Source organism: Fistularia commersonii, chromosome 27 (assembly GCF_037954325.1).
Source record: "Fistularia commersonii isolate RoL2024-O1a breed Wild chromosome 27, RoL_Fcom_v1.0, whole genome shotgun sequence".
Taxonomy (NCBI): domain Eukaryota; kingdom Metazoa; phylum Chordata; class Actinopteri; order Syngnathiformes; family Fistulariidae; genus Fistularia; species Fistularia commersonii.
This window is the reverse complement of record NC_141310.1, coordinates 6,949,168-7,007,500: the sequence shown is the minus strand read 5'-3', so window position 1 is coordinate 7,007,500 and position 58,333 is coordinate 6,949,168. Positions and strand designations below refer to the sequence as shown.

At 39.4% G+C, this 58,333-nt stretch overlaps 3 protein-coding genes across 5 annotated transcripts; 2 read left to right on the top strand and 1 right to left on the bottom strand.

The window, feature by feature from the left end:
• Positions 1 to 2,555: 2,555 nt before the first annotated feature.
• Positions 2,556 to 23,559, top strand: greb1 (growth regulating estrogen receptor binding 1). The gene is made up of 33 exons (XM_086175232.1): positions 2,556 to 2,709; positions 2,877 to 2,984; positions 3,361 to 3,537; positions 3,640 to 3,822; positions 5,775 to 5,888; positions 5,985 to 6,119; positions 7,640 to 7,786; positions 7,911 to 8,033; positions 9,310 to 9,495; positions 10,176 to 10,312; positions 10,529 to 10,805; positions 10,892 to 11,020; positions 11,163 to 11,357; positions 11,604 to 11,801; positions 11,893 to 12,076; positions 12,193 to 12,376; positions 12,522 to 12,658; positions 12,763 to 13,114; positions 13,216 to 13,331; positions 13,501 to 13,706; positions 13,842 to 14,433; positions 14,686 to 14,842; positions 14,920 to 15,022; positions 15,242 to 15,397; positions 15,603 to 15,736; positions 15,823 to 15,984; positions 16,417 to 16,621; positions 17,127 to 17,289; positions 17,409 to 17,527; positions 17,924 to 18,156; positions 18,240 to 18,440; positions 18,638 to 18,776; positions 19,633 to 23,559. Exons 1-33 carry the CDS (start codon positions 2,556 to 2,558, stop codon positions 19,794 to 19,796), a joined length of 5,970 nt encoding a protein of 1,989 aa, XP_086031358.1. The 3' UTR covers positions 19,797 to 23,559.
• Positions 23,560 to 27,648: 4,089 nt separating this feature from the next.
• lpin1a (lipin 1a) lies at positions 27,649 to 49,078 on the top strand. 3 transcript variants are annotated; one of them, XM_086174644.1, is made up of 24 exons: positions 27,649 to 27,775; positions 30,792 to 30,992; positions 31,513 to 31,608; positions 36,070 to 36,166; positions 36,245 to 36,467; positions 37,751 to 37,819; positions 38,074 to 38,166; positions 38,315 to 38,426; positions 38,644 to 38,869; positions 39,831 to 39,980; positions 40,073 to 40,166; positions 40,306 to 40,505; positions 40,885 to 40,978; positions 41,222 to 41,291; positions 42,380 to 42,466; positions 42,854 to 42,946; positions 43,047 to 43,102; positions 43,537 to 43,675; positions 44,489 to 44,637; positions 44,768 to 44,854; positions 44,952 to 45,104; positions 45,415 to 45,529; positions 45,663 to 45,766; positions 45,852 to 49,078. In XM_086174644.1, exons 2-24 carry the CDS (start codon positions 30,801 to 30,803, stop codon positions 46,027 to 46,029), a joined length of 2,877 nt encoding a protein of 958 aa, XP_086030770.1. In that variant the 5' UTR covers positions 27,649 to 27,775; positions 30,792 to 30,800; the 3' UTR covers positions 46,030 to 49,078. The 3 variants fall into 3 exon arrangements, with proteins under 3 accessions (XP_086030770.1, XP_086030768.1, XP_086030769.1); XM_086174642.1 differs by lacking the exon at positions 42,380 to 42,466; XM_086174643.1 differs by lacking the exons at positions 38,074 to 38,166; positions 42,380 to 42,466.
• A 2,327-nt stretch (positions 49,079 to 51,405) lies between these two features.
• Positions 51,406 to 57,842, bottom strand: LOC147217937 (uncharacterized). Its single transcript, XM_086175275.1, has 3 exons — positions 57,689 to 57,842; positions 57,154 to 57,287; positions 51,406 to 55,773 (listed from the first exon to the last, which is right to left on the bottom strand). The coding sequence occupies exons 1-3, from the start codon at positions 57,692 to 57,694 to the stop codon at positions 53,307 to 53,309; spliced, it is 2,607 nt and encodes an 868-aa protein (XP_086031401.1). The 5' UTR covers positions 57,695 to 57,842; the 3' UTR covers positions 51,406 to 53,306.
• Positions 57,843 to 58,333: the final 491 nt, after the last annotated feature.

Genomic DNA, 58,333 nt, shown 5'->3' with positions numbered 1-58,333 from the left:
ATATATATATATAGAGAGAGAGAGAGAGAGAGGAAGAGAGTGAGAGAGAGAGAGAAAGAGAGAGTATTTTCCACAGGTTAGCCTTGTTTGCATCATGTGCAACTTTGATCCATCACTGCTTTGTTGCAATCTGTTGTTGATTATGGGTTTTGACTTTTTAAACAGTTATAAATTGTCTAAATCCCATAACTATTGTTTTCAAAAGTACAATGTTGTTTATGATGGTAACAACACTGAGCCAACTTCACTTTTAATATATATATTTTTTTCCATAAACATTGTGTTTTAGTGTCAACCATGCGAACATGGATGCTTTTCCCCATCTACTTTACTTGCAGTGTCACTTCAACCATAACATAATCATGCATACATATAAAATGTTTTTCATTTTTGCTTAAACAGTCAACTGTGTGATCATGTATACTAAAGGCTTCTCTGGTTCCTGTATAATATTGGTCAAAGTTGATGATTTGCTGTTTTTATTTCATTTATTTTTATTTTTTTATATTTTTACCCAGATTTATTCAAATTGGCAAACTTTTTCTTGCAAAACTCTTCTGGTCAAAATTCTAGCAGGCTATTGCTTTCATTGAGTAGCTGTCCTTTAGGTTGCTGACAGGTCAATATTAGTTTCATGCTCACTGGAGTGTTTAGTAATTGTGTGTCTGAGTCGTCAGCATATGGGCTGGTAAAGGGTTAAAGATGGGATTATGTCAGTGTTTACTATGCAACCTTGTTGTTTCCCTCATGACTGACCCCGTTTGTTACTCAGGGCCTGACAGACACCTCCTTCCTCCCGAATGTATATAGAATATAAATCAAGTATGAGCCAAATCATGTCTATTCTATAATTGCAAAATTGAACATATGGATGACAGTGATAAAGAAATCGTTTTTCTTTGCTCATAATCTGTATTTAAAGCTCTAAAGACATGTGGACAAGAAATAATGCAGGATTTCCTTGGGTAACACTGTTGATATCCTCACAATTACATCTCAACTCCTTTTTAGAATCTTTCCTTGACGACCATGACCCATCATCAGTTTTAGTATTGAAATTTTTTGAGCTGATAAAAAGGAGCTTACTTTGAGGGAAACAAGGAATGGCTGGTGGTCAAGCCATGACCAGCGTGATGAGCAGGCTGAGATGAGGAGGACACATGTAGGACAACGGTGAAGATGTTCCTGGATATGGGAGAGGATTATGACTCTGGACTCTGGTGTGTGAGTTAAACCAGGGCTGCTATTAAAAGGAAATGATGAACGAATGGCAGAAAGGTGACCTGGTGTACTTGGAGAAAGAGACAAACATGAAGGACAACGTTAAGGACAGGTTAAAAGAAAAATAGGAGAACTTCAGGGAGAAAGCTTGCGTACTTGAATTTTCTGTTCCACCTAATGTCAACAATTTGCAGGAAGAAACTCAATTCACACAATAGCTTCAGGACAATTTAATCTCACAGTTAGATAAATGTTTTCTCCGTAGTGGCCTTCTCCAAGTGTTGGAGAAGGGAAGGGGAAAAACGTAGAACCAGAAAAAGATGTAGGGAGAGAGAAAGTAGAAAAACAGTAAGTAGGGAGTAGTGTCTAGGTCAGGATGTCCTCACTCTGTCAGTTCAGCTGATTTTATGGCATGTGGTCTGGACAGATGCCATCTACTAGTAACTGCTGCTTAAGTGTGTGGAGGTCTGTGTGTGTTCATTTGTATGTGTCTCTGGATTCCAGTGTTTATGTCTTTTCTTTTATTCCAGTTTTTCAGAGTTTTGTTTTTGCTGTGTTTTGTTCAATTCAATTCTCAGAGGCTTTTCATGAATACATATTACATACACGCTCAGTGAATTGTCCATTAATAAATTTACTTCATATTACCTCACTTCTCGGGCATTGCTGGGATATGCTGTTTTTTCTGTCTCTGTTGTTCAACTATTTGGAATGCTAAGTTGGTCTAATAGATTCAGTGATATGTGGATAGGTCAAAACCAGTCTTTGTGTGCTTAACTGACATGATATCTTTCTGCAGATTGTGTGTGCAGGTTGCATTATCTTTTCGCTACACTTTCCTTCTAGCAGTGCAACCATGACTTACAGGTTAATTATTTGTCCAGCTGTCTGATAATATTGAAACATTTTAGTCAGGGAAAACACCGGGTTGATGGTAAAACGTCCGTTTAATAAGCAATAGCTGTTGTTGGCCACAGCCAAGCCACACAAGGCTGTAATACAACTAACTGATCCCGCTCAATTCCAGGTAAAAAAAAAAACAGAATTCCTTGCACCCCACACCACACCCACAAAATTCTTAGTGAGCCCCAAAAATCACACAGAAAACAGGCATCAACATAAACCCCAACATTAGTGGCTCGTTACAATAATATGATCAAACCGATTTATTTACTGTCATTGCAGCATATTATCCAAACTAGAGTGTACATTTAGAGGACTTATAGATATATAACTGAAATCCAAATTCAATTTCCTGGTTGCCTATTTTACAAATTTCATGAATATCAATCAAGTATCCAATCCGAATTTATTGTATCTTCCTCAGAACACCAATGGGGAATTCCTATGCAGGACAGCTGCGGACCACACGCTTTGAGGAGGTCCTTCATAACTCAATCGAGGCGTCACTTAGGTCGAACTCTGTGGTGCTTCGACCCGTCTTCTCTCAACTCTACCTGGAGGCAGAGCAGCCACTCACGCATGATGGTGGGTGATGTCATTTTAGGGTTTTAAACTTAGCATTATAACTTTGTGTTAAATAACCTGTTGTGTCAGAGGTGGAGCTAATAGTGATGAACCTACAAAAGTAACCGGTCACGCTCACAGTATAACTGCATGTCACACCCTTCATGTTTGTGCATGACCCACAACAGGCCGTACAGAGAACGATGAAGAGGATGATGACGATGGCTCAGAATCTAACAGCCCTCCAATACCTTATCAGATGAAACCCCCACCTGAGGGATGCTGCACCACAGATGGTTTGTAAACCATGAACGCACAAAGAAAGAAAAATCAGATGCCCAGCGGGCCACAAATGAGATTGCTTATTTTCAGCTACTAAGTGTAAGTTCTCCAAATGATGGACAAAAAGGGATTAATTGTCCTTTCTATCGCAGACCTAATCTCTACACCCTACATTTGTGCGAGTGTGCACCAAAAATATTCTCAGCGTTTATGAAATGCAGTGGCTTCTGCTTCAAGTAAAAAAAGGTTGCAGTTCAACCTTCGTGTTTTTTTCTAAAGGAAATTATAATTGCTGAAGTTCTGATTCCTACTTTGTGCAGCTCTGCCCACACATTAGTGATCCTCCACTAGGCTTATTTCTGTAGAATCTAACATTTTTTCTCTTTACAGGTTTCTGTCAGGCAGGCAGGGACTTGCGTCTGTCATCGTTGGCATCAGATCCTCTAGATGTGCCCCCTGGTTTCATGTTAGTGGGGTTAAAATCCCCCTCTCTTCCTGAGACTCTGCTGGTGTGTGCCGTGGATCGCCGTTTCCTGCCGGATGAACGAGGTCGAAATGCTCTGCTTGGTGAGGGGGAAAATCTTAAGCTAAATGTTTGTTGTTTTTTTTTTCTTATAAATATGCTTACACCAGTATTATACATTTTTAATGTGTGCTCCCTCTCGCCAGGCTTTTCCGGCAACTGTATGGGCTGTGGGGAGAAAGGATTCCGCTATTTCACGGAGTTCTCCAACCACATTAATTTGAAACTCAGCACCCAGCCAAAGAAACAGAAGCACTTAAAGTACCATCTTTACAGAAACAATCAGGGTTTGCTGGTTAAAGGAGCTCCTATCTGCTGGAGGGGACACGGTAAGAGCAGCAGAGATAGCGGCCATGTGTTTACTCTTGCAAAGAAAAGGGACTTTCCAAATGGAATTGTAACTCAAACACTAATATCATTGTGGGTGTCCTCTAATTTTTGGACTATTAAGCTCATCTGAATATAAACCGCACAGGCTAAAAATATATATATATATGTGTACATATATAGGCCGCACTTGTCCATAAGCCAAAAGGGTCTGCGTTGCAACATGAGATATTTACACAGAAAGATGTTACACAAAGCATCTTTTTTATAAAAATTACATAAATTAGCCGCATCATTGTTTAAGCCGCAGTGTTCAAAGCGTGTGAAAAAAGTTGCTTGTAGTCTGGAAATTACAGTATTTCTCATTATGGCGGTCCAACATAGAAATGTTACTACTGTGTTGTACCTGGAGAAGAACCATACAGATTAGAAACTTACAGGAAATGGATACAGTGAGGTAACTCCGTCACAGTGCACACAGTTTTTTGAAAAGTAGAGACAAGACACTACAAATGCCATTTTCAGATGACTGGCAGAATTAGTAATGAAAAGCCCTTCAGTCACATGTTATAGTTGAAGATTCAGCTTCTGGTCATACACCATCATTTCGTTGTTTTAATTAATTACAATGCACAAGAAAATACTATAGTATTTCTTTTCAATAGTAGAAGTGCTTTTTTAGTAAAGAAGTAAAGAAGTAGAACAAGCAGGTGTAATGTCAATTAAAGGGTTGGTTTGAAATTGATGTGCCACCAATTTACAAGTGATGTGCTTCAAGACTGGCCCTTACCCTCTGATTGTAACTGTCATTTGTCAAAAATCTTTTTTGAGCTGATTTGTCAAAATGAACATGAAGTAAAAACACTGAGCAGGGGCGAAAGGTGACACACATGAGTGCATTCAGAGGCCGTGACCTGGAGGTAACCTTGAAATCACACCGTCGTCAATGGGCCACAGTAAAATCATCTGGCCTACCCAATTAATGCAGTGAGACAAAAGTTAAAGAACTCTGTACTCACACACAGACATATCAGTCTAAAATAACAGACAAAGATTGCACGCCCACACCATTTTCAGAGATAAATAAAAGAACCCTCAGATAATAGTCAGGAATTTAGAATTGAGAAGGTTGGTTTAGTCAGGTTTGGAGTATAAGAGGTTAAGTCAGCTCTTAAATGTCGTCCCTCTGTCTTCCTCCTGCAGCATCAAACATTTAGGCTCATTAAGGTGGAAGCAGCTTAAGAAAGTGGTTCTGCATCCCATCATCATATCTCTCTTTGCATCCACACATTCACACACACACCTACAGTCATGGCCAAAAGTTTTGAGAATGACACAACCATAGAAACATCTGGCAAACTCATAAAAACCCTGAAGGAACAGACTTTGTGAAAGTGTCATTCTCAAAACTTTTAGCCATGACATCACACATAATATCTGCGCAAAACTGAACATACTACATCAATCAAAATCACACCAATAGTAATATCAATGGGTTGGTTTTTGGAATAGATTTTCTACTACAGTTGTGAGCTATTTGAATAACAGAAACATGTTCAGAATTACATTTCAGTCAAGAGTGCCTGCAGATGCTCTGTCAGCTTAAAGTGACTGTGTTGGTCAGTGGCATAAGTTATCTCCATGGGTGTAGCAGTCTTGTTCTAAGGCAAGGGAGTCTCTCAAATCCCTACCGATTCTGCCATGCTCACTGAATCCTTATGGACGCACTCCTATGATAGACGTTGGGACATGAAATTAGCAGACAGTGTAAACCGAAAAAAAACTCACCCTTTGCTCTAGTAAATCATTGCTAGATATCTCTTTGTTTGGCCCACACCTGTGATGGCACAGAAATAAAGCCTCGATTGTGCCTTTTCACTTCTATCCTGCTCTTACAGGGCTGCCTTTTTAACTTACGGTAACCATGATTGTATTGCATTTGTTTGCGGTTCAGATGGCAGGATGAGGCAGCTCGTGTCCACTGCATCAGAGAGCCATTTGACATCAGATGATCAGACACCTAACACAACATTAAGTCAACCCATACACACACCAGGAAACTACACAGGTAATTGACAAACATGAGAAAAGCACAATGATGCAAATACCTTTTAATTCATACCGTGATTATTCATACAGTTTTGTTTATCTCTGTATCAAACAGCAGCGCAAGTTGAGCCGAGTGGCCTGCCTCATATCGCCGATATCCACCACCCTCTGACAAACGGAAGTCATTCTGCTCCTTCTGTCACCCAGCCGGCTTTGAATCAGTCAGGGCCTGGAAGACCCTCCGCTACAGGTAATGTGTTTGCAAAATGGTCTCTTCACCTGGAAAAAGCCTAGGTGGTTGTCAGGCAAGATTCAAGCAATCGTAATTGCTAAAATGTGTAAACAAGGAAGCTGGACCTTTCTCAGATATTCACTTTATTCCCAGAAACAGAAAATAAATCATAAATCATATACAGTCATGGCCAAAAGTTTTGACACTTTCACAAAGTCTGTTCCTTCAGGGTTTTTAGGTGTTTGCCAGATGTTTTTATGGTTGTGTCATTCTCAAAACTTTTGGCCATGACTGTAAAATGGGGTACTGGTAAATTTTTGAGTATTCTTGTTCACCACAAAGTTGATGTTGTGTGCCTAACCTACTGCAGACTTAAATCATTTAACTTTTTTAAAGAAAGCGCAAATGATGTAATGGCGTCTTGGAGAGAGTTTGCAAATAACAACCAAGACGGCACCCTTCCTCATCCCTCTAAATGCAAAGTTGTTGCATCACAATTAGTATCATGTCATGTAGTTCAATGATAGTTTTCCTGCAAAACACGAGCTACGCTATCGAAAAACAATTAACAACAGTATGTTAACATGTAATTTTGACATCTTTAAACTCATCTTATTGCATAAAACAGGTTGCTCTTGTTGACAAAGTACCGTGCGCAATCCTGTAACTACTTAACTTTAAATATTCCTCATAATTGTTCTAATATAGGTTTCAGGTGTCACACTATTCACCTTTAAATTATGTTAACTGAAAACTAATTCTCCATTTGAGTGTATATTTTCGCAGATAATTTTGAGCTATATGCTGCAATGCTTTCTGGCATGCACATTATGCTCACTTTGTGTTTCGCTGTCATTACCCCCCTGGTTTTCTTCACACCTCTAAGAAGGGATCAGTCCCACCACCAGCAGCCCAAAGGGTCTCTCTGTGTGTCTGTGTTGTTTCGCCATTGCTATGGAGAAGCCAGCCAGCTGCATTGTGTTTTGGGGGTTGTCCTTTGTTTCCTCTGCTTTCATTTGCCAACACTTGAGGCACTTAACTTCTTCATCTCATTTTCCTTCTTTCTCTTTCCCTCCCTCTGTCACCTCTATAAACCAGGGTTGTAAAATTCTCCTGTAAAAGTCTTGTTTCCTACTTTCTCACTGAATAAAAAGCTTCCTTCCTGTGAATGTTGTTTTTTTTCATGGCTCTTTTAACATGTAGACCTTTTTTAAGTGAGTCCTCAATAATGCATTTCAACAGAGGATTAAAAGGAAGCGACAGCCCAATGCATTTCTGAAATACTGTCTCAATGAAATAATGTATCAACTGAAGTTCCTCCCTGAAAAGAAATTATTGCTTCTGTCCTGGATCTTAGAGCTATTAAAGTCTGACTCCTCAGCTTTTAAGGAAACCGTTATAATAGTTGTAAATATTAAAGTAGGATGGAAATCACTTAGCCTGAACAGAGGAATGCATTTTGGCATCGTGGTGTAAATATATGAGAAATATTTATGAACCACATGCAAAATTTTAAGTTTTGTTCTCTCTCCTTCCAGGGACACATATAAATGCTGGACCCCCCAAAAAGAGGCATAAAGGGTGGTCCCCTGAGTCTACCAACAGCCTTTTAGAAAACACAGTGAAAACACAATCATCCTCCTCAGCATTGCCAGTGTGCACAGCAACAAACGGAAGCAAATTAGGTAAAAGTGGGAGACAAAGGATTAAGGAAGCGAAATAATGTGGTGTAAATAAATAAAAAATACATTTTTAATCAAATTTCCATGTATGTATGTGTAACTTTAAGTATATTTTGTGCCCATTTAGAGACTACTACACCCCAGAAGTCTTTGCAGACATCCTTAACTCCACTCCCCCCCCCTGCTCTGTCTGTAGCGGTGCCTGATCAGCTTTTACACAATTGTGGACTGCAGCCTGTCATCTTCAAAGGTCAGACTAACTGGTAGATCAATGGCATTGAATAGCAAAATACTCCTTTTCTCTCTGCTACAATGACCCACATATATCAATGTTGCTTTTTTTATTTCATATTTTAAAATGTAATTAGGGTAATAAAAAAATCCAATATGGGATTCAAAAACTATGGACAGTGGGCCCAATCTGTTGTTACCCATCTAATTATGCTAACCACCCTCATATATATTTTTTAATAAGATATGTGTGGCAGACGTGGTGCAAGTAGTACACAAAAAACTACTTAGGTCACGCATTAAGGTTGAACTGATCAAATCTAAACATTTAACGGTTTTCCCCTCATTTTTCAGGTACACCAATTCTAAACTCTTTGTGTAATTCGGGTCACATGATAGATGCGTAATAGTTGAGGAGTGCACCAAGAAAAATTGTGCCATGATTAACATAATTCTCTTGTAAAGACGTCTTCTCTGGAGATACCTTTCAAGCAGGTGAAAGGACTAGGTTTTGAGTCAGCACACAGTAGATGGCTAATGGGCCTTTTAGCTTTTCTCCTCTCACAGGTTAGAGATCAGCCAAACCCCAGAGGCTGTTGTTCTTTGTATAACCTGGTCAATGTGTCTATCGTCTCTCCTCATCCTCATATATCTGGAACGCTTCCTGTCTTCAGTGGATATACTCAGATCCTTTTCTTCTCTGACTCTTTCCAATTCGTTTCATCATTTGTCTTCCATTTATTATATGCCACATGTTATTTCCAAGCTTTTACAACCACTACTCTTTATGGTTTCCATCACATACCTCAATCCCTACTTCTGTTTCACAGTCAATTAGAATTTTTTAAAGCTGAATTTCCCCAATACTCGATCCCATACAGGGCCTGGCTTCAGTTTGGATTGGTTGCATTGTATGGAGCACTTGGTTTAAAAGAAATATACATCTTTCAACAGACAGCATTGTAAAAGGAAACAAGAAATAATTTAAGGCTTTTTTTTATTGAGCCATAAGATAACAATATGAATGTATCCAAGATGTGTTCCTTTGTAGGTAGACATCACTCATAAGTCCATGCTTTTTCATTGATTTATGAATTTTATAGATGCACTTTTTTCAAGGTAAGCACATACGTGAGTAATTTGGGATTTGGTGTTTTATTCAAGGGCAGATCACATGGTGAATAGTTGAATGAACAACTGTACTGTATATGTCGTGTAAAACCGTTCAGTAACATCAAATCCCAAATCTAAATCAGTAACACATGTTCACCTTTTTGTTTGTCTTTATCTCACAGGCCATGGCCCTCTCCCTCAGCTGACAGGCAATGTTGGTGAAGTACTTGTCAGTTCTCTTCTCCAGAGCTGTTACCTGAGCTCCCAGACACTCCCCAGAGCCTACCAGCATTACGGGCCATCACCCATTCAGCCACTGTCAACTGAGATGCAGATTCTTCTCACCGTCTACTACCTTGTTCAGCTAGGTCCGATTAAAACTTTTCAATTAATCAATTAAAACTAATCACGATCATAAGAGTTTTGTACATAAGTAGTGTTGGGTTGCATTTCATCCACTGAATGGAAGCAAACTGAAATTTGCAACCTGACTAAAAGAAAACTTGTAGGTAGTTAATGCTCATTTAAACCGCTCGAAGAAGAGTGGGGCATTTACGTAACTGGTTGTGTGATCAGCCTGGAGTGTTGTGACAGAGGGATTCGTCACTATTAGCATGTATATTTTTCTAATCTTAATGTTATGTAGACTTTAATCTTCAACATTGTGGCTTTGTGACATAGGATATTAGATGTAATGCAGCTGTAATGAGATTGACTGTATAACACGACCCCTTCAACATCTAATCTTTATCATTTAATTGGTTCACTTTCAGTGTTGGGGGAGATTATTTCTCTTTATCTTGTGTGATTAAGACATGCTTGAGCCTCTTAATTGTTCTGATGCTAAATACTTTGCACCTTTGAAGCTTTCTCATAGAGGAAGTTGAATACCTTTACCAGTCTTCTTTTGGAAAGGATATTGTAATAAATGTCTTAAAATGTCCAATTTTGTGACTTGTCTTAGTTCTGTCAACCTAAGCCACACATTTCAGGTACATCTGAGTTTGTTTGTTTTTTTCATTATAATTTCTCTTACCAATTTTTGAAGGTTCTAATCAAGTGCTCTTGATTGAGGACTTGGAGCAGATATTCATGAGGTCATGGAGGGAGTCTCACCTCAGTGAAATCCGACAGTACCAACAGCCTCAAACAATTGCCAGCCAAGGACGGCTTTATGGAATAGAGGTAAATCTTTTATGATGGATAAGAATATCTCACCAGATATACATGTATACAAACATGTACTGTATAAACTCATTGATTCTTCGAGCAAATTAGAGTTGTACTGTCTTTCCATCACACAAGTGTCAAGAGAACAGGGTTCCTCCTTTACTGAAAGTAATACTTGTTCTTGAATAAGCCTGAATGGTTTACTAAATAATGCCTTCTCTTTTTTGACAGCACTCCTCCACCATGCCAGGGCTCCCCCTGCATCTTTCCTTACCCTCCCAGAGTCAACAACCTTTGACACCCAGCCAGCTTCCCTGGCTCGCCCAGCTGGCTGCATCTTCCTGTGGGGAGGGAGTGGTGGTTTTAGGGGAGCATGTTGGATCTTTGGCTCAAGGCCTTCACCAAATGTTCAGCAAGCTAATGGAAGGGCAGTTTGAAAACACCAATTATGTAGTGATCATTGTCACCACTTCAGGACATGAAACACAGTCCTGTGTGGTGGTTACAGGTGGGAAGCTTTTTTTTGTATGTGAAATAGTTTTGTTTAAGACATAAAGTTTAGTGTCCAATCAGTAGTATTAATGTATTTTACAGGTAAACACCAATGTCGAGCATTGGCAGAAAGGATATACTCTCCCAGTGAGGGTCTGAGGGAAATAAACCATCAGCTATCCACTGGTCTCGCCCAGGAACTCATCCATTACTGCAACTCGCTCGGACAAGGTGCGTTTAGCTGACTATCTTTTGCTTTGATTGCGGCCTCTGTGCCTTTATGTATGTTTTGGTAATCTTGCGTATAATTTTGAATTTATTTTGTGCTACAGTATATGCATGTTCAGTGTTTTTGGGGCGCCCTGCTTCACAGATGGTGATATGGATTCCCTACTGGATAACGCCACCTTGTACAGCAACGAACCATCTCCAATATCCAGCAGTCAGGAGTCAGTTGATGACAGGAGTCTCAAAAGCACACACAGTCCAAAGAATTCACACACACAGGGTTTAAAAGACTCATCCAGCCCAAAAGAAAAAGCTGTAACTCAAAAAGACTCCTGTACAGGTAAGACAGGTATTTAGATTTGTGCTTGGAGTCATGTTATACCAAATGTACAATTAGTACTAAAGTATGTAATATGTAAGATAGTGTTTGAGATACTCTGTCTCAAAGAGTAAAACTGATAATATCAACAATCCAAGGCAAATGTCTAAATATTTGTCTCTTCATAATTGTAACATACCTAATTATAAACCTCATTATATAGTCGCATAACCTTAAAGTCACTCATATGTCTGTGTGTGTTTGTAGAGTACTCGGTAGAGTGGCGTGAGGTTCGGCCCATCCAGCTGGCAGTGGCCAGAAAGCTTCTGTCTCACGTATGTGCCATAGCAGACTCCAGTACGCAGAACCTGGATCTTGGCTCCTTTGACAGGGTCAGCTTCCTGATCTTAGTACCGCCGTCTGAGGTCACATTTCAACAGACCGTTCTACATCTCTGGAGCTCTGGTTAGTTTTATCCTTGTGGTTTTTTACAAGAAATTTAAGGATGTATTTGTCTCTAAACATGTTCTTGCTTATTTTTTACTTCATCTATAAGGTGTTCTGCAGGAGCTTGGGGGTGTAGAGCAAGAGTGCGTGTCACATCGGGACGCTGAGCATTATGTGGTCAAGATGGATCTGAGTGCTCAGACACGAATTGATAGCCTCATCCAGGAGGCACACAGCAACTCATGCACTCTTCACATCCTGGTCCATGACCACGCTCACTGGGACATTAGCAGGTGTGCAAGAGAAGATGATAATATGTATATGTTGATTTTTGTATTTTTTTTTTACTTCAAGTGATACATAATTGCATCAACAAAGCAGTCTCTCGTTGTTTCTTTCCATCACTCAGTGCATCCCATAATAGCTCAGACACTGGTTTGGGTCTGGTGGACCAGTTACTAAACTCGCGCCAGGTCAGAGAAGCCCCCAACATCCTGATACTCCACGTCACATCGTTCCCCTTTGCGCTGCAGACACAGTTCACACGCATCAGCCCCTACAATGAGATTCACTGGCCCTCAGCCTTCAGTAATGTAAGATTCAAACACAAAGGCTGTACCCAGTGACTACTCTGTATGCGCACTTACATGCTGTACTTTTTTAGGGTTTTTAATGTGATTGACTTTGCACTTGAATTGTTAATGCTTTTATCTGTGGTGGGTATGGTACTTTGTACAGGACGTGGACCTTTACCATGAGAGAACACGCTACTTTGGTGTGTCTGAGCTTTTGGAGTCCACACGTTCTGGAAACAGCCTGCCTCTGATGCGCTATGATTCGTCTTTTGAAAGCATGGTGTCAGCCCTTGAAGAAAAGTAATAGACTTAAATATGTACACAATCGCACATTCTTGATCCCGTTTGAACATGCTAAAATTGTTGTAAAAATGAAGAAATGTCTCTCTCTCGCTCTCTCGCAGGTTCTTTAAGTTGCACAGTGCTGTGATCCGCACAACGGTTCTGATCCATCACTACTGTGTAGCTCTAATGGCTGTATCAGGCAGAATCAACAGCTCACACACTTTGCACAAACACACATCTGTGGAGACCATGGAGATAGTACAATCACTGCTCTCCGCTGCCCAGCAATGCCCTGCTCACCATGGCCATATGGTTCTGCTGCGTATCCCGTCTTTGGCTCTCGCAGCGTGGGCACATCGTCGGCTGTCCAGGGTCAGAAGGCAACTAGGTCTTGAGGAGAATTTTGAAATCATACTGGGGAATCCAAACCAACCTCTCAATATCGGACAGAATTTTATTGGTCAAATTAAGGTGAAAGACTAATTTCTAAAAATCCACAAAGAATTTAAGAATTTCATCACTCAGCGATTGATTTCAGTGACTGTAATATTGAAGCAATTTTTATCTAGCAGATATGGCTGAAAATTCAAGATGCTGACTGGGTTCCTCGCACCTACCTGGAGCTCGAGGCTCTTCCTTGCATCCTGATCATGTCAGGAACTGAACCACTGGGAGAATCTCTCCCAAGGTAGGTACACAAGAAACACTCAATAGGCTCTTCGATCTTAATATTTGCTGACCTATACATGGGATGTATGAATGCTGTAAAATAATTAAATTGTAATTATATTATGTCTTAGTGAACAAAATCTATTGAAGGTAAACTGAGTTCAGCCTGATTTAACTCTTCCCTTCAGGTCACTAAAGTACTGTGACCTTCGAGTAATAAACTGCTCGCATCTTCATCGTACAACGCTTGAGCAAGAGCTTGGACTCGCTGCTTACCTGCTGAAGATTGAGTCACGACCCCCAATCAATCCTGGACCAGGAAGTGACCTTCTCGAGAGTGATGCAGAAAAGCTCAGCAGCACTGATAATGAGGAGGAGGAGGGGCAGGAGAATGGTGAGTTTACAATAGATGGTAACGCTCGTTGTTTGAATCAAAAATTATAGAGATTTGGTCAATGCAGAATGATTTCACTGTCTTGTGAGAGTGAATAAATGTATTACATACAGTCTTAATTTTTTTTGTTCCTAGGCGGCTCACCTTTGCCATCCAACCAACCACTCCCATCATGTTCGGATGGCACTTCAGATCATATCCCTGCGCAAAGCAATGTCTCTCCAAATCTCCAGAAAAGTAAAAATGACACGGTCCAGTCACAGGCTTCACCTCAGCCTCAACCCTTATCCCAGTCTTTTTTATACCCTGCACCCTCACTTTACAATCACAGCCAACATCAAGTACAATCGTATCCTCCAACCCAGCCAGTGTTCCATCCACAGCTCCAGATTCATAGTCAAAGTCATTTAAATTCCCAACCTTACACTCAGACATTTGCCCAATATCAGCCCCATTCCCAGATGCAAATATCCCAGCCCCAGCCTCAACCGCTGCCCACTGCCCACTCTCGTTGTCAGCACTCCAAATCCACCTCGTCTGGTTCTCTGTCCCCCCGTGCCTCTTCTCCTCATCTGAGCTGCTCCTGGGCACGGGGGGTGAGTTGCCCACCTTCTGTGCTCCTCCCTCATTCCCTGTATGACATCATAACAGCCAATGACAGCAGCGGCCTTCCCCGGTGTACCTCCTTCCTGCCACACATGTCCGTCGCATGGGCAAGCAGCTTCAGGTGAAACATACATTTACATGATTACGGACTGAAAAAGAAAAACAGCGAATCAGAATTTTCTGCTTCTATTTTTTGGAATGTGGATGTAAAAAGTATAACCAACCATCTAGCTTAACCTTTCACATTAACACAATAGCCAGGCTTTTCACTTATAATATTTTACATCTCCTTAATGGTTCGCTAAAGAATTGTAAAATTTGAATAATGAGATGAATCTTGTCTTGTGTTTGTTTGCATTTTGCGTGTGTGTAGGCCCTTGCTGAGTAAGATGATGACATGTACTGAACAGTCACTGTATTATCGCCAGTGGACGCTCCCACGCTCGTATCACATGGACAGCAGCAACCGCAAAGAGGGACGAACTGACAACTTTCACCCTCGCAGGCTGCTGCTCAGTGGACCCCCGCAGGTACTCTCTGTAATTGTCCGTATTCATATCAAACACGTGCTTTGCGACTACATTCTTTTTCTTTTTTCTCATGTCAGGTGGGTAAGACAGGAGCGTACTTGCATTTCCTGGGTATTCTCTCTCGGATGCTTATCCGGCTGATGGAGGTGGATATCTACAATGAAGATGAAATAAACATAAGTCAGTATATTAACAATATCAATCTTTTTTAAATCACACACACTGTAATTATGGGAAGCAGTCTTGATTTTTACAATGCATACATATTTGTTTTTTCAACATCGTACATCGCACAATTTCTTTAAACTTTGCCTCTGGATCATATAACTAATATGACTAACGCATGAAGCTGTATTTAAAGTGTGTTCAAGCTTGTGTGTCTGCTTCTTGTCAATTCAGATTCCCAGGCAGAGGGGGTGCAATACCACCCACCAAATGCTCCCTGGCCCAAACCAGACATTGTGAAGACAATGCCCTTTAACTACATTGTCCATGACCCTAAATACGATGACATCAGCACAATCTTTTGTCCAGGATATAAACCAGGTTCTGATGGTAGGTACAGTCAGTCGAACAAAAGCAGTAACAATTTAACACCATTGTATCTACATATCAAATACTGTCCCTTACCCACTCATTCTCTCTGGAAACTATTAAGATGTGGGATTGCAGGGTAATAATGGTGAAATTATTTATATTAAGTATATATTCTGCATACGTATATGTAATCTCTTTTTGCCTTTTTTTTTCTTTCCTGCAGACCCCGTTCGCCAAGAGGATGTGTGCCTACGTAGGCGCACAACAAGGATCAAGCTATCAAAATACGCAGCTTACAATACCTATCACCACTGTGAACAGTGCCACCTTTATTTAGGCTTCAATCCCAGATACCAGGTCAGCATATAAATTCAGTGTCCAAAAGGACTTGGAATTTTCTTTTGAAATGTACACATCGAAATGTGTGTCTCGTTACCTTTTAGATGTACGAATCCACGCTGCATGCTTTCACGTTCACCCATCTGCTGCTTGGGGAGGAGATCCAGCTCTACTTTATCATCCCTAAATCTAAGGAACACCATTTCAGTTTCAGCCAACCTGGAGGACAACTGGAGAGCATGCGGCTACCCCTCACTTCTGATCAGGTTACTCTTTTGTGGATATTTGAAACAAAGCAGATAAACAGCAAATACATTAACCTAAGTAAATGTTCAGACAGCTCCTTGTAAGCCTCCTCAAAGCCAATTATGTAGCTACAGTAACTGACCATCTTTTAAACAGCTTTTTTAAATTTTTGACAAAATATCAACTGGAAACAGATCAAGTGGTATAAAGAAACATTTAGTTTCCATTTGGAAGGTTAGTGCTTCTTCAATTGCAACAGGCCTCTAACACCACTAGGGGGTGCCACAGGTCAGACTACACAAAATTGTCAGGCCATTGAAGTAAAGAAATAAAAAACTGTAAAAATGCAATAATCAAATTACAAAGCAAATCCAAATAAATTGCCATTAATTCAATATTAAAACAGACTTTATTATTGCCATTTTTAATGTGTTTAATTTTTATTCCTTCAGAATCCAGATTGCATCAAGAGTCCAATCTTCACCCCAACCACTGGTCGCCATGAGCATGGTTTGTTTAACCTGTTCCACGCAATGGATGGCGCCTCTCATCTTCATATATTGGTGGTCAAGGAATATGAAATGGCAGTTTACAAGAAATACTGGCCCAACCACATCATGCTGGTGCTGCCTACAGTTTTCAATGGAGCTGGAATAGGTTTGTCACTGCCACTTTATACAATCATGAAGTTATCTTACTGATATCTTTAACTCAGCGATTGTTTTTCTTATGTTAATACCTGTGAAACATTATCCACTAACCATCCTGGCTTGTACTTGTACAGAGTTATTTGCGAGTTTGGTGTTTTCCCTGTCCGCCATTGACAAAACTTTGAGATATTAGTTATTTAAAGTTTTCCATATCTGGAAATCAGACACACCTCACATATCAATCATCACCTTATCAAACCTAGAGACATTCCATAATCCACTGTAAGAATTGCTGCTGGAAGTGTAGCTGATGATGACAGCGGCAAGAGTTAACCAAGCAAGACTGCCTGCAGGAAGCCAACTTCCTGGTCTTCCCTGGTCTTTGCCAGAGCTCCATGGATCCGGTGTATTTTCAAGGGGAATAAAAAGAAGATATAGACTACAACATATTGATCATAGTTGTAAATGTTTCTTGGGGTGCCTCTAATACCTGTTCGTGGTATTTTTCAAAGGTGCTGCTCATTTTCTGATCAAAGAGCTTTCATATCACAACTTGGAGCTGGAGCGCAATCGCCGGGTAGACGGAGGGTGTCCAGCAGGGGATGTCTGGCCCTTCATCATCCTGGCTGATGATTCATGTGTGATGTGGAACGCGGTTGACCTCGACGCACGCAAGTATATATGGATACATTATGTGCATTAATTAATCATTGTCACTGTTGAAAAGCACACTACTTGTTTTTGATGTAGCATTCCATCAACTATCTTTCATTCCTTTCGCTCTGTGCTTCTAGTGGTCCGTTGGAGCATGCTGTGTCGTTGAAGCAGGTCTTGAAGCACATGGAGGCCTGCCCTGATCTGGCCCACTATGGGCTGTGTGGGATTCGGAAGTGGAACAGTCGTGGACTAACAGGTCAGGATTTACACGGTCAAAAATCTTGGAACACCAGGAACTACCCCTGTCTAAAACAAACTCTGTAACAGCGTAACAAAAGAGCAGTGTATTCTTTGATCGGGCGGCGTGGCACAGGAGGTAGAACAATCGTCTTTGGAACTGAGCGTTCCTGGTCCGATTACCGGGTCCTCAGACTGTGTTGAGGGGTTGTTGCTTGTCTGGTGCCGCTAGATGGCAGCCTTCTGCCTATGGTTCATCCATTATGGGTTAATTGCACAGAATGATTGAATGAAAATTATCACCAATTAAGTTTCTATTTGCAGTGTTCTGTGGTAGTTGCCTTAAGCTGCATGTGTTTTAATCTATTAATATTTTATGTATTGACAATTTAAAAATCTGCTTGTTTGCATTTAGGAAATAAACAGAGGGAGCCTTTCTCCAGAGGTCACCTTCATGACTTTCTGCTTCTCAATGTCGACCTCAGTCAAAATGTCCAATACGACCAGAACCGGTTCACGTGTCATGACATTGACTTCACCCTGCGGCTGCACAGTGCTGGACTGATTGTCTGCCGGTTCAACAGCTTCAGTGTAATGAAGAAGCAGATTGCTATTGGAGGATACCGAACATTTATTATCAAGACAAAGGTAGCAGCTAAAGAAATTCTATCATTCAATTGTCAAAGCTGCCTGCTAAAGGTCACCTAAATATAATAAGTTATATTTTACAGATGACAGATGTTCCCACATCAGTGGGACCCTCACAGTACATCTGTGCCCCAGACAGCAAGCACCTTTTCTTGGCCACTCCAGCGCAACTCCTTTTGGAAAAATACCTCCAGCACACAAGTCACAAACTTTTTCCACTCAGTACCAAGAATTACACTCACCCAGTACTGTCTGTGGATTGTTATCTGAACCTGGGACCTGAGGTATGTGGTTCTTAACGTCATTATTGTAGGAGCCCTGCCAAAACCTGGGTTTTCAAACACTAGTTATTTTAAACTTAAACCTTAAACTTGTAGACAGATTATTTTCCAAGAAAACCCTGTTTTTGTGTTCAGGTGCGGAATACTTTACTGATACTCCGTCATATCATATCAAAATATTTTCTTCACACCTCTTGCAGGTAACCGTGTGCTTTGTGAGTTCAAGACCTCACTCTATCAACATCAGTACGACAGGGCTGCTGTTCAGTGGGCTGTTCCTCTGTTTTGCTGACTCATTTGTTACTGCTGGGTTCCTCAAGAAATTCACTTTTCTCAAAGGTATAGCGTGAACTTATACATAAGGAAAAGCATTGATATTATGTGTGAACATAACTGCGCAGAGCAGGTGTACTGAATTCAACATATTAATTTTACACTATTAATTAGGACTCACTCATGTGACTTATGCCATAGTTACTTCCATCATAGAAAGGTGATTTAATTTCTCTCATTCTATTCTATATCTGTCTGCACTCCTAAGTGATTATTATCAATGAAGCCAGACCTCATTTCTATGTCAATGTCTGTCACATAGACTTCATAGAAGTCAAGTGTTAAATAGGCTGCAACAATTTCCAAACAAATGCAAATTGCATTCATGAAGAGTTCAAAATCAAGAATTAAACCGCGTCAAACGAACTGTAGCTGATCAGAATTGAAGTACGTTTGGGAAAACAAGCCTCTTAAATCTGTTACTTGTCGTCATGTGGCCATCCCTGACAAAGTACATGTTGTACAAACTGACCTCATTATGTGGTTCCATTCTTTGCAATTAAATCAAAGCTACATGTGAGTTAAAGCTACTTTATTAGTATGGAGCAGTAACATGGACATTTTGGTCATCATTGATGATGAAAAGAAAGTGTGTTCAAAGAAGCAATATATGTATCATTACATTCTCTGCTCTCTTTTTCTAGATGAATATTAGCAACTTTATCAATTGTATTCTTGAATAGGTGGAAAAACTTAAATGAATGATTGCATTTTCACTTGAACTATTATGCCTTGTCCCATTCCTATGTGTTATGTGTACTTGAAATATCCTATTCTGTGTTGTTTTTTTCTTTTTTAATTTTTTTGAGTCATTTTCATTTCTATGTCATATTTCAAGTTCTCTCTTGTTGATTCCCTCTAGGTGCGACTCTGTGTGTGATCAGCGCAGATCGAAGCTCCTTGAGACAAACAGTGGGCAGGCTGGAGCTGGAAGAGGAGTGGAGGTTCAGGCTCAGCGATGAATTCCAGACCGCAAATGCCAAAGAGGATCGACCCCTCTTCTTCCTGACTGGAAAACATATATGAAGGGAATACGCTCATCAACCACTTTATTAGGTACTCCTAGCTAGTACCATGTTCAAACCTGCATTTGCCTTCAGGTCTGCCTTAATTGTTGGTCACATAGATTCAACAAGGTGATGGAAATATTGCCTGATCTTTTGATGCTAATGTGAAAGTATCACATAGATGGCGCAGCTTTCTCATGTTCACCTCTGTGATGCAACTTTCCTGTTCATTCACACCCCAAATGATCCTTTTTGGTTTGTGATCTAATTACCATGGAGGACATTTGAGTAACTGCGACTTCATTGTCAAGTTACTAGTTTGAGACGATCTGAGCTTTGTGACGTCGCAGGTCCTCCTGCTAGAATTAACCATCAGAAGAATGTGCCCTGTGGTCACAATGGGGCGGATATGGTCAGTTAAGATACTCAGGTTGGCTGTGGCTCCCAATCAATGGTCAGTTTTACAAGGGGCTTGACATGTCTTGGAAAATATCCCACATACAACAACCAGTCTGAGACAGTGAAACAAAGATGGATGGATGCTGTCTATGCTAAATTTTGGCCTGACCATCAATATGTTCCAGAAGAAGACCAGGCAACCTTTTTCCAGAGTTCATATGTTCAGTCAAGAGTGGTTTGCTGCTGCTGTAGCTCATCTGCCTGACGGCTGGACATGTCAGAGGGTTTAGAAATGGTCTCCTCCATATCTTTGTTGTAAAGAGTGTTTCTTTAAGCAACTCGTTCCTTTCTTTCACCTTAAACCATCTAGCTATTTTCCTCCTACCTCTGGACTCAGCCGTTCTTCCCCAGAAAAAGGATGCTGACTGGATATTTTCTAATTTTTCAGAATAGTCCCTTCTAACCCTTGTTTGGTTATTCATGAAAACCTTAGTGGATAATTTTTTTCTTTAAAAAAAATCTAGCACCAATGACCACTAAAAGTCACTTAATCACCTATTTTCCCCTTCCATTTGGATACTGAGTACTCCAGCCAGTCATCTTGACTGTCTTTGCAGGACTGAATACACTGATACTGCCAAACAACCAGCTGATAAGATTCTTGGGTTTACAGGTAGCTGAACTGGCTTACTTCATAAAGTGCCCAGTAGGTCAATACCTTACATTGATTTGATATCTGTTGAAAGCCAAAAAGAGGTCATGTAAACAACTGTTCTATAGAATGATAGAACACAGTAATTTTGCAAAATAATCAAAAACAAAATGACATTGTTGTGTGTAGACTTTTTAAAACCAAATAACTACTTATATAGGGAATAGAGCCATACACAAACGCACTCGTAGGACATGTTTATGAGTCCCAGGTCAAGGTTGGCACATTCAAATGCCAAAGGTGATCAATAAATTTACCAAAATATTTGGTCAAAAAGGAATTCCTGATTAATCTGTATATATTTATGTGGCATTGATAATGACAACATTCTCACTTTATTTACACTTAGAAAGGGTTCAGGAGGATTTTGAGGAAATATTTTGTTTACATGTGAATTGGTTCTTTATCCAATGTTCTTTAACCACTACATTTTTTTTACTCTAAAAGTGCTGTTTTTTTCTAAATTGAAAATACCAATTGTACAATAGTACAATAGCCCAGTATATTTAATGAATATTAGACATGGAGACCGATTGAAACTAAACTGAATTGGCTCCAAAAAATAATTTCTGAATATGTGACGAAAGTCACTCTGATTGCAAGTGCTGCTCTGTATTTCTTAATGTGTGTTTGCAAATCTGTGTGTAATTTCTGACTGCAATACTCCCAGCATTCCGTGGCCTTTTTTGAGGGTGCACAAATATGAAACGTTTTCCTTTAGATAGAAACATTCATTTGTGTGCAATTGTAGCCGACGTTTGGCAGTAAACATTTCAATGGCTAATGTTTAAATTTATTTTGCGTTCAATGTTTTTAAATTCTGATTATTTTGAATATAATTTGTTACAAAAACGTACTGATTTGTGCATGTACAAGAAAAACGGGGTTTGTTTTGGATGTAGAGCATTTTGTGTGTAAAGATAGTATGTCTCTTTGTACTGTTTGTACTGTTTTTGGAAGCTGTTGCAGAAACACGAATCCACTGTGAATTAGCAGTATTTTATCATGTAGAGTTTTGTAAGCTTTTAATTTTATAAATGTACAGACATGTTACAGGATTCTCAGATGTGGTGTTATCTCCCCTTTTATTTTCAAAGATGTCCCTTCTGCAGTGTAACAGCAGCACAAGTCTCTAAGTCTCCAGTTTCACTGCAGGCCATCATGTAAGAGTGTATGTGTGTGTGTGTGTGTGTGTGTGTGTGTGTGTGTGTGTGTGTAAGTGCATGCGTGCGCGCGCACACTCACATGCACACACTCCTCTGAAAAAGCTGAGCAGCAAATCTGAGAAGATGACAAAGATGGCAATTGGGCACCTGAAGAGGCAGTGAAGTCCAACATCTCTGAACATTCTCAGATTTCCTCCAAGTACTTACTCTATTCCCAGAACACACTTGTTGGTAATTTCAGTCTAAATCAGTCTCTGCATGTGTAGCAAAACGTCTCTACCGACCAAAACAGATTTTATCACATGACTCACAAGGGAAATTCAGTCGAGCTTCTGCATCTTCTTCAAGACGCTGTATCAAAATCAGTCAGTGAAGAATCTGGAGTCAACAGCTCTACATCTTGCAAAAAGTGACACAACGCAAAGCGATAAAGATTCTGAAGAAAACAAACCAGGAAACTACCAGATCCTTGGCCTGTTGTCAAAATCCAAAGGAACTGGAAGACTCTTCTCTCCAGCTTGTCTTCTGCACCTTTTTCCCCCTAAAGATATCTTATATATGCTGCTACTTCTGGATCAGTCATTTGGATATCCTTGCATTGTTTCTGAATGATCCAGGACCTCTTAGCCCTTCCTTTTGTTTCTGAAAAACAGCAGAGCAGCCCAGGATTATGACAACTGTGACCTGGAATCATGATGCATTTCGAAGAGCAAGACAACGATTTCAGCGGCCACAGTGAGGATGACAGTCCCCTTTACAGCTGGTCCTGGGTAAAAAAGAAAACACACTGACACAAATCTAGAAAGGTTATTGAACTCTTCCTTCACATTTCTGCCTATATTAAAGGGTATTTGTTGGAAAGACTGATAGAGTGGATCGAAAATCTTGCAAAATATGAACCAACGAGGAAAAACAGTAATGCCTTACTAATAAAATGCCAAATATAACAGCTGAAGAACTTAAAAAGGAAATGTTGGAACTAGAACAGAGTAGGACAGACATGCAGTACCTAGCATCACAAAGTTGGGATTGGTGGCTCTTTACACTTCTTTCTCTTATGATTGTAAAGAAGATAGTTCTTTCGTAAACTTCTTTTGCTGTCCTTTTTTGGCAGCCAAAATGTTTGTTACTGTAGTTCAATTTACATTTTGCATTCCTTAAACTTTCTTAGAGCTTTTACACTACTAGGGTGACATGAGGTTTAACATCTCACAAACGTTCCATTTTTAATTAATACGATTGTTAATATAAATTTATTCAAGTTTTCTAAAAAAAGACTTCACTTCACCTTGCTTTAACAATTAAAAGATTATTTCAATTTCACGTTGCTTGTTTTACCTATCAACTTCATCAAATCATATAAAGAAAACATGGTGTTTTGTGGAAAATGTTGATAAGTTTCTGTTTTTTTTTTAAATGTGGCCTTCATGCAGTCATGCGGTACATTACAAGCTTAATACTTTTGCAGTATGTGGAAAAATATCATCAAGTCTAGTAAATAAATATTCAGAGGTCTGGCAGCACATACATGTCCATGTGTCTGATAAGTGTTTCCTCTCAAAGAGAACAGTTATACAATCTGTAAAATGCTGTTTGTCTGGGTCGGTTTAATGGTTACCAATGCAAATTCTTCTATAACCAATTAATTTTACAAGAAATGGTTGTTAAAGCATTTAGCAGATAATATTGTTAAGGTCAAGCCAGGATAGTAAAGTGTGGCCCTGAAACCCAATCACATTACCCTCTAGCCCAGCATGTCTGGTACAGCTCCATGTTGGGGGGTTGGCTTCAACTGTTTATTAAGTTGCTCAAGCTGAGCTCTGATTGGTCGAAGAAGCCTAGCCCCCATAGAACACCCTTATCTCCGTGGTGATGAAATGAATGCATGCCTGACCTCAGAGTTCCTGGGAGCCAGGAGTCTTCTCTTGTCTCAGCCAACCACCTTCTTCCTCCCTTGCTTCCTCTCACGTGTCATGACGTCGGGTGGCACTGCAGGGCCATGGCCTGAGGGATGAAAGGAAATACATACACATGCACACACACACACACGCACACACACAAAAAGTAAACACAGGGGTATAATGTAAACATTAACCAACCTACATAAACTTACCAAATTCCAATGAAAAGTTTAGTTTCATTTACTGTTTACAGTTTTCATTTCTCTCACAGCTAAAATATGTGTATACAATTCCTCTACCCAAAGTAATGTAAAACATTTAACCTTGCTTAACCCAAGTACAAAAACGCTTCTCATTTTTTAAATCCCTGTGGTTAGTGGTATTCTTTAAATAATGTCACTTCAAAAATCAATATACGCCTGGTTTTGTGAACACTAATTTTGTCCTTTTTTTGCTTTGTTTTGCATTTTTCCCTTCCCCTTGCATGGATAGCCTTTTGTCAATGGTGTTTATATATATATATTTATATATGTGTGTGTGTGTGTGTGCGCGCGCGTACGTATGCGTGCATGCATGTGCGTGTGTGTTTGTGCAGTTCATCCCACTATGAACCACATTCAAATTTACTTTTCACTGTCTACTGCATTTGTGTAAAGTGTGCAAAGATGTTGTTTTGATTGCTGTAATCTCATTACCACATGTACACACAGTTTACCCAGTTTTTCTCTGGCACACATCCGCCATATAGATCTTAAACAAAGTGCAAAATCTCTTATTTGCTGGTTCTTCAGTCCCCATGCTGTTGTCTCTGTGACAGAGAGACAAGCATTATCCTGCTGGTTACAACTCTGATGAAAGACTCAGTTCTTAGAATACTCAACACGTGTTTCCTTGTTCCCTCTCTGGTTACGTAGTGCTGATAGTGTATGCGTGTGTGTGTGTGTGTGTGTGTGTGTGCATCCATGCGTGCGTGTGTGTGTGTCACCAATCTCCAACTCCTGGGCTGGTTCTTAGAATTGTAACAAAAGAACACATGAGCTGGACAGGTTTTGCGTTTATTTCTTGATAGTAGAAATTTTGTGTTCAGGGTGCGTTCAGAGAGCTGGGGTCAGAGAAAAAAAAAACTTACATAATTTTACTGTAATCTGATTAGAAAAGTCATGAATTAAGTTAGTGAGTTAATATTTAACTGTTTTATTTGGCCGTCTATCTATATGTTTCATGAGTATGTTATAATGGGTTTCCTAATTTTGAATGAAACTGCTGGCATTGACACTGATGACAGTAAGAGGGATAAAATGCAAAACTCCAACTACATCAACACACTAACTTACGTTTGGTTACTTTTGGTAGGGGTTCCCCAAACTTTTGAGTGTGTGACCCTTTCTAAAAAAAGCATGCTTTTGAGCCCCACCATCGGCAGAGCGTGTAAACATCGTCCACAGGTGGCACAGGTTAATGGTGGTTGTGGTTTGCATGTTTTCATCATTTATAGTGAACAAAAGTTAATCTGAACATATTTTTATCACATGACATATGTGTCATTCAAGACACAGGCATACAAATGATAGATGAAAAATGTCTTTCTGGCTGCAGTATAGCTGAGCAGGTGCATATATTTATTTATATATGTAAAGTGAGATGTATTGCGCAACAACAGTTGCTTTCAAGTAGTAAAGATGTCACTGCTATTCTTGTCTCCAAATAGTCTTCTTCAATTTCTTTACTAGAGGGAGTTGCAGGGTGGCAGTGGTTAAAAAGTTACAGAGGAAATGACACATACAAGGAATCAGTCTGGGAACAGTTACTGATTAGACAAAGAAAAAAGATAGATAAATAAAAAAAGCAGAAAGCATCAGGCACACTGACAGGACTAAGCCCTGTAGAACTGCAGCTTAAAGCCTTCAGGTAATTGAGTTAGTGGGATACATCAGGCAGGAGGTCTAATTTCTTGAAATTTGCATAGGAGATCACATGGGGTGAGCATCCAGCAGGCTTGAAAGAAGTAAAATAAGAGACCCCAGGAGGCAGACTGAGTCAGAGCCGACGGGCAGTGGTGGTTAGGAGGACGGTACAGTAAAGCTTAGAATGCAGAAGCAAAGGTTGGAACATCTGGAGAGGTTTGAACCTCAAAAAGGACAGCTGACACAGGGGATCCTGTGTAGGCAACTGTGATAAACTACTTATGCAGCTTCCCAGACTCTGCCGACTGAAATGGCTGCACTGTCAGCAGTAAAGACCACATCTGTACTCAGAGAGAATGAAACTGGTAAGGCACAGCCTCTGACAAGGACTCAAAGACAGATATCAGTGAACAGAACTGGGTGCTGGACAAGAGACTCTTGGTAAACAACGTGTGACGGTTGGGTTGAAGGTCAGTCTATGATGGCTGAGGGTTCAGGGATGGATTCAGAGTGCATACTTGGCAGTGCAAACACTTCTATTCTGAAATCCAAGATCAGCCAGTGAGTTTTCTGGACATGCCCGGATGAGGGGGGAATGACCTCTGAAGCCGTCTGTTTTCCAGCAGCACATCTAAAACTGAACCTCAGTTAAAGGAGGCCCATACCAGTCCATTTTAACATGACCCATGGGGAAAGAGGCAGTCTGCAAGGGGCAGTAGTGCTGCAGGGTAGCTTCTATAGAGGCAAGATGAGGGGAGCAAACAGCAGCTGAGAAGGAGACTGACTGAACAGTTTAATGCCCATACAAATGACTGACCCATACAATTGACATAGACCAAAAGAATATATGGGGTGGATGCACTAAAAAATAGTAAATAACTGTATATAAGGAATGTTTTTGATGTTTGTCTCACATACCTTATCACTATTAGCCCATGAAATGACAGCACATAGATGTAGGCAAAAAATAAATAAGCAAAGAGGTTTAAAATACAGACATTCTTTGTCAAAGAAATATTCATTGGAAATCTGTAGTCTTTAAACAATGAATACATTTCAGACAAACAAAATTGAATTATAATGAAACTCCTCATAGACCTGTTGCTTGACATGAGGCTTTGGAGTTCCCACTCCAGCAGGTGGAATGGAGGAACAACCCACTTACCCCTCCCTCAGTATTCACTGCTGGAGTGTCCTTGTCTAAAGACACTGACCCCAGAATTCCTCCTATGCATCTAAATTCTCCACTGTGTTTGCATGTTCACACAAGCTAATTCACAATTTCTTTAAAAAAAAGGCTAATTTAGTAAATTCAAGTAAAATCTACATGATTGGAATACAAAATAAATAATTCCTTTAGTATTAATATGGAGTGTTCCAGATGCTCAGTGTGAACTTTTAATCAAGTAAGTAAGTCAGGTGGGACTGAAATTGACGTGTTGTCTGCTCTGTCAATATAAATATTTTTAGAAAAGCAATACAACCTCAGTTTTGAGTCTGTGACTGACACTGACATGATACTAAGCTTCCATTTTCACCTGCTATAACAATGAAATTGAGTAGTAGTCTCTTAACAAATGGTCCCTATGAGTGTAATATCAACCAGTAAAGAGTCTTGGGGGGGAGATGAAGTACTAACAGGAATACAGTACACTGGTAGTAAATAAAGCAGCGGCGTATGTGACGTCACCACTGGCTCAGCCAATCAGAGGGCTTTTTATTTGCAGCTCCAGCGGTGGTGGGAGGACTATTCATCCGCGCTTAAATAGGGATGCAGTAGCCCTTGAGTATCAGATGTCAGGAGAGCTCAAACGTAGGACGTCCACGGTGGATGTTTAACGTGACGACAGGAGGGGGTCCGACTCTCGCTGCGCGCATGCCGATGGGCTCAGGAGCGTAAAACGTCGATAAATAATGTAAGTAGAAATTAGCGCCCTTCTTGACGGAGATATGTAAGCGGTAAATAGGGCAGCCTTTGCTGCTTCGTGAGGGTAACGATTGTTTTGAGGGGGGGTTCAGACCACTGTGCGCGTCTGTGTGCGAAGGCGTCGGCGCAGCCTCACCCTCCTAGGAGGGAAGATGTTTACATGCCGCCTCAAAGGCCCCCTGCGACTTCACCCAAGCGAAATACCATCCGCCCGCTGCACAGCTTTTGATATTCTCTTATATCCTGTAGCCCAACGGTGCTGTGTCCTAGAGTATAACAAGGTTAATTCACACGCCCATCCATGAGACCGGTCACATTAAAAGGGTTTAATTGGATAATTCTTCATCCACCCACATCCTCATTACCATCATAGATGGGATGCTGGCAAATCCGAGGTTATGGTGTATTTGACGCTTCAGTCCGAAAGTGAAGATCAGGCAAATTGTTGTTATTATGTATAAAACCCGTTACAATATTCCCCTTTGTGCGTGTGTGCGTGTGTGTGTGTGTGTGTGTGTGTGTGTGTGTGTGTGTGTGTGTGTGAAGCAATGCAGCAAGTGCGCAGAATGACACTGAATGACCCCCCTCAGCTGTGTCGTGATTGGTTGTTACATAATGGTCAAGCGAGTAATTGGCTGTGATTGGCTGAAACAGAACAGTCCCGGAAAAGTTGGCAGGAGTGTGTGCATACTTGTGCGTGTCCGTGTGTGTGTTTGTGTCCACACGTGGCTCATGTTGACACTGTTATCAGGTCTATTTTATGGCCAACAATGTGTGTGTGCTTGTGTGTTCCTGAGACACAATGTGAAAGGGCAAGTCAGACAAGAGGTCAAATTATTATGTAATCACCATCAAACCCTCCCACCATTGGTTATTGAGCAAAAACTTGACTTAAGGTAAGTCAATTCCGCCAAATAACAGTATACTAATGCTCATACTCGGTATAGTCAAGGCCGTATTTTCACAGACTTGGCCACTTAAGCTGTTTTGTTTATTAACCAGTGTTTCAAGCTATTATTATAATGACCAAGATAGATACTGATTTGTGGTTCTATTTTCTATTGGCTACAGGGCTAATGTTCATCTAGAGAGGATTTCTATGCTGTTTCTTATGTATTCCCTGCGCTTTTGAAAGTCTATGAGGGGGAGATTTCTTAGAATCTTTGGGCCACTGGGAGGTCAGTGTTAGTGGGAGGCAGCAACAGTGCCAATTTCCACTGAGAACTGCTGCTGTAAAGAAACTCTTTCTGAGAAAAGGTTCTATTGTGAATTCCCTCACCTTGGAGATTTGTTAACTGACTATTTTTCAGATACACTTGTGGTTGCCTTTTCAGTGCAGAAATATATATTAAAAATTAGAGGAAAAAATCCAATTTTGTATTTTAAAAAGTTTTGTACATATGTAATTAGTACTTTTTCCTTTTGGAGACAGTTTTTGGCAATATTCACGTCACTTTCTCATTTTTAGGGAACTTCTAGGTGATTTCCAGGCAAAATCCTTATTGACTCGTTGAGAGCTGCATGATCATGTTATCATACTTTTATTAAACAAAATTATCCTGCAGTATAATGACGTCTCTTCTGTTGACTGATTCAAAAAGGTTGTGTTTGTGTCTCAGTAAAGCTGTTGCACCATGCTGACCAGAAAGTCAGATGACAAACCTGGTCTTCTGTAAATGAGATAATGCAGGATCTTTAGGGCAGAGAAGATTAAATCTATGATCCTCAATAAGTGATGGGTGTTCGGTCATCATCCTCATCATTCTCATCATTTTAATGTTCCGACATGGTTTGCCAAAATTACTAAGCCACCTGCTTCTGAGGAATCTGTGTGTGTGTGTGTGTGTGTGTGTGTGTGTGTGTGTGTGTGTGTGTGTGTGTGTGTGTGTGTGTGTGTGTGTGTGTGTGTGTGACACCATTAATTTAATTTACTGTCAAATTCCTTCTTTTTCCGCAATATTTATTTATTCCTCTCTTTCTTCTTATTTCTTTGTGACTGTCAGGGTTTGTGTAACATCCAAGGTCATCATGACATTTGCCTGGTTTCATCAGACATTTGATTAGTTATGTTCCTTTGTGGCTGACTGGGAGCATTTTACACGGTTTCCATGAAAAGTGGCTGAAGTACTTTCTAGGCTGAATTTATTGTCAAACCTCTGGGGGGGGGCTTATGATACATTATTCAAAAGAAAAAAATGAAATAGATGGATTTGTCCTACATTTTTTATGTATCTTCTTGCTCCTCCCCTCCCTTTCTCTCTCTTTCCCCCATATCAACAAGGCATGTCCCCGTCAGCCTCTCTCTCCAAGGCCATGTTTGGCATTCTAGACAGAGAGTGTAAGAGGCCTGGCAAGATGATTGCAGCATCACATGGTTAATTTCCTTTCTACAGGAAGGGAAATGTGCATTTGAGTTGTTCCCAAGGTCTGAGCAAAAGAAAGCTGTTGGCTCAGTGATCCCAAAGCTTGTGACAACACAATTAACACACTATTTGGTTTGATGGATGACAGGAAGCTCATGATTGAATGGGGTCATTAAATATTAACTGAGGAAACAACGAAAACAAGAATCTTAGAGAGATGTTTTTGTCTGTCAGTTAAACACAACAAAATCATTTCTTTGTTTTGTACAGTTCCATTGTTGTCATTATTTGAACCATATTCCAGCACAAAATTAACACTGACTTTTTTTTAAAATCAGTCGTCTCATCATTTTTGGCAACTTGGATCAACTGACTTTTTCTAAAATTATGAACATGATGCATTGTCACAGCTCATGATCAAATCTCCAAAAAAAATAACATCACTTCAGTAGAGAGACATAATGTGAAAATGATCTGCTTTTGTTTTGGGAGCCTGGCTAACATCTAAGATAAGATAATCAGCGGATTGTATGAGAAGCATGCTAAGAAGATCATTAATTTCTTTACTGACCTTTGATATATGCGAAACTTTATTAATGAATAAAAAAAGTATAAGACTTTTTTCTCTATATCTTTTTCCAGTTACAGACCATGAACTATGTGGGTCAGCTGGCAGGTCAGGTGTTTGTGCAAGTCAAAGAACTCTACAGGGGACTCAACCCAGCAACGCTGTCCGGATGTATAGATGTCATCGTGGTCCGGCAGCCCAATGGCTCCTTGCAGTGCTCGCCATTCCATGTCCGCTTTGGCAAGATGGGTGTCCTGCGGTCCCGTGAGAAAGTGGTGAGATAAAACATTCACTCCAACGCTGGATGATATGGAGAAAATGAATATCGCAGTATACGGAAGCACTTTTTTCAAAACCATTTTATAACTCATATTCTTGCACTTGACTGAGCAATATCTGCGAATTGTTATTTTCCTGCTGATATTTTGGTAATTTTGATTATTTTGAGGTCATCTACTCATTTTGTGGGATTTGTAGATTTTTGTTGTATGCAAATTTTCTCATCATTTAGTTATTTTATCTATGTTTATATTAAGTTTATGTCTAAGTTATATTTCTTATACATTTTTAAGGAAAGGTTTTTATTTTTGATGTACTTTGTGCCTCTGTATCTGTCAGGTCAATTCCTTACTGATTTTGTAAGTAATGTACGGGGATTTTTAGAGGAATAATTACATGTACTCACAGCAAATCTGTATGAGAATTTAAATGATTGAAAATGTCTACACCTCTGAGAAACCGCCATAAAAAGCATTTAAAGTGCATTCTAATGGGGTCAAGTTCTTATTTCTGCAGGTGGACATAGAGATCAATGGAGAGCCAGTGAGCTTGCAGATGAAGCTGGGGGAGAATGGAGAGGCTTTTTTTGTCAAAGAGACGGAGAACACACTGGTGAGTAATGACCATCTAAATTGTTATGCTGCGTCAATGAACACACACGCAAATATAAACAAACAAATATAGGGCATAGCAAAATACTGCGGCAGGAAGGACTCTTAGCAGGGTTTAAAGACATTCCAGCCATGCTTTTGACCCACCCGAATCAGTCCCTATACATGGACCATGTTGTTATATATGTTTCAGAATGTTGCTTTGGAAAGAAATTTCACCCTGGCTTTATGGAGTGCTGAAATTCATAGTGAGTGGGATAAGCGTTGAGTCTATGTCATAATTATTGGACTATCATACATAAGATAATTTTTATGACTCACAATGGCTTGTCACCTGTGTAGAGTTAAAATGTTATATCTGGGAAAAGCGCCAATTACTGATTTCAATTTTATAGTTGCGCAGAGAAATTTTATTTTAGTTATCATGCTCAGACTTTTGGTTTTCCTGTCTTGAAATGGCCAGAGGATTCAGAGTTGACTCATTCTTCTTCAGGAGTCTGAAATCCAACTCAATACTACAGCACCACTCACATCTATTCAACAGTAAACCAGACTGTCATCAATATTCAATCTACTGAATAAGGGAAATGAAATACATATTTAAAGTTTGCAATTTTAAATTCAAAAGATATTGAATTCTTTTAATCACTGCAGAGCGGCAATTGATGCTTTTACTGAAAAAAACTGTCTGGAAGCATGTTGTGCATTCTACAGTTTTATGTGTCTATACACATAACACTCAGTACTGGGAGAACATGTATCAATGTACATTGAAGGAAAAGCATTTAAGTAATTGAGAGGAGGACAAAGAAAAATGTGAGAATGCAGCGATGATGGCATTGAGATGGCGACACAGGAACAGATTTAATCTATTTTGAGTGGAAAACAAAGTCACAAGACAAATACTTGTGCGTTGAGCTGAGATATGGCTATGACAGAGCTTCTGTCTTCTGGTGGTATCTTGTTGGACAGCGTGAGTTTAATTTCCCTCCGAGGAAAAAAAAACAAGGAAGGAAGAAAATGCAGATAGGAACCTATTATGAAACATTTTTACTATTTTGAAACACATTCTCATTAATATTTTAGCAGCAGAGCCAGTGCCCAGTTATTTTTTTTCACTCATTTCCATCGTCTATATTATTTATGTGCATGTGACCTACAGTGCTGTCTGGTACCATCATGTCAAAGTATAACCATAAGGGTTCAGGGTGCAGTCTTCCAAACGTACAGCACGAAGTAAAAGTGGATGCACTTAGTTTGAGCATCACAAGGCACTTTGAAGAACAGTATCGGCTTGGCAAGTTATGTGCTGCGAGATATACTACAAGAGAAGCCTCAGAGCAGATTGTGAAAAAGCACCACTGGATCAAAAAGTTGGAGGCAGATGATAGAGTTGCCCAGAAAACCATAGCGGGTTTGTAAGTGGAGCATAAAGCCCCTAACCAAGTTGTAAAACTGGTATGTGCTGATTATATCTTATGTGTCATGTCATTTCTCTGCTCCTGTTCTGTCAGATAAATTCCCTGAAATGTATACATGAATTAATAAACATACAGTACATGAATCTTAAAATCTTAAATGACAACAAAAGTTTCATTAACCTTTGATCTTTGCCTTTCCTTCATCCAAATGCCATTTGTCCGCTATGTTCCACAAACACTTAGATTGCAGTAAATCTTATATGGAATGTTTCCTTTTGTTTTTCCAGAGGATTATGTAACAATTCCTGGAAAAAGGAGTGATTAGTAAAAGGATGGTGAGGACAAGAGAAAGAGAACTTTCTGAGAAATAGTTTGGAATGAGGATTGAAAAAATAAATTTTTTAAATGAAAATGATCTTCTTTTGGGAATTTATGCTAGTGTGGGCTTAAACCAATATTTATAAATTGAAGATAAACTCACTTCTTTTGCCACAAGATGGCACAACTGGTGATCTCCAGGATGTTGAATAAAAGACACAGATCCTCATGCATAGTGATGTGGTGCATTATAGAATAATACCATAAACTAGATGAGAATTTCAAAGCCTTGTAAACCTTTTATCTCCCCCTGAGGCTGGTTTAATGCAGCTGAAAGTACATGCTCTATATATATGAATGTCTGTGTCTAATATGGAGACAAAAACACCACTACTTGCTATTTAATTTGGAGCAGTCTGAGAAAGAGGTTGGTGCTTGAACCCCTAAAAAAACAGTTTTTTGTAGTGTCTAATTGGGTTGTAATATGTTTTCTTCTAAATCTAGCCCTGTTTGACCAATTTTCTTGTGAGGACAACCACATGGAAAATGTGAAAGCAAGGAAAATATCCATAAAAGAATCTTGTTTTGTCCTTTTGAAAATGATCATTTAAGTTCTCTGTTTTTCTTCCAATTCAAGCACCTTAAAATGGATTACATTTCAATCTGAAAGGGCTTGCAAATGTTCAACAAGATTATTCAAATAAAAAAAGGTTTATTTATCAGTTGTTTATTTGTTTTCTGTTTTGAACGCTCTCTAATCCAGTTCACTTTATCAGAATAATTTTATTTGGTGCCACAATATAGAAATCAGGCGAATATTTGATCACAAAAATAATGGATGGCAGAAGCATAAGAGAGACTATCTTCCTCCCAGCAGAAGAGACAGGGCAGAGAGAGGACATGTAAGGGTAGCCAGATTAAATAATTAAATTCCTGGAAAATTATATGTAGAGAGTGGTCTGCGGAAATTACATTTAGTACATTGTTGGAAATGAAAGGACTTTCAACCCCTTTTCAAACTAAACAGCAAAAAGAGAATTCTATATGAAAAAATGTTTTGGCCTTCCGCCAAATCCTTTTCTTAACCTTCAGAGAATGGAAAACCACCAGGGGGTTATTTATAGCTCCTCTCTATATCTCTCTTTACCTACTGTATAGTCGGTCTCCCCCGGGGTCAGAAAGTGTCTGACACTGCTCTGATCATTGAAACAGAACAGGCGACACATGAGATGAGACATATTTACAGTGAAAGAGAAGCAGGGCAAGTTTATTACCAAATGACCTCTGGGAATATCTGGGTACGTGTGTGTACACTTCACTTTTTCAGTGCACAAGCGACTGATTTATTTTGAAAATGCCTTGTTCAGGTTTTTTTTTTTTATCAGCTTATCCATCTAAATGGGAAACAATCAGAATCATTTCAAGGGCATTTCTTAGCATGGTGCCTTGCCCCCCCCCCCCCCCCCCCCCCCATTCATTATATTTGAGGATTTGTCTGGGCTTGTTGCCTGCGAATAGATCCTGTTTGTAAAATGTTCACTAAAGGTTAAGCCCTTGGATAAAGGAAAGGGGTTTTTCAAAACCTCCCTATCCAGGCATATTCAGACACCATCCAGGTGAGAAGATGAAAAAAAAACTAGGGTAATTGTTTACATGTTCATCTCTTTCTTGGCTGTATGAAAGATAGTGGAGATGCAAAAGCTGCCTCATCCAGTTGCACAGTACCTAACAATGCTGCCTTGAAAGAGTGATTTTCAGGTATTCCTTGCTGATGTTCAAAGTGATTTAATGATGATTTAATCATCCTTGTTTTCCACAATTTTCATATCAGTCACATGAATTTGTGAAAAGGAAAGTAACTTAACTATTTGGGAAAATGACTTTAAAAAAATCATCCAAAACAACAACATGTTAATTAGACAGTGATTAGTGTCTGAATGTAGTGCAATTGCGTACACCAAATTTGAATATAAGAATCTGCATAGAGGTAATCCCAAATCCAAAGGCTTACCAATGAGTGATTTGAAAGCACTTGCTTTTCCTCTGCAAGGCTTGAACTCAGAGCAGATGCACCATGACCTGCCTGTCCTGGTTCCAATTTCTCCAGCCTCTGTAATGCATTGGCTCATGTTGGACAGTGCTGTGACATGTGCGCTCCGTGTCATGTGGCTGTCTGTACTGTCTCTATCTTGTCTTCTACTCTCTTGCTGTTAGTCTGCATCTGTGCGCTTCTTTATTTCTCTTTCTGGCATCGTCACTGAAAAGTGACTTTTCTGAATTTGTTCTCTGGCCACACGTCTTAGGATATAATGTAAACATGCATGAAAACAATTACAGCAAAAGATATATCTGCCTCATTGGTAAATAAAAAGTGCAGTGCCTGCAGTTTATTAACATTATTACAAAAGCAGAAATATTTTTAAAAATAATAATTGTAAGCCAGTTTCAAGCAAGTTCACAGTTCCTTTTGAAAATCTGGGTCGGAGGTCAGATTATACAAGGCTTTGCATGGTTGGCACATGCTCAGTTTTATCGCCTAATTTCTTTTTCGAAAGGAATATTCTGGAATAGAAATAATGTGCTTCTGGTGTGTCACTCACACAAGGAAGTGCAAAATAGTCATGGCAGCAAGTTTCACCATGCTTATGACACAATTCAGATCAACTTTATTCTATCAAGTTCTTTGAATATAATCTCATATGCCATGTTTCTTCCCCTGATAGGAAGTTGTTCCATCCTACCTGGCAACGTCACCCATCATGTCAATAGGCGAGGAACTAATGGACACTCAGCTGGGCAGGGGGATGTCTCGTCACCATGGTAGCTCAATGTTTCAGATAATACACTTAGGAACACTGTATTTCGGACAGTTTTAATGTAATCACTTTGATTTTGTAGACAGCCTTCCTTGCAGCTCACTTCCTGTGCAGAGCATTGGGCCTCAGCAAAGTAATGCAGGAGGGAACAAGAAGAGGAGGAAGAGGAGGAGGAAAACACGGCCGGAGGGAAGTGGAGTGGGAGGAAGAAGAGAGGAAAGTGCCGAAGAGTTCTCAGATGATGAGAACATGTTTACTATTGACTTAAGTTCGGATGAGGAGCGAGAAGGAGAAAGCAACAACAGGTGTGTATTTGTGTGCTTATGTGCGTGTGGATAAGCCTGTGTGTGTCTGTGTGTCTGTGTGTGTGTGAGTGTGTGCATGTATGTGAGTGTGTGTGTGTGTGGGGGGGGGGGGGGGGGTATGTGTCATGCACTAAATCTATCATGATGTTGAAATGTTTATAAATAACTTATTGTATATCATCTGTCACATGTATCATATCTTCCTTTTTGGAAATATCAATGTTTATATGCACATACAAAAATACACAGTCATTTGTTTGCAACTCTTCACCAATATTTTTAAATTTTAATTGTATTGCTAGTCAGTTTTTCCTAGTTAATTCGCTTGGTTGTTTTCAAAAAAGCCAGGAATAAATTGGCACATGGTCATCTCTAAAAATCTGCAAACATGAACATCAACATGAAGTCCTAACAAAATATTTAAATTCAGCAAGAAAAGTTCTGCCAATATTTGTTAAACAACTACAAGATAATAGCCAAGTAAATATTGTAAGATAAATAATTTGATCCATTTTTAATGTGGAAACAAACCACATAATATACTTGGAGGACACAAATTTTTCAATGACAATTAAGCAATATATAGATATTTATTTAGGGTTTGTGATTCCCATGATAAATCAAGTTAATGATAATGTTTTTCCCACATTACCAGTCCCGTAGCGAAATGCAAAGGCAAAGAGCATTCCCCTTATTTATTTATTCAACAACCTGCAATAGCTGTCAGATATGTCCTACATGTCTTCGAGAGTTATTTCTGTCTAAAAGCAGTATTTTTCCTCATGTGAATTATCGTGTTAGTAGTCCCATACACAGGGACACCAAATTTTCTGTTGATTAAATGAGTAAAAATGCGAGAGAGGAGAGTCAGGGCTTGTGTACCTCTTATGGTTGTGCAACTCTTTGAAACCAGCTCTTGGATGCGGTCCAGGGATTCGTCCCGTTCCCAAGTGTTCTTTGTTTCTTTGAAATAATGGATCAGTCCTGTCCTTGCTGCAGGGCTTCCTTTTCTGTTTAGGACATTCTAAAAGACAAAAAACGAAAACACAAAATAACAGTCACTAGGTGTCCCATTCATGTCATTTTTTATACTGGATGAAAAAATCTACTCGCTGATTTGTATCAAGGTTATACCCTGTAACCAAAGTTAGTTTGAGAGAGGTGTTTTTTTTCTCAATACTTTTATTCAATTTTTAGCATTTTTTCTTTAGCTTTATTTATACACTGTTTGTGGTTTGAATTATTTATCACTGTTTTTTTACGCATATATTGTCTTTGTGCAGATCTTTATACGGCGATCAAGGATCTATGTCAAAATCACATGCCAGCAATAATTGGACACACTCAAAGAGGTTTGTTCTGTTACAAATCATATATATATACACACACACACACACACACACACACACACACACACACAGAACATCTAAAGGGAAATTCTATTTTTCTCAACCTTTCTTATTGTATTACTTTCGTTGTACCTTTCAAGGAATTAAATAAAATTTCTGACCACAGTTTGAGTAGATAATGACATAATTCACTCTCAAATGGTCTTTTCTTCTATTTCTGTCCTTTTTGCATACTTGTCTTCTTTATATTTGTTTAGTAATGTGATTCAGGAGACTCTTTCCATGCCTCCATCCTGTGGTCTGTCCATCTCCTGTCCTCAGCAGGCCTCTCACTTCTCTTCTGCCATTAGGTATCAATCATATCTCGAAATGCACAAATGAAAGGGGACAAATACAACTGATTTGAAAATTATTATATTATTGACATATATAAAGTTAACTATTTAACAATGGATTTCAAACCAATCTAAAACATTTGCAACTGCAACTTCCCTGCAGCCTTGACAATTCTCGGTCATCGACGCCAAAGAGTGACTCTGAGCTGTCCAACCAGAGCAAAGACAACCCTGAGATTCTGTGGACCTGGGGGGAGCTACCTCAGGCTGCTCAGGTATACACACACAGACACACACACATGTGAAACATTCGCAGACTGAATCCTTCACTGGAAGTGTCTTCAACATTTCAAAAATATCAAGCATACTGTCTGGATTCTATATATTGTTATTGAACCCAATATTTTTCTTGATTCAAAAAGAACACCTAATAGTTCAAGAGCTGAAAGACACATTCTTGACTTCAATAAAAACCCTCTCGTTTTCTTCTAGCCATCCTTTCTGATGCCCCATCAGAAGCAGGACTCAGCCTCTGCAGTCTCAGTCCCAGTGTCTTCAAGCACTCACTTCAGAGCCATCAGTGAGTCAGGACTCCAGACTCTGGATTCATTGCAGTCAACGCTGGCAAATGAAAGGAGAGTCAAGAGCCCTGAAGATGGTTGTGATGGTACCAGGATTGGACTTGCCGCAATGACAGAGGATAGGGCTCGAGAGCAAGGTAATTGACTAGAAGAGATGTATCTGTATTGTAGTGTTTTCTAGTTTTGCTCATTTGATATATAATATATATTTTATATAAATATCTAATAAAACAGACTGAAAAAAAAATCTTTTTTTTTTCTTTTTTTCCAGTTTGTTCAAGCAACAATGCAGTTATTGTCTTCCTTTCGGCTTTTCCCTTCATATCCTCTCTCTCTACATCCATAAATCTTCTCTTTGGTCTTCCTCTAGATCTCCTGCCTGGCAGCTGCAATTCCAGCATCCATGTACCAATATATTTACTGTCCCTCCTCTGTACATGACCAAACCATCTCAGTCTGGCTTCTCTGACCTTCTCTCTAAAAAAAATCTAACGTGCTGTTCCTCTGATAGACCCATTCCTAATCCCATCCATCTTGGTCACTCCTAAAGAGAACCTTAGCATCTTCATCTCTGCAACCTCTAGCTCTGCCTACTGTCTTTTCATCATTTGGATGGATGTTTCTCGTCCATACGGCATCGCTGGTCTCACCACTCTCTTGCACACCTGTCCTTTCATTCCGGCTGATAATCTTCTATTGCATAGTGGGCCTGACACTTTTCTCCACCCATCCCAACCTGCTTAGATTTCCAAATTACAACATAACTACATTCTAAGGGGCTCAGTCAGCATTGCAAATGCCTACTTTATCAGATATGTTACAGAAAAACAGCTCTAAAGCAAAAACAAAGGCCAGAAGTCACTTCAATAGTTTCTACCAAGCCTCTATAGAGGGTGTTCTCAGCTTGGGGAAAAAAAAAAAAGCCTTAATAGTGTTGCTCATTTGCTTTTACTGACATCTAGTGGTATATATAGGAAATACATGTTTTGTTTTGCTCAAATCTGCAGATCAGCTTGTTCAGCCCTGATGTCCTGATGTAATCTGAGTCATCCCAGTTTGTTCTTGTACTAAAGCTTATTCTCTTGTTTTCAACCGAAGGTCAAGTGATGGAAAGTGCTGCCGCTTCGTGTTCGGAGATGGAGGGTTTTACAGCCTGCTCAGTGTCCTCCAGGATCCCTGATCACCTGGAGGAAGGCAGGAACCGAGGAAGTCCGATCAAAAGAACTGACTCACCATCTAAGAGGAAAGGTCTGAGCTGAAATATTTTTTGAACGAGTGAATTTGCTTCTGGATTTTTTTTTCTGACCGTTAATGCTTAGAATTATTTTGTGCTTTTCAAGAAAAGAGAAGTCAGCACCTCGGAGCTGACGGTGTCTACCTGGATGACATCACAGAATTAGAGCCTGAAGTAGCCGCTCTCTACTTTCCAAAAAGGTACAGTAATACAAAGGCGTTAAATGCCATTCATTAATGAACTCGACTTTGCCTCAAAAATGTTTCCGTTCATTCCTTCACTTTATGTCACATGTCAACCTAATTGTCAGCACAACTACATTCATTTCTCTCTCATCAGCGATGGAGCCAGCAGCTCAATGAAGGGGGACTCGGAGATGATGATGATGGACATGCGAAGCGTCAATCAGTCCCCACAGTCAATCGGCAGCGCTGGAATGGACAGTGGTGTTGACAGCTTGTCTGATCAGATGGGCGACCTTCCCCATGTTGCCATTTCGCTGTGTGGAGGCCTCAATGACAACAGAGAAATCACTAGAGGTTGGTATCAGTGTTTGGGTATCTCTGCAACTTATCACTCCTTCCAGGTCAAACACTATTTATCTTTATCTCAAATTTTCACCTTCTTAAATTAGAAATAAAAAAATCTATGTACATTCCTTTTTTTTTTAATTTTTGAAATTCATATGTGTTCTTGTAATTCTCCCTTGGTTCACACTGCTTATCTTTTAAAAGAAAACAAATCTGTAGTAGAAGCTTCAAAATTCTTCTGAATATACTTAGTTGGTGAAAAGTATTTGTAATTTCTGAATGAATAACACATCACTATTCTAGTTTCCAGAGTTAAATTTGGCTACAGATTGTTTTTGTTTGGCCGCTGACAAAAAATAATAATGTTTATGTATGTGTGGACCCACAGAGCAGTTCGAGGAGAGGGCTGTCTCATACCAGCAGTTTTCTGAAAACCCTTCTATCATTGATGATCCAAACCTTGTGGTCAAGATCGGCAACAAGTATGTAGCTCTGTGTTCATCTCACCACACTGTCTTCTGTTACACATATACATCATGCATTGGTAGTTGTTTATTTTATCTGTCTTTTCCATTAGCAAACATTTTCAAACAAATTTATATTAGAGGTCACATCAAAATTTCAAAATATAATAAACCGTGAAGTTCCCCTTTACTTTGAATTATGTTTTGCCAGAGGATATCTATGAGGAATGACTGGTTAATGGCTCTGCCATCTCTATGCAGATACTACAACTGGAGCACAGCAGCTCCAGTCATGTTGGCCATGCAGGTCTACCAGAAACCTTTGCCTCAGGTAAGATCACATGTTCATGACCAGCAGCCAAGAGCTGTTTTTTTTCTTTTGAAGATACCTGTACATCTTGTGTGTTTAATGTTATTATTAATTTTGTACTCTTTTTAATTTTCATGCCGGTGTAATGGGTTATCTGCTATTTTGACATTATGATATAAAAAAACAACTACATTTCTATCACGCTTTGCCATGGTCCAGGTCACCACGTAACATTGTCGAGAATTATTTGAACAAATCTAATCCTAAATTGGCAACATGAGAAGACATTTGACATTAAAATCTTGATTTTTTTACTAAGAAATCTGATTTGTATTAAATTCGATTCCTATGAAATTCAGTTTCTACAAAAATAATACATTTGAAAATCCAATTGCCACGACAAGAAGATTATACACAAGAATTCACCATGACCTGGATGACTGAGAACCTCCACAGGCGAGAAGACATTAGCATACATTTCTTGCTGTCATTTTATAATAATTCTTAAAATGAGCACATATTCAACATTAACAGGAAGACCTATGATCTCACAGTGATCACTGTTTCAGATATAATAATCTGATCAGATCTGTGTCCAGTATTTATTAATGGGTTAGAAGATGATACTATAACTAGATTCCCGTACGCCGAACATACTGGCATTGTTGTGATTTTAATGTATTATTACTATTATTTGTTAGTTGGTTGGCTGTGTGTTTGTTTTGTGTTGCAAGCACCTGAATCACTTCTCCTTTGATTTCTCCTGCCTTTTTGTAATCGATTCTCCTTAATCTTACCCTCACTCTGCTTTGCGATTCACTAATACCTTCTCAAATCCATAATATGTAACAAATTGCTGCCAGATATATGTATTCACTCTGTAAACATGCATGAGAGACATCTGTGATGAAAAGTTGGACAACACTGACTTAAACACATGTCCATTCTTAAAGCCACAATTAAATACTGCGTTATTTAAATTTAATGTTCGCCTAACACTCTAATAATGTCATGTTTTTGTCCCCCTTCTTATTTTTCCCCTTACTTTTGCATTTTATTATTCACATATTCTACTTCCCCCACTGTTCATCCACTGTTTTTATGTTTAGTTTTGGTGTTTGAGTTATTTTTTTTCTGCTTTCGGCCTCTTCTCATACTGCCTCCCGGGTCTGTTCGGCTCGAGTCCTTCTCAGCCAGTATGACGGTTTTTGGCCTTGCCTGTTTGTTGGTCTGTCTGTCCGTCTGTCTGTCTCTCTTTTTCAGTATGTTGATCCGTCAATGTCAGCTTGTCTATTCTTTCTAGCATTTTCTTGCATCGTTTTCGGTCATTTTGCACGCCCTTCTGTTTTCCCTTTAAATACCTTTTATTTTGATTAGCTAATTCGAGTTTAGTGTGGTTTGAATTCTCTTTGCCATGTGTTTTATTGCATTGACTTGTTGGATATTTTTATTTTGCCCTGAGTTTATTTGTTTGTTTATTTTTTGTAATTCATTTTTGAATGTCATGGGATTTTTTTTTTTTTTTTTTCACTTTTGTGTTAGATTTATGTGACTTTGAGTTATATGTGCATGGTCTTCACTAGGCCTCAGTGGAGAACATCATGAAGGAGAAGATGCCAAAGAAAGGAGGACGCTGGTGGTTCTCATGGAGAAGCAGGAACAGTGACTCTAAATCAGTGCGTAAACATACATTTATTCTTAAAAAAAATTAACGACTTGAGTTGACTTAAGTCGTATTTGTTCTGCAGCATTAGCTTATAACTTTGTGTGCTGTAGGAGTCAGCTACAGAAGCAGGAGGGGACAACTCACTTGCTCTCGCCTCAGTGAGCAGGTAAAAACGGTCTCACACCTTCTCCTATTCGCCTCCATCCACAAGCCTTCACTGTATTAATAAAAACAGTTTGCGTTTCACCCAAAACTGTGGTACAAAGTCATACTACAGTTATCATCATCGGATGTCTAAACAATTACGCTAAACGTTTGAATAAAATGTATTACACAGGGCACTGGAGTCTTTCATATTCTACATAGGCTTGAATAGTTCTACAATTATTACAAGAGGGATTATGTCAAATGTAATAAGTGTGATTACTGTGTGTATTTTATTTTGTCATAACAGAGTGTCTGTCCTGTATTGATTATCATATTTATTGGCCAAGGGTTTTTTATTCTGGTGTCAGGGGCGGGGGGTGTTTGTTTTCAAAAAACTGTAAAACTGAATAAACATAACAGAGAGAAAAAAAAAGACTGTCTGCATTTGTACAGGATGAAGGATGAGTCCTCCTCTAGTGATGAGGATCACAGATTGCCCAGTCAGGTATCTGGAACCTGCCAGTCTGATCCCCCTACAACTTCTGGCGGCATCTGTTACAAGAAGACTCTCCGACTGACCTCCGAGCAATTGGTACCTATATGCTTGCACTCTCAAATAACTGTATGCTGTAAACTATTAGTTTGTGGGAGTTAATTCTTCATTCATTAAATAGAGAGCAAATTTCCTGAGTTACTGGGACTACACTTATCTGTTATGGACAACAACTCTCCACACTGGACACAGCATGTTTAAAGAAATGTTTGCCAAGAATAGAAATATTATTCATCCATCCATCCATCTTCTCCCGCCTATCTGGAGTCGGGCTACTCTGGCATCAGCTGGGTAAGCGAGCCCCAGACCTCCCTCTCCCAGGCCAGCCTGGACACATCTCTTCAGATGGACATGCCTGGCATACCTCCCCTGGGAGGTGTTCAGGAGGCATCCTGACCAGATGCCCGAGCAACCTCATCGGACTTTTCTGTATGCGGAGGAGCAGCGGCTCTACTTCGAGTTCTCCTGGATGACCGGACTTCTCACCCTATCTCTAAGGGAGAGTCCGGCCACCCAACGGAGGAAACTCATTTTGGCCGCTTGTATCCGTCATCTCGTTCTTTCGGTCACTACCCACAGGTTGTGACCATAGGTGAGGGTGGGAAAGTAGCTCGAACGGCAGACGCTGCACCGATCTGCCGGTCGATCTCCCCCTCCATCCTTCCCTCGCTCATGAACAAGACACCGAGATATTTGAACTCCTCCCCTTGGGGCAGGACCTCTTCCCCAATCCGGAGTGGGCATTCCACCTGTTTCCGGTTGAGCCCCATGGGGATGAGCATCAGCACCTCCAAATCTGAGAAATTTTGTTCTTTAAAATCTTTGTGTGTGTATCTGTGTGTGTGTTAACAGGCTAGTCTACAGCTGAAGGAGGGTCCAAACGATGTGGTGTTCAGTGTAACAACACAGTATCAAGGCACCTGCCGCTGCAACGGCACCATCTATCTATGGAACTGGGATGACAGGATAATTATCTCGGATATAGATGGAACTATCACAAGGTAAGTAAGACCACGGTGTGTTTCTTTGAGTAATTAATAGTAGCAAGGTCACCTGAAGCCTCCAGCAGATGGTTGGTTCATTTACAGCGCTTTTCTTCGGAACTTTAACGTTGTCTCTGTTTTACTGTAGGTCAGACACTTTGGGTCACATCCTGCCCACACTGGGGAAAGACTGGACCCATCAGGGAATTGCAAGGCTGTACCACAAAGTCAGCCAGTAAGAGGCCTCACAATCTCTTGGAAAAATTGCCCCGAATTTCTTCTCATCCCTAATGGCCAGTCATTATACTTCTAATTTTCCGATGTTGTTTCAGAAATGGATACAAATTCATGTACTGTTCTGCGAGGGCCATTGGCATGGCCGACATGACGCGAGGCTACCTACACTGGGTCAATGAAAGGGGAACTATGCTGCCCATGGGTCCAGTGCTGCTCAGCCCCAGCAGTCTATTTTCTGCCTTGCATCGGTCAGTCACAGTTATAAATGCCGTAATTGGAATGCAACACATCACATGATTTTGCTTGCATGCATCACCACAGTGTTTCTTAGGTTAAGTAATCAAAGCAAAAAATTTTACCTTCTATTTCAGGAGATTTTGAAAAATATTATATTTTCCATTCAGTAGTTACAGCATTTTCTTACCAACAATTCCTCATTTTCACAGGAACAAAGGTATAGGTGTCAACTTGAATTCCATTATTGTGGCATGCTGAAGAAAAGTGATGAAAAGATTTGTTCTTCAAATACTAATGTACCTAACTGTGTGTGTTTTGCAGAGAAGTGATTGAGAAGAAACCAGAGAAATTTAAGATTGAGTGCCTGACAGATATCAAGCATCTTTTCTACCCCAACAATGAACCTTTCTACGCTGCATTTGGAAACAGAGCGACGGTGAGATCTTCTTGACTATTTAAATTTTTTGTACTTTTATTATTGCTTCTTTTGAAATGTAAATTACCAGCTCATAATTGTTGCTGCATTTGGAGTCAAAGCTGGATGTTAATTTCTGTTTGTGTAATTCCAGGACGTGTATTCCTACAAAGAGGTCGGGGTTCCTCTCAACAGGATTTTCACTGTCAATCCAAAGGGGGAATTGATCCAGGAGCATGCCAAAACCAACATTTCCTCGTAAGCTCTACTCTCCAGTCCCTTAAAATGTCTTGGAAATGAGCTTGCATGAATGGTATATGTGTCTGTGTCTGTGTCTTAACAGCTTTGGCCGACTTTGTGAGATGGTGGACCATGTCTTTCCAGTCCTAGTTCAAGAGGATGGGACAGAATTTTCCAGCTCTAGTACTTTTAACCAGTGTAACTACTGGAGTAAAGAACTTCCTGATGACACCAATCAGGAAGATGAAGAGGAAGACCCTCAGTTCCTTGAGACAACTTGAGAAATTCCCTGTAAATCAAACTCTTCACTCAAACATCAACAATTTGGTGTTTGTGAAAATAGTTCTTCTATGCTCAAAGACATTATTTAAGTTACTTACAAGTAACCACTACTGATCCAAAGTGGAGGGAGGTTTTTCTACAGTATCGGTCACTGACCAAAATCACTGTGTATTTGCTTAACATCAAAAATGTAGATTTCTTAAACTTACATCCTTAAAAGTAGGATAAAAAAATAACAATTGAGGAATAGCAGCAGAATACCTCAAAAAGCAGTTCAAGAAGGAAAAAATGGGAAGCCTTAGATTAGCCGTCGCAACACAAGACAAAAATCTTAAAGGCAAAAGCAAATAGTAAAATAAAAGTAAAACTACCACAAAAGCATTTTGTTAACAATGGAAAGCAACAAGAGTTCATCATATCTGTTGCTAAGACTGAGTCAGTGATTTATTACCATTAGTGGAGAGGACGAAACAAAAATTCTTCAACCTTTGACAATGATGAAAGAAACACAAAGAAGTTTGACTCATTCGATAGGAACTGACAATTTCAGCCATGACGATAATGATTGCCATACAATTAAGTGTAAACTTGCACCATTGGGTAAAAAAAGCATTTTAGCTTAATCCAATGCTAACAATGTATTGTATGTTTGTTTTGTTTTTTTTTGTGGCTCGCTACATCAGTGGAACTAGCTTGTATGGATTTTATCAGGAAAGATTGACCTGAAAAATGAAAGAGTACAGCAGAGAACACAATGTCTTTAGAGAATTCATAAAAGCATCAGAATGTATAAAAATCGATCAAGCATCAAAGATTAGATTAAATGTTTTTAATTTTGCTAATTAATATTTTTAATATACATAATAATATTTCTCTAAGGCAGTCTTTTTATCCCCAAACTTGTTCAAACTTTGCCTTGTCTTTCAGGTAGTGATAGCTTAAATTGAAATCTCAGTTCACATAAAAAGGGCAAGACTCAACAACTGTTTATTTAAATTCTACTCACTATTACATTGTAACTGTTTTTGGTCCAGATCGATAGTTGTAGTAATAATATCAGTCATAAGCATCAAGGATGTCACAGTAGATAAATAACTTACCTCATGTGGTGGAAGAGTCAAACAAGCCTTCCAAAAAAAACTTTTAATTGTTCTGTGGTGCTAAACTCCTAACATACACACTAAGCTATATGGGTTGCACTCAACCCATATAAACCACTCAAAAGAGCCTCAACTTTATTGCTATATTTACATTTAAACTGATGCTTTAGTCCAGCCTAAAACATGAATGTTTCCATTCTCCTTCATACTGATCCTTTTGTCAGAATCCACTCTCAGTCATATCATTCTGCAAAAACTACAATTTCTTAGACAAACAAACTAGAATGAGCCAGCATCCTTTGTTTCACCTTCTGGAGGAATCTAAGAGTGCATGATAATGCCACAACATTGCACATATTTCACCCAAAATACCACATGTATACAACTAGCAGAGAAAGCACATTCTATGTCAAACTCCTTAGCAGATCATGCAAATATGTGGTCTCGACTTCATGACTGTAAGAGATGTGGCTCTGGTACAGTATTCAGTGACCATTACAAAGTTATATGCAGGACAATGCAATTAATGTATGTTTCTGTTCCTTCTGTACCGTTGCATTTATGCACTTGATTCACTCGAATGTGGTATTGTATATATATTTATGTGTATTTGTGTGTGTGTTGTGTGTATGTGTGTGTATGTGTATATGTGTCTTTGGAGAGATCGTTGACATGAACCTAATCCTAAGGACATTACAATGCTCCTCAATGCAATTACAGTATTACTGTCATTATCTGAACAGCACTTATCTTTCCTTCAACTAAAGATTACATGGAATAAATTCATATACTGTAAACTTAGTTCTTCACCAACAAAGCTATATTTAATTTTTTAAGTGTATTAGGTTTATTTGTAATCAAACATTTGTTTTTATTTTTCTTTTATCAATTTTATTACATGAATGGCAGATGAGAGCCTTTGTGTTTAAAAGTACCTTAAAAATGGGAAAACAACTAAAATGTTGATCATGTATGTTTCTGTGACCACACAAAGTTCAACTTGGAAACAAAAACTCCTCTCTAAAGCATTTGAAAGCTTAATTATTTCTAGAAATTATGGTCATTCATGCATGTGAAAAAAAGATGGGCAACCCCAAAGCATAATAGATCAACAATCATGCCTAAAATAGCAGTGTGGTTATTGTCTTTTTTTAGTAGTTTATAATGCCCAAAAAACAAACACTCTGCAATTTTGTCAGAATTGAGAACAATTACCTCGATGATTGTACACTAATGTTCTGTATATAGGGATAAAAAAATTAAATCAAAGTAAATCAAAAAAAGCCCTGATTCAGTGTGACTCTTATATACCTGTACATATGACTGATATGTCATTATTATCCTAAAGGAGAACTAATCAGGAACTGATTTGCTCTTCTCTAAAGCTACTATGTATTGGCTTTTTATAGAAAAAAAGCATAATGACTGCTCTCATTTCATCTTCAGGGGGAAGTTCATAGGTTAAAAAAAACAATCAGACTTACATGTTGTATTGTGCATGAGACATAATTGTTAGTATTCTTAGCAATTATTCAGACCTAATTTTTCCATTATAGGATCGCTCAGTTTTTTATTAATACTTGTGAGATGTACAAGTCAAAATATTCAGTAAATTTTTGTTTAATTATAGTTAACACATTGCACTTCCCAGATGTTGGAGAATATTCTTTTCGATTATTTCGTAATTCTTTCTGTGAAAGATCTAATAAAACTCTTGACTAGTTATCCAGTCTGTGTGTGTGTGTGTAAGTGTGAGAGAGAGAGAGAGAGAGAGAGAGAGAGAGCATGTGTATGTGTGTGTGTGTGTCGACATGGATCTGTTCTGTGTAAGTGTAAAGGTTTGTCTTTCTGGCTCAAAGTAGCAAATTATCAAGGCAGTGTGCAGTGCAAACTATTAACAAGCTAAGTCTGTACATTGTACACCTTTTGAAATAAACTTCAAAACAGACTTCTACTTCTCTTTCTTTTGCTCCTTTCATTTCCTTGGCTTTCTTCATATTGTAAAAAACATTGAACAAGATGATGCTGCTGGATCTGAAAGATGAACAGTCATGAGGATGAAACTTTTTGCAAAAAAATATTAAAAAGCGTGATTTTACGTGAGTTTGTGTGATTTGCTTCAGCTAATCACTATCTGTTCTAGATGTGATGTAAGCAGGAAACGTGGCACAGGAAAGTTCTCAAAGGGGTGGTATCTACTGGAGATGAGGTCAGTGCTGAGATAATATTAGTTTAACGGTATCTAGAGGGCATTGCTATATTGAAAAATAACTAAATTGAAATGTTCTCAGTGGAAATGACATTGTTAGTCTCCAACCTACCTCTTAATTCCCTCCGTGACAGTGTTTTATCCTGCTAACAGACTAAGGATTTTTGGAAGTTGCTCAATCTAAAGAAAAAAAAAAAGTCATTGGCCGGGCAATGAGGCAACTTTATTGTGAAATAACACTGCAAAATAAATCACAGGGAAATGAGTCACTGAAGAATACAAGTCCTCCAAATATTGTTAAATGCAGCTGTGTATCAGTGTAAAAAAAAAAAAAAAAGGATGTTTTGAAATCACTCAGCAGTGTTGTGTTGTGGATTGTAGGAGACCAAAGTTGCTGTTACACATCTGGACAATGTTTTGCTTTTCTGTCAAGTCTAATCTACATTTATTGTTGTAAATACACAGTCCGGACTGTACAAAAGCATTATTACGTTTTTTATGTAAAAAGTGTGCAATCCTTTAATTACAGAGAATATAAATTAGTATTTTACATTTCTACCTCATCTATTTAATCAAAATTCAAGGCAACCCCAACATTTACAGTAGGACGGTATGATCATCATCAACCTTGACGATTGGCATTTCAAGATATATAATAAATTCCAAGCCTCTCTCTTTTGTCTTGTCTATCTTTTGTCTTGCTTGGTTCCAGGTGTGCACTGTCTCAGAAAAAAAAGTTTATACAACTTTTAGAGACGGGCTGTTTCCATTATGGCTGAAACCTGACTTTACCGGAATGGTCCTTCATATACATTTACAGGTTGATTCATTATGACATGCTGCCATATGGGCAGTTACAGTTTAACTTTTAAAAAAGCTCATGTTTAAAGTGAAAGATAATTACCACAAATTCCACAGTGCATAATATAACCAATGCAATTATAGTGTCCCAACCTATTAGGTATTAGTGCTATTGTCAAATTAGTGTTTTTGGTGTTGCGGGGGGAGGGGAGTTTATTGGACATTTCAATTTCTTCATTGACAGTAACATAAGCTTGCTATTTAACAGCAAAAAAATACGATGCTGAATGTGTTGGGTGCATCTTTTAAGATTTGTGTGTTTTTTTTCCCGTTCTTCTGAGGCTTGGTTGTTGCAATTATTTGTCCCACGATGTCTGCTGTGTCTGGGGCTGCCCTGTGTCTGCAAGGAGTCAGGTAAAATGTCAGAGGCACTCCTAACACCTCATTACCAACTGCATCATGTTTCACACTGATTGTAAAACATCCGTTTTTAAAATCTTTATCCAATAAACTGAGCCTGATAATGACAGGAGTGAGCTTCACCCAACCATTTGCTAATATCAAACATATAGCTGTGAACAGTTGACATTTAGCAGAGCTTACAGTGCTCTTCCCTTTGATTTCTTTTAGGACATTTCTGCAAAGTCAAGATCAACTGGGATGGCAGGTGAACAACATGAATGTGAAGGAGAAATGAAGTGCAACAAACTGTGTGGAGCGAGGAGAGGGAATATAAACCACCTGTTTCTGGTATGTTTGGTTATTGTACACAGTGTCATACATTATACTTATCTATGAATGAAATACACCATCTTTTTTGACGCTCCTTTAACCTTATAATTGATTCACCGCTTTCTCGATAATACATCCCCCCCTTTTTAGACACATTTATTGGCAGTTACAAGATAATCACATCCATCAGTCAGTGTTCCCTGCTTCCTGTTAAAGAACATGTTCCACACAGTTTAATGCCTCTCTTTCCAGCTAATGACCACACTATGAAGAAAAATGCATCTAGTATAAAGAGCTTGTAAGTTTTGACATTTGCTTGATAAAAAGCACGATATGTTAATAATGCATCATGGATTTGCTATAAACAATTAGCAAACATCACATTTGCGCTTGACAAGCTTCCTCTGAGTTTGGTCCTAATTTCCCAAATATGAAATAAAATATGTGTAATCATGAACTTAAAACTTCATGAGAGACACAGGGTTATGCTGGGAGAGTTGTGGAGGACTTATATCAGAGTTTATTTATAACTTGTATCATTTTTGCAGCCATTTACTAGAATCTTATCCAGCCTGTGACGATCCCACCTGACATACAACTGACCCACACCAACCATACAGTCGGTATTAACACTTAAGATGATCTCGTCCAAACCCTTCACCTCTCAGTATATCTGTAGACTACCGTATATCTTCACACAGATCTCACTTCTTCAGGCTTTGGTTACAAACACATTTGAAATGACACAATAATCATTTTTGATTTTTGAAGGACATATCAATGAAATATAAAAAAACAAATGACATTTTTCCCATTGCCTGTGCTATTTTTCACATTACTTCTTTGTGATGTGAGTTGCAAAGTTTGAGGGATGTTTGTAGAATAAGTTGCCCTCTATTGGAAACAGTTGAACAATACAATCTTATTTTCAGTGCTCAACACCATCCAGCTCTGTTGGTGTAAAAGGAAATACTTCCCCTTGCGGAGAGAGACAGATGGGTTTGTGGTCCAGTTAATACGATGCAGTTCCACCTAAAACTACACACATCAAGAGGTGTGAAAGAGACATTACCTTGAGATTTTCTTTTTACTGCTTTAAGAGGGTTGACTTATTACTTATTATGAGTTTTGATGTTTTATGTTCTTTCTTCAGACCATCCATGTAGATCAAAGTGCAAATTGGGACACAGTGGAAAACACACACATGTATCTATCCCAGAGTATGTAAAGAACCTTATGTCTGCCCTTGATATGTTTCAGTGATATCATGTTTCATCCACAACACTATTCAGTATAAACACGATGGTCATGTTCTCACTTACTGAGGACACTGTGTGAGATATATCACCGATGAATTTCTTCCTGCAAATAGACCGCACAGTGTGTTCAGTTTAAATCATGCAATGACTTGTATGTACCAGTCTAGTGCAGTTATCACTGTACATTTATAAAAAGGATTCCATGTTGTATTGTGATTTTGGAATGATTTACTTAAGTCAAATTTCAATTTCATAGAATCTTTTAATATTTACAAAAACCTTTTTTGCAGGAACAATGATAAGTAGGCATTTTAATTACCATTAGGATACTGACAAGCAGTTGCTGGATTTATATATAAAATAAATAACATGGTGGGTTTTTTTTTTTGTTAGTTTGTTTTACTTGAAGGATTCCCATGAATTACACTGTCTTTAAGCAATAACTATATTTTAAGCTGCAAAAAACATTAGAACTCTATTGCAATTATACTTATTCTGCCATTTCGCAAATTAAAAAAACAAACATAGAAAATATAGGTGCATCAAATCACAGTAAATCACAGTTTAAGCAAAGTGCAAGGCAGATTTAAATCACTGAGTGGTCAAAGTTCAACCGGGTTGTTCACTCACAGTTCATTTGCAGGCGAAAAGAGCTGAGTCAAAACGTTCATTTAGCTTTTCTTTGGCCACGACTCACCTCCAGGCATAATGACAGTGATAACATTGATACAGGAAGAACATGTAGCGATTCTTCTTGCTCATTGTAGCATAGATAACATTTTACTTCTGTAACATGCAAATTTTTTTAGCCACTGGCATTGCCAAAGCTGAGGTCATTGGGGATGAATGTTCACAAATGCTGGGTTTTAGAACAATTCGTGTCGGTTGAAGAAGATATTAGCTTTGTGAGAGTGATAGAATACATAAACAACAAGCTGAATGACACCTTAAACCTGTTTTAACTGAGGGGAAGAACGAAGCTGGATAACACAAGCCGGGATGGATGGCACAAAGCACAAGCCATATGAACCTATAAGATATGACATGATAGTAATAATAAAATACTAATTGTAGCTGCTTTTCAGCCACTCTTACTATTGGCCTCATGCAGGGATGGATAGCAATAATGGCTGAGACAGCATGAATTAACATTTTGTATCCTCTTCTTTTTTCCTTTAAATTAAGGCCGAGGGCTTTTGAATGCCATTCCCGAGGGCACATCGCTCATGAACACGCATATGCTCTGTAACACGGTACTGGCGTGAAAAGGTCATAGGGCAGCGGGGGCACGGGAAGGGCCGTACTCCAAGGTGGCTCCGAACATGTCTATTCAGAGACCCCCGCTGGCTGAAGGACCGGTCACACAGAGAGCACTGGAAGGGCTGGTGAGCAGAAGGCGACAGATGAGGTGAAATACTTGTCGGCATGCTGGGCGGAAGGGTTGAAGGTATGCAGACAGACAAGGAAGATGATACGGTGGCTTGTATAAAGTCTGGCACCCTCGGACGTGTGCACATTTTCAAACTACTGTTCTGGTTCTCACCCTTTCTGAAGCTGGACAGGTTTTTTTCATCCCAACATCCAGCCTTGTGTATTACCTCACTTTTGTCAGGATGTTGGTCATCACTATCACTGAGAGATTCTCCTTCTTTCACATCGAAGGCCCTCTTTGTCTTGGCCTCATCAGCACTGTCACGATGAGCTCTTCTCTTGCAACGCCCTGTTTCAAGCATAGCTTCACTCTGCAGTGTTCCGTCATTATCCCACACCCCAGAGCCGTTTGCGTCTATTTGGCCCAATGCAAGCTCTTTCTGTCTGTTTTTGTAAGAAACAAGCAACTCTGCAGGTTTGGTGCTGATGTCTAGTAGTAGAATTTGGTTTCCAGTCCCTTTGTTGAATTGCTGCCTGTGAGCCGAGCTTGCAAAGAACTCGGCCTCTCCCTCATCGCTCGACTGTTCCAAATTGAACGAAACAGGTTTTGAAGGCTTTGAGTGTTTGGAATACGTGTCCTTTGATAAGCAGTAATGAAGATGACCGTGATAGGAGGTTTCTTCAACACTGCATGTGGCTTCGGACGTAACACCATCAGCGGTCTCATTAAAAGTGATGTGAGGCTCTGATATCTCAATGTTAACAATCTGTTCAAAGTCTGAGGTGGAGAGACAGCCAGTGACGTTATGCAATGCTGATCCTTGATTGGTGGGTGGGGGCGGATGTCCATCTCCACTGCGTCTTTTGACCGTCATATCTGTGTGTCTATAGCCCAAGGTCCTTTCATGCTGCAAAGAGACAGCGATCTTCTGCCTCATCTCATCGTCATGTGAGTTAGGTTGACAAGCGTGGCCGCCGTGGTCATCCGCTGAGTATATATCGACTGCTGTCCTGCAGGAGTAACTGTGCTCATCTGCAGCTTGTCTCTTGGGACTCGGATTCTCAAAGTGGGACTTTTTTCCCACATTTGAGTCCTCGAAGGGCCGGGGACCACAAGTTCTTTGATTTTGAAGAAATGATTCTTTTTCAGTCAACAGTGTTTCCAGTTCCAATGGCTGAGCTAGCGATGATATATCCTCAAACCCAATTTCAGCGTCATACCTAAGTTCCCCACTGTAGTTGCTGTTATTTTCACCCTGTGCTGTTTGATCATTCCCACGTTGGGTTGTATCATCACTTTGGAGGGAGTCATAGTACGTATTATTAGCTGTAATATGGGATAATCCATTTGCATCCTTCTGTATTATAAAATGATCTCCATAGATGGCGTTGTAATCCTGTTTTACCGCATCGCATTTGTCCGTGTTCGATTGGTGGCTTACTTCCTGTTTTGTACCTTGATTTGAGCTATCTCCGTAATCCCAGCTATGTTCCCCAAAGGTTTCCCCATTGTTTCCGAAATCCCGATTTTGCTCCCCATTATTACTTTGCCGTTTAGCTGTAATAACTTTGACAATGCTGACGTTGTCTATATCTGCTGATTGCGAGGCAGGAATACTACAGGGGCTGGCTGAGGCCTGGCAAACTGGATGACAAAGAGGCATTGTAGAAACTTCTGCCAGCTGGAGTGAAGCTGCTTTACTGCTGTGACATATGACAGACACTGCTCCACAACACGGAGAGGAAGAGGAGAGAGCAGCAGGGCACTGAGAGGGAGAACCACGGTCCGATAGAAGTGAAGTTGACAGGGAAGGGGGGGTTTGGTTGTTTTGTGTTTTGTCCTCCTCTGGCCTGTTGCTTTCTTTGGCTTTTAGCAGTTGCTTCAACATTTCTTCATCTTGACTCTCAGAGGGGCCATTACTCTCATGTGTGCATCCACCAGATTTGACATTACTTACAGGGCAGTCTGCTATCCTACAATAGACGCCCTCACTTTCAATGGAAACATTTGTTTTACTTGGATCATTCACCCCAGTCTGTTGCCAGCTCATCAGAGCCTCCTGCAGGTCATCCATCTCCAAGTGACAGGCCGCAGTAAGCAGACTGTAATACTGTTGCTGGCTACAAGTGTATGGCAAAACTCCTGTATAAATGTAGTTCAAAAGAAGTTCCAGGACAGAGTCAGAAAGACATGGAGCATGCAGCTCCACCAGGGCACCGGTGAAGGACAGGATAGTTGCCAAAACTGGACTGGAAGCTGCCAGTACACACCTGGGGGAGCAATGAAGAAATAGATAAAGCATATGGCCCTGCATAGTTTATTATCATTTAAAGCACAACAACCAGTGTCTGGGAATTTCTCATATTTTCACACACAAGTAAAGCTATAAAAAACAATAATCAATACCTCTCAATACAAATGCTTAGTGTATTATCACAAGTAAGTGATAGTGTAAATGTAGTTACAATTGGTTTCAGACCCATATCTATGTTTTAAATTGGTCGCCCACATCATCGTGAATGAAGTAGTTCATTAGCTGAATGGCCCAAAGGTGTCCGTTACATTCTCATAGAGTGTTTAATGGTTTCAGTGTTAACAGCAGCTCATTCCACAGCCATCAAAAGCTAAAAAGGGCATGCTCTGCTTTCCATGGATGATCCTTAAGGTTTGGACTTACACCGGACCACTTTTTGCTTCTTGACAACACAGAAACAAATGAGAGGTTTAAAGGGTTTATAATTGAATTGGGGTTTTTTTAATGCTCGTGCTCATGCACACAAACACTCGTGGTTTAAAACATTCACAATTCATATTCATTGCAAAACATTTTTGATTAATATTGTATTTGTATTGCCTTTTAATCCAACCTTCTGTTTAACCATTTTAAAATGAATTATTAATTGTGACTGCTGCGTGGTCTCTTTCTAAACCAGCTATTACGTCAAGTTTTAAAAGTTCAGAGAAAATGTAATTTGAGGTCATTTCAATTACAAAGTATGCAGGTAATAATACACTCGGTAGAAATGCATGTGAATACAGATTGGCACTATATATGAATGCAGTGAACGAACAAGCAAAAAATATCAAAAGATGCAAGAGAAAAAGATCGCTTTATGAAATAAATCATGCTATAAGTACCTTGCCAGGGACATAGAGTCTTTCAAGAAATAAGATATTAACTAATATGTGCTTTTTTTTGTTTGAGTGGATAAAAAAAAAAAAAAATCACTGCAAATTGCCCTTATGCAACTAACTGTTGCCCGATTGGGTGGGTTTGTCAGTTAATAATTTCAACGGTCAGATTAGTGGTCAGTTAGAATCCAACATTGCATATAATTACACTACCCTGGTGGCACATTGATAGATTCGTGGAAAAGGAAGGGGAAAGGAAAAAGCTTTTCTCTGAGTATTTCTTCAACATCTGGCTACACACCAACATTTGATATGAGAATCACTGTTGAGTCAGGCTGTATTTATTTAGATGCTTTTACAATGAAATTAACCCTTATCGCTATAGATGAACACAAATGTAGAGAAGAAAATAATTTGGGGTAGGGACCATGATTTTTAGTTTCTAAAACGGTTCTTCCATAACCACCACAGGGATAAGTTAAAAAGTTAGACAAAATTTATATTAACTTGTTACTCACCGGTGTGCAGGATAGAGTTGTCCTGGGTTCTGTGTCTGTCTGACCACGCAGTCACAGAGCTGAGCTTGTTCTCTCTGGAGGTTCAGGGTTGCCAGCAGCGTGGCTGCATGGCTACTAATGTCCTTTGTTGCTACCTGAAAAGAACCGAACTCAGTCTAATTGCCTGGATTACAAAACTTGATATATGACTTGCTGATAAAGCAAATCAGTGCAACAGCAACTACACACTGAAAGGGTTATGCGACTCAACGATCACTGCGAAATACTTTACAGATCTCAAATTTTGCCTCCAAGCAGTGTCATGTAGGTTACAATACATTTAAGCTTGTAGTCTAAAATCTGTGACACCAAATGTCTCAGTCATTTGCAAATGCAATGCAATGCAAATGTTCTTCCAGTTTCTGCAAAGCCTTTGTAGTCAATTTGTATTTGAGTTCAGTAGATACATCAAACAACTTCCAAATGATAAGTAGCTTCAACTTGTAAATATGTTCTATAGTCCTTGTATAAAAATTGCATTGGAACAAAAACTTACCTCCATGTCAAACAGGAAAGAGAGGAACAAACTTCAATTATTCTGTAGAGCTTCCTCCGGTTAGACTCCTCCAAGGTCCTGCTTGCCGCTGAATGGAGTAAAGAACATTGATGGGAGCTATATAATCCCAGTCTACTATCTATGTACACTGTCTCATTCGGAAAGCAATCACACGCTTTTCATATTGGAAGGTTGGCATGACGCAGAGGAACAGGTGCTTATAGGGAGCTCTGGCATCTAACGTCACAATCTCCATGGCCTTTTCTGGAGGGGAACGAGGACCGGCCCACAGTGAACCAGCAGGAGGCCACAGAACTGTAGCATATAGAGCCAGCTCTTCTGTTTACACATAAATAAGTTGGTGCAAAGCTTTTGTATCTAAATGACAGAAGTGTAATTTAAGTAAAGGTAGTTTGTGAAAGAGAATTTAGGACTTCAGTTTCATCTTTGCAGAGAACTCGTGGCTCATCCACTTACAAAGTAGCAAAGGGAGAAAAAAACTTCTCTTTCACTCCAGGTGAAAAAAAACCTTATAAGGCTCCTTTTGTGGAAATGAAGGCTGTTAAAATGGATGCATTCAGAACAACCCACGTGTGTTATGCCTGTGCACATCATCTTGGATACGCTGAAGAGGGGGCCGAGTCT

Coding starts and splice junctions, on each gene's coding strand:
- greb1 (XM_086175232.1), top strand. CDS start 2,556: ATGGGGAATTCCTATGCAGGACAGCTGCGGACCACACGCTTTGAGGAG. Junction 12,659..12,762: donor GTGTCAGCCCTTGAAGAAAA/GTAATAGACTTA, acceptor GCTCTCTCGCAG/GTTCTTTAAGTTGCACAGTG. Junction 15,023..15,241: donor TGAAGATGAAATAAACATAA/GTCAGTATATTA, acceptor TTGTCAATTCAG/ATTCCCAGGCAGAGGGGGTG.
- lpin1a (XM_086174644.1), top strand. CDS start 30,801: ATGAACTATGTGGGTCAGCTGGCAGGTCAGGTGTTTGTGCAAGTCAAA. Junction 40,506..40,884: donor CAACAGAGAAATCACTAGAG/GTTGGTATCAGT, acceptor GTGGACCCACAG/AGCAGTTCGAGGAGAGGGCT. Junction 43,103..43,536: donor GCTCTCGCCTCAGTGAGCAG/GTAAAAACGGTC, acceptor GCATTTGTACAG/GATGAAGGATGAGTCCTCCT.
- LOC147217937 (XM_086175275.1), bottom strand. Junction 55,774..57,153: donor CAACTCTATCCTGCACACCG/GTGAGTAACAAG, acceptor TTGCTCCCCCAG/GTGTGTACTGGCAGCTTCCA.